This window comes from Triturus cristatus, chromosome 4_2, assembly GCF_964204655.1.
Source record: "Triturus cristatus chromosome 4_2, aTriCri1.1, whole genome shotgun sequence".
Classification (NCBI taxonomy): Eukaryota; Metazoa; Chordata; class Amphibia; order Caudata; family Salamandridae; genus Triturus; species Triturus cristatus.
Window position 1 is genome coordinate 852,102,838 of NC_140586.1, and position 72,089 is coordinate 852,174,926.

At 46.1% G+C, this 72,089-nt stretch overlaps 1 long non-coding RNA gene across 1 annotated transcript; it reads left to right on the forward strand.

The window, feature by feature from the left end:
- The first annotated feature begins 18,093 nt into the window (after positions 1 to 18,093).
- LOC146835251 (uncharacterized) lies at positions 18,094 to 54,079 on the forward strand. The gene is made up of 4 exons (XR_014960399.1): positions 18,094 to 18,230; positions 50,309 to 50,395; positions 51,915 to 52,040; positions 53,848 to 54,079. It is a non-coding gene; the product is annotated as an uncharacterized LOC146835251 (long non-coding RNA).
- The last annotated feature ends 18,010 nt before the right edge of the window (positions 54,080 to 72,089 follow it).

Consider the following 72,089-nt stretch of genomic DNA (forward strand, 5'->3'; position numbering starts at 1 on the left):
CCCGGTGCACAACTCTCAATCCTCGAGCTGGGGGGTGGGCTTGTTGTCGTTGGGGTCCGGCTGGACCGGTGGAGTCTGTGGAAGCCGCGAGTCACTCAGCGGGCTCAGGTACAAGTTCGGAGATCTTACGATCTTCGGGGAGCCGCGAGTCACTCAGCAGGGCTCAGGTACAAGTTCGGAGGTCTTACGATCTTCAGGGAGCCGCGAGTCACTCAGCAGGGCTCAAGGACAAGTTCGGAGGTCTTACGATCTTCGGGGAGCCGCGAGTCACTCAGCAGGGCTCAGGTACAAGTTCGGAGGTCTTACGATCTTCAGGGAGTCGCGAGTCACTCAGCAGGGCTCAGGTACTGGTCGGAGGTCTTACGATCTTCAGGGAGCCGCGAGTCACTCAGCAGGGCTCACGTGGTTCTAAGTTCCAGGAGCCGCGACCGCGTCAGCAGGCTCTCGTTTGTTCCAGTGTCGAATCTGCCGGACAGTCTCAGAGCACCCCTTGTTATAGGTCGACCCCTCTTTGATGTCCGGAGTCTGTGCAGGCAGGGGTCTTGTCACCTGGGGGTCGCTTGTCGCTGTTTCCTGCCATTGTCTTTTGATCCTTTCAGGGCCGGGTCGGGAGGAGTCCCAGACACCCAGCAGGCGTGGAGCCAGCTCTCAGGGAGGCCGGAGGGCCGATCGAAACTCATCGTCCCAGGGGAGTTTAGAGGTGCGATAGAAACTGCTCCTCCCTCTCATCATCCCCTGGCAAGCGTGATGTCCTCCAGCCGGAGTGGCGCCGCTAGGCCCGGGTCACGCTGGGGCCGGGCGGCCATCTTGGTGCATGAAGTGGGCACGCGGGCCCGGGGTGGCCGAAGGGAGAGGGGCCATGGACGAGAATGTCCGGGTCGGGTGCGTGTGTTCTGGTGGAAAGGATCGGCTAGGCCGTGGGCTCGGGGCTGCAGGTACCAGGTTAGGTGGTGCGGGGACAAGTAGAGCCATGCTACGAGGCCGGGTCCAACAACTTCCTTTTGTTTAATGCTGAATAAAGCATTTTATTTTCCCTTTGAACACTATTGCATTTCAGGTATTGATGTTGGTGCTGATGCTCCAGGAGTTGGTGTTGTGGTAATGTGTTATTGTTCAGAGAAATGTTCGAGTCTGATGGTGATGAGGTTGACCATGGTATCTGCGTGCCATCACAAGGTCTCTGCCAAGAATCATTGGTAGTGTGTGTTATTATGGTTTTGAGACATTGTCCCAAGGAGTGTTCCTTCCTCTGTGGCACCTGACATCTTCCCTGCAAAGATTTGCCCAATTGTTGTGCTGACCTGTGTCAACATTTCCTTTGTTGGTGACGGATCCCTTCAACTATGGCCATGCCTGCTCAGCAATGTCTCCGGCTGCATCGTCTGTGCCATCCTTGCTAGTCACTGTACTTGTGTATTGAGTATGTTGAAATGCCTTCATGGAGAAGTCCTCCCTTTTCTGCACTATGCATGTGTGTAATCCCGGCCTAGCACACATATGTTACTTGTTCTGCAGGGTATTTGGGCACCTGACTCACAATTGTGGGCATTGTATCTGTGGAAACTCCACCCTATTCCTTCCATGAGAGACGACATCTTGGTGGCTGGCCCAGCACCTGTACATTCCTATCATTCCTGGGATGTGCGTGACAATGTGTGTTCCCTTTGGCTCTCTTACTTTAGTAGGCAGTGACATGACCATACAGTCTTGTGGCATGATCTCAGTGTGTGTATTGTGCTGCATCCGCCAGGCATGTGTCATTTGTCCTCACACCCACATGTGGTGTGTCATGCAGTGGGGGAAAGACATCCATCCTCCTGGGAGTGGGACACTGCTGTCAGTGATGTGTTGTTATGGCACTATCATCAATGGTTCTCCCAAGAACTGAAAGATCTTAAACTGGGAGTTCGACAGAAGGAACGGAAATGGAGACAAAGCTACTCCCCTCAAGCCAGGACAGTGTTCTGTACCGCAAGAAAGGAGTTCCAAAAAATCTTGCTCCAACATAAATCTGACTATTTTTCTCAAAAAATTTTAAATTCCTCAAATAAAACTAAAGATATTTTTAACATAGTCAACGAGCTCTGTGACGATGATAGGACAGCCCCATCAATAGCCCCTACCCAGAAGTTGTGTGACTCTCTGAATGATTTTTTCAGAGAGAAAATTGTAAATATAAAACGCAACATTGCTAGCTCTCCTAAATCGTCTCCTTTAGATGATATTTTTAATAACCCCACTACATTAGACACCCTTCCTGCTATAGATGCTAAAACCTTTTCAACTCTCCTGGCACGGGTTAAGTCTGGATCACCCGATGACATCTGCCCACCCCACATTTTTACAGAGATTGGGCACTCTATCCCTCACGGGATCCTCTCTCTGCTTAACGACTCACTTAACCAGGGAAAGGTACCGGCAGGATTTAAGCATGCTCTATTGATTCCCCTGATCAAAAAACCCAGTCTTGATTCTCACGATCCATCTAATTACCGCCCGATATCCCTGCTGCCATTCCTATCAAAAATCCTGGAGGCACACGTTGCTAGCTGCCTTTCTAGCTTCGTTGAAACCACTGGATATCTGGAGCATAACCAAGCTGGGTTTCGACCAGGGCACTCAACCGAGATGGTGACACTGGCGGTCCAGAATGTACTAAGAAGCAATGCAGATAGGGACATTCACCAAGCATTGGTACTTCTCGACCTATCGGCCGCATTCGACACGGTCGACCACACCATCTTGGTCGACCGTGTCGAACAGGCTGGCCTGAGAGGCTCGGCACTTAGATGGCTGAAGTCATTTATCTCGGAGCGTACCCAGGCAGTGAGATTGGGAACTTTTACAGCGCCCAAAATCAAAAATGAATGTGGAGTCCCCCAGGGCTCGTCCCTGTCCCCACTTTTGTTTAATTTGTACTTACGACCCTTGTTATTTTCATTAAAAAAGTTTAGCGCCTTAATTTTTAACTATGCAGATGATCTGCAACTGATCTTCTGTCTGGACTCCCCTGGCGCTGCCACCGAATTTCGGGAGGTCATGGTTCACATTCAGAGATGGATGGGCCTAAATCATCTGAAACTCAACCCAGGCAAAACTGAACTGATTTTGCCTGGGAAGAGTGAACTGCATTGGGGACCACACTTCTGGCCTCCAGAAATGGGAGATCCTCCAGCTAAATCCCAAACAGTTAAGAGCTTAGGTATCACTTTTAATGAAGATCTTTCGCTCAAAAGCCAGGTAGGGACTGTGGTATCTGCAAGTTTCTTCCAACTTCGCAAGATTAAGAAGATCGCCCACCTTTTAATCCACCCTGCTCTGATTCAGGTCATCATTGCTCTTGTGCTGTCCCGTTTGGATTATTCCAATAGTTTATATCTGGGCCTACCGGCGGGGCAGCTCAAGAGACTCCAACTGGTTCAGAACCAAGCGGCCAGGTTGATCTGTAAAATTCCTAAGTGGCAGTCTATTAGACCTGGACTGGCCAGTCTCCACTGGCTGCCTGTAGCGCAGAGAGCAGCATTTAAAGCGGGATGCATTATCTTCAGGGCTCTACAAGGTAAGGGCCCTGGATTCATTAGCTGCCTGCTGGTCAGTTACACTCCCTCCCGTGCTCTCCGTTCTGGCCAAAAGAATTTGTTAGTCGTGCCCCGGATCAGGAAACAACGCCAGGGAGGAGGATCTTTCCACTTCCTAGCTTCCTCCCTGTGGAACTCCTTGCCACTGCCACTAAGACTCCACGAAGATCTGTTAGCCTTTAGACAGGCTTTTAAGACTTGGCTCTTTAAGCAAGCTTATCTTTAGTTAAATTTTCTTTCTTTCTGTCACATGTTATGTTTTGCTAGTCTTCCACAGCGCCATGAAGCCTACGGGCGTACGTGCGCTTAATAAATTTAATTTAACATAACATAACATAGTCAAAACTCAGGAATGCGTACATACACCCACGGAGTCGTGGGCATATGCTAATGATGTACACACCCCCATGTCTATGTCCACTGCTGGGAGTCCTCTGCACCCACACCTCACATGTCTGTCCACTGCTGGGAGTCCTCTGCACCAACCCACATATGTCTGTCCACTGCTGGGAGTCCTCTGCACCCACCACTCATATTGCAGTCCACTGCTGGGAGTGAGGTGCACCCATCCACATATGTCTGTCCACTGCTGGGAATCCTCTGCACCCACCCCTCACATGTCTGTCCACTGCTGGGAGTCCTCTGCACCCACCCACATATGTCTGTCCACTGCTGGGAATCCTCTGCACCCACCCCTCACATGTCTGTCCACTGCTGGGAGTCCTCTGCACCCATCCACATATGTCTGTCCACTGCTGGGAGTCCTCTGCACCCACCCCTCATATTGCAGGCCAGTGCTGGGAGTCCTCTGCACCCACCCATATATGTCTGTCCACTGCTGGTAGTGATGTGCACCCACCCCCATGTCATTATCCACTGCTGGGAATCCTATTCAGCCACACACCCACCCACCCAGGCCATACAACACCATTCGTGGCGTGTGTACGCCTTGTATCCCCAGTGTACTGGTGCCGTAGGGGTACGTGTGATACGGACCGTACCCCGCATTCAGAGGGTGTGTACGGACCGTACCACGCGTACCCCTAAGGCCCCAATCCAATAGTGGTATGGGCCGTACACACGCTCTGAGAGCGCGTGTACGATGCTTATCACAATTGTAGTGGTGCCGTAGGAGTACGCGTGGTACGGACCATACACCCGCTCTGAGAGCGTGTGTACAGCCCGTACCACGCGTACTCCTACAGCACCACCACTATAGTGATACGGCCCGTACACCCGCTCTGATAGCGTGTGTACGGTCCGTACCACGCGTACTCCTACGTCACCACTACAATAGTGATACGGACCGTACCCACGCTATGGATGTGTGGGTACGGTGCGTATCCCAATTGTAGTGGTGCCGTAGAAGTACACGTGGTACGGGCCTCACACACGCTCTCAGAGCGAGTGTACGGTCCGTACCACGCGTACTCCTACGGTACCACTACAATAGTGATACGGACCGTACCCACGCTATGGATGTGTGAGTACGGTGCGTATCAATAATCTAGTGTTGCCGTAGGGGTACGCGTCCACGTCCACTTCCGTTGTTGCGGGACGTAGGGATTGTTGGACACGCCCCCTGAACTGACCAGACCCTGGAGGTAATGTATGTACAGAATATAGTAGTGTTTTAATTGGGTAGGGGTTATGTTTTCTGCACCTCGCCCCCCCTTTGCCCCTGGGTGTTGTTCTGACCTTCTGCGGCGTGCACGGCGGTTTCGGTGCACCAGGTCGTAGGCTAGGAGGGCCGGGATGACACGTAGGATGAGGTCCATGGCTGTCCGTCGCGTACCGGGGCTCCGTATTCGCGTCGTTCTCAATTTCCCATAAAAAATAAGCCGTGCGGAGTGACGTAGGCACGAATCGTACTTGCTGGTCCGTAAAACGCTGCCTGACTCCGTACGGACGTCGCATACGCGCCATCCCGGATCAGACTCGTAGGGATTTTTTACCCGTACGGTGTTTTGTACGATTCGTATGGAAATGGTATTTCTGTACGAATCGTACTTGCTGGATTGTAAGGTGGACTTCCCGGGTACGAGTCGTACAGAGAAAACGCTCCGTACGACGATTCGTACCCGGGTTTTACAGGATTGGAATCGGCACCTATATATGTGTAATTTTTTATAAGACCTCAATGACAGTAAACATTTTAGGGAATGCTTCGCTAGGTCATGCAAAGCTCCTAACAAATTATGAAAGATCTTGATAAAGCTGGATTCTTATCTGTTTTACCATCATCAAAGAGTTCTCTCAGATTGCCGGGATCTTTTTATCTGCTAAATAGTGTAGAGGGAAGGAAATCCAATATTTAACAAATAATCAAAGGAAATAGAATTTGGACTCTAAAGGACCAGTGACTCCGAATCTCAAATTTTAGGGATTTATTACAAAGCTAAAAATAATTACACATACAAGCACCTCAGCACGAGGTTAAGAAAATAAATGGGCACTAATACAAAAAAGAGTCTACGTAGGAGTCTCATCCGACTCAGAATAAGGAGAATAGTCAGTTCTAGAATCATTAGACAAGCAATAACGGCTCCAATCTCTATGTTAGAAGTCATTAACCTAAAAAGAAATCAATTAGTCTATCACTACTCTATTTCTAAGGTGACATCCCTACTTAGAATTTTTCTCAGGCAAGAGGATAAAAGGTGTCAGAAGTGAAGACTTCCTTAGAAGTACACTCACTTTGTCAGAGCTCGTTCTAAGATGCTCCTTCTAGCTTCCCATTTAATCCTCAACTGCTCAACCCACGGGGCACTGTCCCTAATTCAAGGCACACCTCTCCAGCCAGGTCTTCTCCCAGTAGTTTTCCACTGAAACTTGTCTCCCTTCCAACGACGGTTTACTCGTCCTTGGGTCCCAGACACCTTCTCCGCCGAAAGTATCATACCTGCGTTCCGGTATACTCCCATGTTGGCTTCTCATGCCATCCTAACTCCTGAAACAAAGAGTTAGTTCACTTACAAGCTAGGTGTCCTTGCACCTGCAACAGAAACATGGGAACGAAAAACTTTACACTTCTCTGAGACCCTCTACACTTCTGAAATCCAAAGTGTTGGAAAACCCCTCCCACACTAGAAGGGGTGGTGGTGGTCTTCCGGACACACTGTGGTAGCTTGGCTCGAGTGGTCAGGAATCAGGCTCCGTGCTAAGCATACAACATACCCAAACAATAACCATGCGTGCATCCGTTCCAAAAACGACTCTACACCGTAAAAATTATGAAAATATCTTTCTTTACCTTCTTTTTCTCTTAGTTGCTGATTGGATAAATAAATAACAATCACAATATACAAATTTTCAGATAGGTCAGGACAAATAAATACTGGCTTAATAATTCAATAAATAGGGGTAATCATAAATACTGAAGGCATAAATAAAAGTGCAATACAGACAGGCAATTAAATATTCTGAGGCAATAAATACTGTAACCAATAAATATTGTGCATCAATAAATACTGTGGACCAATAAATACAGTGGAACAATAAATAGGTTGAATACAATAAATACAATGCCCCTAATAAATACTCAAAAGCTGACAGTGACACTCATGGAATCAGATCACTTTTGATTCCTAAGGGCTGATTTGGCCCAGGCACAGCTTGTGGGGGTGTGGAAGGCTTGGGGGTGTCTACTCCCTGGCTTGGTCAAGGCTGAGGCCTAAACTGAGGTAGATAAAGGGGGGGAAATACCAGAGACCTGGCTCTCTCTCTCCACACAACCTCTCTAGATTAGTCCCAGTTCACCCCTGGCACCTTAGAGCAGTCTCTCAGGTCTCCACAGGGCCTTAGGCGCCCTCTACTCCACTTACTGCCCTTTTTCTGATGCTCCGACGCCGCTGGAGTCGTGTCGACGCCGTGAGGCGGTTCCAGCTCGATGTCGGCGGCCTCGGCACAATGTCAGTTCTTTGACGACGCCGGCAGGCGGCTCCGGTCTCGATGTCGGCGGCCTCGGTTCGATCTCGACCTCCGATTCGATGGCGTCGGGCAGTCTTTACTCGATGTCGACTTCGGGCGGCTCCGGTCCGATGGCGACCTCGGATTCGATGACGTCGGCCGGCCTTGCCTCGATGTCGACTTCCGGCGGCCCCGGAGTGCGATCCTCACTCCCGACCTCCGGTGCTCCTCTCCTTAGGTTTCCGGCGACTCCGGAGTGCGACCTCCACTCCCGACCTCCGGCCCGATCCTCACAGGTTCCGGTGACTCCGGAGTGCGATCCTCACTCCCGACCTCCGTTGCACTTCACCTCGGTCTCCGACGACTCCGGAGGGCGGACTTCACTCCTCCGATGACGCCGCTCACTCGACCTCGGGTGACTTCCTCCTCGACCTCTGGTATTCCTCATGACCTCTGACGGCGCCCTCTCTCGACCTCTGGCGGCTCCGGGTACGACGTCTGCTTTTCCAGTCAGCGCCGCTTCTCCACCTCGGGCTCCAGGTCTTAGGCTACTCGACGTCGGACTTCAGGGAAACCAGCTTCCAGGTCAGGATCTTGCTGTTCTCTTGTTTCTAAGGCCTGTTCCTGCTGTCCAGGTCCTCAGGATGGTTTTTCTGACTTCTTCCCACACAGGGCTCTAGGCTGGGCTCCGTCAGTAGGGACTAGTATCAAGGGTGGGTTTATGGACCCCACTCCAGGCACAAGTTTCCACCCCTGCTGCTTCACTCCTTCCTCCTTCACGTTTTTGCTGCTCACTCCTCACCAGTCAGGTGCCAACTGCCAGCTCCAACTGCCAACTCTCTGTCTTAGCTTCCCAACATTCTAAACCGCCTCCAACTGTCACAGGGTTCTGGAATGTTCTGGAAGGTGCTAGCAGGTTCCAGTGGATGCTGGTGATGTCACAGGTGGCCACCATTTTGTGCTCCAGGCCCTCAGACAGAAGTTTCAGGGGTAGCTAAAATGGCTCCCTGAATCTGCAGCAACACGAAAAAGTCTGGTGGTTCCCAAAAAGGAAAAATTCAAACAGGGTTTGAGGCAAAAGTGGGACAAAATAAATAATGATGAGGAGGGACCACCCAAAGGGCTGACAGGTCTAACACAAAGCCTTACCAAGGGAAACATTTCGGTCTACAATATTTGGCTAACATAAGAAACGAACAGGCCTTTCTCTTAAACGTGTATGCGATCAGGCCTTTACACAATGTAAACACTCTTCTAATTCCACACTATAAGCATTGATTTAATTATACCTCATATATGAATAAGCAACTACACCTGCAGACTTTAATATGGTGCACGTTTAAACCTAATACACCACATTATACAAAAAACAATCATTATGCGTTACATAAAATACATTTTCATTCAAACACTACATTGAACTTCATAAACGGCATGATTACATTCCTATTTGTACTATTATAAGCAGATTTTAGTAATACATTTCTAAGTCACACGTTAATAAAATTCCATTAAATATATGGGTGCGGACTAATGGTGATTATGGTGCACCCCTACAAATTTCAGAATAACATGGCGCTCTATCAGTTCCCCTCTTTGATGACTATTGTCATCACACCATTTCACAATTGCCTTGGAGAAAGAACCAACCTAAACAGTACTTGTTGCTATCCTCCCCCGTCGGAGTCTCTCCATATTCTTAAGATTCTGATAGTGACTGTCCTGCAGTCTGGCCATTCGCACTTCACTCGCTTTAAGAGCTCTCTCAACTCTGTTTCCTTTATACCACTTATAGGCTCTGATGAATCCCCACAAGCAAACCACACAAAGCACAACAATAATGAGTGGTCTTAACACAAAGCCAAGGAACCCATCCCCCAGATTGGCAAACCAACTTCCCACTCGACTAAATCCTTTACCAACTTTTTCCCACACACCCTCTTCATTCAAGTCCTCTATCTCATGATGGATCGTAGTAATGTTGCCTATATATTTCTCCTGATCCTTGCTGTTGTCTGGAATATATTTGCAACATTCCTGGACCTTCAGTAATTTACAAACCCTTGCTAATAATACATCTAAAGCAAAGCGGTTCTGCAAAACCATTGTCCTTATTGATAACATCTCTCCATCCACAAGTAACAGGGACTTTGCTGTATTTATCGACAACTCATCAACTACAGTCGCCAATCGTCTGATCTTCATTTCATTCAAAACCACACCCAAACTCGGCATCATTGCTACAAAGACATCTCCAATCACTGCTCCCGCACTCTCAGCTCTCTTCACTCTCGAATGCTGTCCTTCCTTCCTTCAAAAGCTCCAAATCCTCTGCATGATACATCTTTGGGAAAATCATTCCCAAGTAACACGTACCATACCAATTCGCAGGCAACCTGACATAGGCATTCTTTCCACACTCATAATACACAGTTGGAATCACTTGTACAGAGCCTTGCAAAAAGTTCTTAGCAGAATCTTCCATGGTGAAGACATGATCACACGTACTCTGTCCCACCGTACCCTTTTCATAATAAGTCTGATAACGTGTCACACACAACTTCCCTCTCTGCTCCTTGTCCAACGCTATAGGACCATAACTCCCTTTGGCTCTGTGAGATCTTTCTTCTTCAGCCCAATCTCCTGGACTGTCTCCTGTATCTCGGGTCTGTGTTAGTTTTCTTGATCTATCTTCTAGGACAGAGGTGCTGCTTCAAGGACAGAGGTGCTGCCTTTTCTCTGTCACAAACACATTGACAGGCGCTAGACAGCCTAATAGAGTTAAAAATAAAATGCTGCGCTCTTGCGTGCTCGTGGGCAGGGAGATCCCGCAGAGTTACACCGAACACTTCGACAGACAGCAAAACCAGCTAGTCTGCCTGTCAGTACTAAACGCGATATTGGGGAAGAATGTATAATTGTGAAGTTTCATCTTGCACAACGCTGAGAATATATACTCCCCCACACTATTAATTGCTTCTTACGCAAGTCCCTGGTCTCCGTAGTGCAGCTTGTAGATGCCACAGGAGAATGTAGGCCCTTCATGTGCAACTGCCGAAAAACTGGTAAAATGGGCCAGTGAAGTCCATGTGTGTGTTTGTACGGCAGGTGCATGGGGGTTTGGGGAGATGTGAAGACTTCCTGGGGGATCAAGAGAAGGACGTGGGTACATGGAGTACCCCTTGTTTTTTAACAGAGGGGATTCGTCCCCTTGACCGGGAGCCACCAGACAGCTTGGATGTGTCCCTTTGAAGGAAACTGAAGACTTGTTGCATCACCTTGATTGTTGTACACCAAGTTGCTTTTATCAGCACAGTAAAATCTGGAGTTTTTAAATAAAACTTTGTTTGGTTAAAAATGTGGACAATGGGTCATATGTAAGCTGACCAGCCCCTTTCTATGAAGAAAACACATCTGTGATATACCAAAAAGTAACATTCCAGTAAGCACTGAGGGCTGCCGCACGGCTCGGGCAGAGCTGGAGACACCCCATGGTAACAGGAAGTGACGTTCTGGCCAGTTAAATGCTGCATCGCCACATGCCTCTCTCTGACCATCTCAGTATCCGCTGCCCTCTCCATGGGGTCCCTGTGAGGCCTATCGGATGGCTTCATGGCGATCCCTTTTTATGTCTAGGGGTCGCCACCGGTAGATAAATAGGCCTGTGCACGCAGGTTAATCTCCGGTTCGTGGAATTGGGTAAGTGTGAGCGGTTTGCTGTAGCAACCGTTCTTTTCTGGGTTAATAGGAGTCTGTGATGTAGCAGGACAGTTCAATACTCAAGTATGGGTATGACTCCCCTTCTCCCCTTCCGGTCACCTAAGGTGTTCCTGGGGGGAGGTGGCTAAGAGCCCTGAGCGCGCTTGCTGGTGTGGCGTAGTGTGCGTTTGTTTTAGCAGCACTGTACCAGCGCGCCTGGGGCCTGGCGGGGAGGCCCCTCCTCGAAGTATAGGGGCACTGGGCGTCAACCACTTACAGTGGCAGTAGGAAGCAGGAGTCCAGTCGGATCTTGATCGCTGAGTCCTCGGATTGGAGGTGAAGTCTATCTCGGGTGGCAGTAGTTCACGGCTGCTTAAGAGAGTGGCCGGTTTATCAAGGCCGGGGCTCGGGGAGCAATGGGCTCACTTGTTTGTGATTGTGTAATATCCTGCCTATGTACTAATGTTTCTCCTAGGTTACCTTGCTCCTAGCTTCTCAGCCAATGTGAGTGTTCTGAGGGGAATGTTGATGTGATGGAGATGCATGGAATGTTTGCATGTGTATGTGGTGAAGTGGTGAGGTGTGAGGTGTGACAGTTGAAAATGGGCTGAGCAGCAGGCAAGGTGCTTATACTTAATAAAGAAACTACAAAAAACTACAAGAAACTACAAAGATACTCCTCGGCTATGTCTGGTACAGCATAACAGATTGGTTAGAGGGGGGGAATCGCTGACGTTCTTGGCCCTCCCACTCCGATTGAGTGGTGAGATGCCAGTGGTCTGAGACGTTACATTAGAAAATGGGTATTGTAAGATCTTGTCAGGTTTGGCAGTCTAATTACTTGATGGAGTGTCTGCGCATTACTGTTCTTCCTGAACTTTGCCACGTACATGGAGGGGACAAGGGGTTATGAAAGTCCACTTGCTTTCTGGAATTTTTAGACTCTGATTGGCTGCCGTCTGGGGTGTTTTCTCCTGCCTTATTTTAATTGGTTGGACATCTGGGTGGTTGGTTTTGATTGGTTCTGGTTTTCCTGATAATGAGTGGTCTGACTATAGGTATTGGAGGTGCTGCATCTGGGTTTGACTCATCATGGATGATGTTAAACAGTCAGTGTAAGCACTTATAGGCAGAGGAGGTGGTTGCTGGGTCCTCCACCGCACCTTCCTTGGCTGACGTGCAAAAGATGATTGAGGCCGCTGTGGCTGCGGCCTTTCTGGCTAGGGAGTCCAAAGGGCTTAAAAGGCAGAAGTTGGATGCCCCTGTTGCCCCTAATCCTGACTACGATTTGGATGGGGAAGTGAAGGCTTGGTTTATTCATGGGGCGGACTTTCACAATATCTTTCAACATGTGCGGGACAGTTTGGGGTTCCCTGATCCCTTAGAGGGCGAGGAGTCAGAGTCAACATTCTACTGCTGCCTCCTGGCAGTGTTCTGACCGGGTGGTGAAGCGATGAAGCTGACTTACTATGGTAGTGTACCTGAATAAAGCTTAAAGTTCTCTTACCATGCCTATGTACTTTACAATAAGGCTCTATCCTTTCGGGGGGAGGTGTGCTTGATGTATGCGTTCCCCCCGATTGCTGTGATTTAGAGGATCCGTCTGAAGGTCAAATTGGACCAGGCATTGGGGATCCTGGTGGCACCAGCCTGGAGCAGGAGGCCTTGGTTTCCTCTGTGTTAAAATTGGTGGTGGGGCCTCGCTGGCTGTTGCCGGTGGATCCCTGTCCCGTGTCGTTTCCTCCTTTGTCCCGGGATTGTCTGGTCCGATTACATCTGGCTGTTGACAGGATGAACCTCCTGACTATGGGATGTTCTCCTGAGGTGGCTCAGTTTATCCAACAGTCCTGTCGCCCTTCTACCCTTAAATGTTATGCCCGGCATTGGGTGTCTTTTCAGGGTTGGTGTGCGGATAGGTGCTGGTCTGCCTCGGAGGTGGAATCTGTGCCTGTCTTGGATTTCCTGAATGAAGGATTAGGGTTGGTTCTGGCTGTTTCCTCTTTGCGGGCTCAGTGGGCTGCGGTGAGGGCCTTTTAGGGACTGGTCTGTGAGTCTGTTGTGCCTTTAGTGTCCCGGCTTATGAGGAGTTGTTTTCTAAAGAAACCTATGATTAAATCCTTGGCGCTGGGTTGGGATCTTCCATTGGTGCTGAGGGCTTTTGCAGTCTTCTCCTTTTGAGCCTCTTTGAGGAGGTGTCGCTGCATTTGTTGATGATCAAGGTGCTTTTCCTGGTCGCTATTAACTCGGACAGAAGGGTTGGGGAGTTAGGCTTGTTGCTTTGAGCCCTTTTTGAGGTTCTGTCCAGATTGGAGTGGTTCTCCGGACTGATCCTTCCTTTGTCCCTAAGGTTCCTTCCTCGTTTCACTGCTCGGAGGATCTGGTTCTGCCCGTGTTGTGTCCTGATCCGCAATCTGAGGATGAGGTGCGGCTGCACAGTTTGGGTGTTAAGCAGGCTCTAGGGGTGTACTTGGTTTGTACCCGGCCCTTTCGTAAGGTAGATTTTCTTTTTGTGACTTTTGGCCTGGCGGGCCTGGGTCTGAAGCCTTCTGGTGCTACTCACCGTAGGTGATTGAGATGGGCTATTAGGGCGGCTTATGATGAGCCCAGTGGAGTACAGGTGCTTGGTCAGTTCAGGGGAGATCGACTCGGGGCATGACTGCTTCCTGGGCTTGTTTTCAGGGGGCATCTATAGCTGAGATCTGCAAGGCCGCTACTTGGAGTGAACCACACACCTTTATGGCCCATTATCATTTGGTCATGAGTAGACTGGGTCTGCTGGTTTTGGGGACGCAGGTGGTGTGACTTTTCTGCTTTTTGTGCTAAGAAAGTTTGTTTGCAGCTCTGTGGTGAAGCTGATTCTTACTTTGGTATCTGCTCATATGTTAAGGACTGTGACGGGGAGGTCTGAGGAGGAGGTAATGACCGGTTACTTACCAGTAATATTCATTACTCCGAGTCGTAGACCTCCCCGCCACAGTTCTGGTTCTCATATCTCCATCCCTGTTAGGCTTCTTCTGCTTGGTGGTACAGAATGTGGGTTCGCCCGACGAGATTTGACGTGAAAGTACCACTGGAATTCTGCAACATTAACCATTTTCCAACGTACTCTTGGTGAATGACAAATAACTCTATTATTACATGCTAAAATACATATTATCACCTCACAAAAGTGAAAATGAGAAGACAGCAAGCAGTGAGAGAGGTGATGATTTTAATGTCTTCTCTAACCTAGGGAGAGAACCAAGCAGATGCCTTGAACACAAAGAACACATCATGCTGCAAAGCATTATGGGACGATATTCTAGAGTGCAGTGAATATCATAGTACCCAATATTCAAAACATTCCTCAAGGAGCAGGCTCTGGGCTCGGCTGAGAGCTAATACTATAATATTCACTAAACTCTAGAATCTTGCCCCATAATCCTTTGCTGGGCCTTTGGTTGGCATTGTATTTTTGCCCATAACTTTGCTTGAGGTGGTCCTAGGAGGATGGGACCACCACCGAATCGTTCAGCATGATATGCTCTTTGTGTTCAAGGCATCTGCTTTACCTCCCCCTATGTTAGGGGTGACCCCAAAATCATCACCTCTCTCATTGCAAAATATTTTTCAAAGTTCACTTTAGTGAATTGGTCATATGCTTTAGAGCACGTAAACTTGATTTGTCAAAGGATTGTGGGTACAGTAGTTAATTCCATTGTGTAATGCAGTACAGTGGAGTTGGAGTGGAATTTCTTGCATGGATTTCCTGGATTTTGTTACGATTACATGTCATGGGTTGTGTGTCAGTCAATTTTCTCTTAGTTTCCCACTCACTTATTACATTACAAGCACTTGCAGTGGTACTTTAAAATAAGTGTATTTTGAGCCATTTCTTAACAAAACAGACACCAATGTAAAACAGCGACCTGTCTTTATAAACACTCACACCTCCCACATTGCTTTTCCCAACTTGAAGCAAAGATTGACTCTCCCAGTGCAAACAATTACTTGTGGCATAAACAAGTAATTCTACAGTAACAAATGGGCGTGGGGCTAGGAGTGAGTACTCTACCCCACCGACTGTGGTGGCCAAATGTATGTTATTTCGATAGTCCTACCTCCAACGCATTCCCCAGCATGTCTGGGTATCTAACATTACACGCGTCCATAGTTAGTGTGGTTATTTAGGCATAAGAACACTCGGATAGCTGGATGCCAGGAAATCAGAATCAGGAATTTGCTCTTTAAAGTGGCCATTCGAGGACAGAAAACAAAGCCAGTGCGTTAACCCTGGTGCTCCTACATGAGCATTTAATGACCATGACAAGACTCCCGGCTTGTCACCAAATAAGGAACACCTAAGGTACATCGAGTTCTAATGTAGATTTCCATTGCATATGAATGGTAAATTAGCAAATATGTAGAAACACATCTGGCATGACTATAATCACTGCATGTCAAATGAACTCTTGACGTCAGTTGTTGTTGTCCATGACTTCTGCTGAGTCTTCGTGCAGACTCTGTAATGAAGCAACAGATTCAAAGGGAAATGTGTAGCTATGGTCTATTGTTTTTTTTAATCATTTAAGATATTCCATGGCATAGGCAATGATCACAGACTGAAGGTGCTTTTTGATCCAGGGGAAGGCTGTGCAGGCATCTTCCACATACAGTGTGAGATATGTGCATAGAGATACAGAGAATCCTGGGTACTCTAGGTCTCATGTGTTGTGTGCCATGCGTCATGCCACAGAAGGGCTCCTGGAATTCACTGTCGGCCTTGGAGGTGCTCCCAGCTTGGTCTGAGTGCTAATGATTGTGTACTCAGTCTTCAATAAATGTAGACAAATTAGTTTAGGGGAGTCATTTTGATAAATGCTTCCATTTTGCCTGTCTTTGGTGATCCTGGTTTTCCGGATATATTGTTTGTATTTGGGGCGCTCTGCACACTTTGTAATGGATCGGCCTTCTAGTGTACAACAGTAGAACCTGAACTCACTATCTTATAGACTCAGTAAAGCACCTCCTGTGTCACCAGACACCTCACGTAGGAGTCCTTCACAGTGGCACTGTGATGTCTATCTGGAAGATTGTATAGTGGCGAATACCCCTTTCTTGTTGTAGGTGCACAGCCACACTCTAGGTGCCAGTTCATTTATTTAGAGATTCTTTGTTCGGGACACGTCCCAGAGTTCAGTATGCAATACTTAGAGGTTGACTTGTTCACTCTGCCACGGCTTCATTGCCTGCAGGGTAACAGTATTCTTGCCAACACCAGATCAGACAGTCAGGTACACCATCATTACTCATGTGGGTCTGTTTGGCCTCGTGTGCACAACAGGCACAGGCCGCAGTTTGTGTCTGCCTCGAGATGCTCTGCAGCAGCTACTATGCAGAGCCTGGGCCCGCAGCCTCCACAGCGCCCCTCTGCACCAGCATGCCAGGACTCAAGCTGCTTCCCAGGCCTTTGCATGGAGGTGCCAAGTTTGCCACAGTTCCCACCGTTGGCCATTCATCGATTTTCAAGATGAAGTTTAACATAGGTTATCTGTGCATATAGTAAAAAAAACATTGTCATTTACAATGCCAATAGCTCCAGCTCCAACAAATGCGAGACCTACTGCATTTCCAATGCTTGTTGTTTATGATACAGGCCAACGGGTAGGGACAAAAGCGAGGTTTTTCGCGGTTCACTTTAGCAGGTTCATTAGAGGGACGTTGGTTGTGCTTTGCAGGATAGTGTGCGCCAGGCCTTATTGACCCTGCAGGAGGCGGGCAGGACTCACTCGTTGTCGGAGAGGGTCCTGCACCATGTAGGTCTCCCCAAGTAGAGCGGCCTAAGCGGAGGTTGGCGAGGGGTGGCGGCGGTCATTATGGCTTGCTTGTCCCCCTCTATTAAGCAGCAGCAAAGCAGGTTAAGTGTCAGGAATGGCGCAGCGGGCAGTGTGACGGGCTAGCTGTCTCAGGCTGTGGGGCTGCACCGTGCAGCATTACGCAGGAGGGAGTGGGAAACTGTGTGCGACACCACCAGTGCGTTTTGCGCACGCGGTTGCTGAGAGAACAAAGGTTACTGAATTTAAAAATGCAACGGGAGGTCCGCTGGAGTAGATGCAGGCCTTTTCACGGCTGCTCTGTTACAGCGTGTGCAGATCTCTTGAGTTCACGCAGGAAGGTCCTGTTGAATAATGAGGGGAGGGAGCAGAGTGATGCCAGGTGGCGAGTAAAGGATCAGAAAGCTGTCCTGACGGCAGAGGGAGGGGATTAGGGTCAGGCCATGGAGTGAGAAGACAGAGTTTTCAGCGGGGGGCACAAAGAAGCGGACTGGAGGTCTCAGGGAATGTTTCCTATAGCTGCCAAGGTTTCAGATTGCTATGTGTGACATTTTCATGATTTCAGTGTAATTATGAGTGACATTTCAACGATTATTAGTGACACTTTCTCACGACGAAAATCAAGCAATGAAGATGAGGAAAACATATAAATATCAGAAATTACACCCATTTGAGCAAGGAGAAACTGGACTAAGATCTTAAAACTGCTCCAAAGGTCTAGAAGTGGAAGGGCACTAACTGTAGACAGACTGCGTGACTGCAGTTCTCAGTAACAGAGGGCAAGCCGGTACTCATTCATTGGGTGTATTGTCTGCTTTTTAGGTCTTGCCTAGGCAGCGCATGCGCTGTCTCGTCGAGAGATGCTGTATACACTATACGATGTTTGTAACCGCCTCTTTTTTTCCCGGACTTTCCATTCATTAGTTCGTGTGTCACTTAAACCATCTTGACTTGTGGTTGGTGAAATGTGTTATAAGTCCCTACTTTTGGAGACTTGTTCACGCCTAGAGCTATTGACCCCTTTACTCGTATTACTTCATTGTTTGAAAAGATACGGTGGTGTCCTTGGACTTTTTTTCTGGCTTTGATTCGGTTGGTTTCCGAAGGCAATGCATTTCGTGTTTTTTTTTGAGGCACGTTGTTTGCTTTCCACTTTCCTTATGGATTTCGTTATCGATGGGATTGAAGTTCAGCTGTGATCTCTGTTTACTATAATGTAAATTCTGCGAAGGTATTTACGTTTGGCTGCGATCTCCGTGTACATTTTTGTGTAATTCAATGCAAACCGAGCACGCATTTTTGTAATGGGATTTGGTCTGGGTTTTTTTATCGAAGGGATCTACATTTAGTTGCGAGGTCTGTTTACTTTAAAGCAACACCAGCTAAGAGATTAATGTTTGGCTACGATCTTTGTTTACTTTAATGAAAACCGAGTGCGCATTTTTGTGATTCATTTTGTTTGATTCATTATCGCACGTATTCATGTTCGGCTGCGTTCTCGTGTTAATTTAATGCAAATCGAGCTAATGTATTTTAGTTCGGGTGCGATTTCTGTGTACTTTGAGGCAAATTGAGTGCGCATTTTTTTTAATGATTCTGTTTATTTCATTCCCAAAGGTATTTACGTTCGGCTGTTATTTGTTTGGGTGAACTTTTTTTGCGTTCGCATTTTGCTATGAATTCTGATTGCTTCATTATCTAAAGGATTTACGTTGCTCTGCGATCTTTGTGTGCTTAATGGAAATCGAGCAAATGTATTTAAGTTTAGCTAGGATCTCTGTGTAATATACTGCAAATTTAGTGCGCCTTACAAACACTTTGTAAGCTATTAAGTCATGTTCACGCAATGTGTATGATGGTTTTGTGTGGCCTCTGTTTAGTCTACTGACTACATTTACTTTTCACTTTTCGTTTGGCTGCCATTTATGTTTACTTAAAGGCAAAGCGGGCGTATATTACAAACACTTAGGGAATTATTAAGTTATGTGCACACAATGTGTATAACGAACACTTTGTTAATAATTAAGTTGTGTGCACACAATGTGTATAACTAATAGTTTGGGAACTAATAAATCATGTGAGCGCAATGTGTATAATGATTTTGTGCCGTATTTTGGGATTTTTTGATAGTACATTTGTACGTGGAGAAGTATACCGTCCACAAATAGTCCGCTTTTTTAGGGGGGTGATAGAAAAACGTAATGTTATTATAAAGGAGGATTTACTGTTTTGTTTGTTTTTATGGTGGTAATGCGATTTTTTTTTTTACTTTTTAAGTGAGCCCCGGCATCAGATGTTGTACAAATTAAGGCATTGTTGTGAAAGGCAATGTCTGCATACGTTCATTTAGCTTTTAGTTGACTAATTGTTGCAGAGCAGCTAAACGGGTATAGTACGTGGGGGTGTTTTATGCTTACAAATAGGAAAGTTTTCGTGGGACTCATTGTACGAAGTAATGTTTGGTTTTGATGCAAAGAGATTTAAAATGATATTTTCCAAAGGGTGATTTAAATGATTGCTTCCTTTCGCGCTCGTAATGTGTGTTTTTTTATAGTTATTGTGGGCCTTGGTATTTAGTGTTTTACATATTAAGGCCTCAGTGTGCTCGGCCTTGCTCCATGGTGTAATTACGTAGTATTTAAATGAAGCTTTTACTTGCATAGTTGTTGCAGAGCAGATAATCAGGGACAGTATATGGGTTTGTGGGGAAAATATATGTTAAGAAATAGAAAGAAATGATGTTATAACAAAGAAGGATTGGATGTGTTGAAGTTAAATGCTTACACATAGGCCGCTTTGTTTTTGGTGTGTATGGTAGGAAGTAATGTGTGGTCTTTCTGCTAATACATTTAAATAAGTTAGTGCAAAGGAGGATTTAAAACATACTTTGCTTTTTAGGTCTCGCCTGACCAGCGCTTTAGCGCTGGCTCTGGCGAGACTTATAGTAAGCGCGTTTTGGAAGTGCAAACAGTGGCTTTGCAGGCCTCCAACTACAGTGCATGTGACCCGTCCGGGCGCGCGCACCATTTGGAGTCCTGCAACCACTTGTTTGCTTTCACTATTCATCGCACCATTTGGCAGCCTGCGTGCCCGCCCCCACTCCCCCTCCCACTCCGTCAGCTTCAGTGCGCGCTTGTTTTCTTTGATCCCTATCTCATGCCAGCCTTCCCTGTTTGCTCGATCCTTATTCAATTCATGGTTTCCTCCCTAGAATTCTTTCTTTCCTGCCTCATCGTCGTCATCTCTCCCATTGCAGCCCCCCCACATCTTTTTACCTCAGTCTACCACGCTCATACGCACTTCACTGCATTACCCCAATTATGTTTATTTTCTACTTCTATCTTCCCTCTGTCCTCTCTAAATTTCTTCCCTTCTGGTGTATTCACGTTTCTTCCCAATATGTATTTGTGTAGTGGCAAACGAGCCTTGCACCTCTCCCTGCATATCCATGGCGGAGGGTTTCTTATGCAGAGAGAGATGAACCTGAAGCACAGGAGTACATGAGGGCAGCACAAGGGTAGATGCTACTCTTATTCTTGTGCCGGTCTGCACACTCGACTAGTGTTCCTTCCCTGCTCACTGCTTGAATGCACACATAGGAGGTGCACTGAAAGGGTTCTCTCTCCTATGAACGCAGTCTTCTGTTCTTTAAAGACATTTGATAACATGACTCCAGCTCTGAGGGAACTCCAGTAGCTCTGCATTCAAGCCAGAAATACATTCAGAATCGGATGCCTGACCCACAGAGGGAACCCTCCAAGCCCCCTCCATACCTTGCAACGCGCCTCAGCATCTCTAATGGAGAGAGGACTGCAGAGCATTGACTCTCTCTTATAGCACGTCTTGTTCTCCACAAACATCCTCTATCTAACACACTCTTCACCCCTCCATCTGACGTCAATGGAACTTCCTAACATTTAGGAAACTTTGAAACATCCACCAATGTCACGTTCACCTTAAATAACCCCCTCCCAACAGCTCTGCTATCCCAACTACAGACAAGAAAAGAAGGGCAGAAACTGAACCCGAGGCCACGTGCTGCTCTGCGCAGGCATCTCAGCCCTCACCTGAAGCATTCGGCCACTATTGGACCTCCAAGCACCCCTCCTCCGCACCCACGTTCTTACCTGCAACGCCCATTATTCGAGTCTCCTCGGAGCCATGCCAATGCACCTCAATACCGGCGTGTAACAGCTCCTCCTGGTACCAAACTGGACTACAACGCGCTGTAACCGCAAAGATGCTCTGCTGAAGCCGGCGAGGAGTTCAAATCCCAGCTCGGCCAGTGATGACCTGAGCATGATAGCGCCCATTACTGGCAGTGCATAGAAACCTCCAAAGAGCCTTTTCTAAGCTTTCTACGAAAAGCAAGTTATTAAACACGTCTGCCAACGCACCTCGGCTTTGAGCTAGAGTACACTGCTATTCCATCAGCAACACACATCTCTGTACCAATGCACCCACACCTCTCCATTTAAAGTGCAGCCTGCTTCTGCAGTACAGTAGCACGTACAGAACGCAATACACTTCAGTGTTGCACTTCTAAACCCATACTAATCACCTGCAGAGACTCGGCTTTAATTCTGCCAATGTCTCTTAATACCGATCTACAGCTCTCCCGGATGTGCCATTCTTGAGAGGCACAGAGCACGTGCACTTCAGCCACGTGCACCTCCCAGTATTCCAAAACTGAAACCCAAAGCTGTGCCAATCTACTTTTCTCCAGGTCTTTTGCACTACCTCGTATTCAAGCACTGAAACTGAATTACAACTCTGCCATTCTAGTACTCGGATAAACACCCCCACAGCTCTGCCAGTGCACCTCTCTCCTGACCGGCTGTACCCACAGATATTCCAGTACCCGGATAAACACCCCCACAGCTCTGCCAGTGCACCTCTCTCCTGACCGGCTGTACCTACTGAAATTCTAGTGCTCGGATAAATACCTCCGCAGCTCTGCCAGTGCACCTCTCTCCTGACCGGCTGTACCTACAGATATTCCAGTACTCGGATAAACACCTCCACAGCTCTGCCAGAGCACCTCTCTCCTGACCGGCTGTACCTACAGATATTCCAGTACTCGGATAAACACCTCCTCAGCTCTGCCAGTGCACCTCTCTCCTGATCGGCTGTACACACAGATATTCTAGTACTTGGACGACACCCCCACAGCTCTGCCAGTGCACCTCTCTCCTGACCGGCTGTACCCACAGATATTCCAGTACCCGGATAAACACCCCCACAGCTCTGCCAGTGCACCTCTCTCCTGACCGGCTGTACCTACAGATATTCCAGTACTCGGATAAACACCTCCTCAGCTCTGCCAGTGCACCTCTCTCCTGATCGGCTGTACACACAGATATTCTAGTACTTGGACGACACCCCCACAGCTCTGCCAGTGCACCTCTCTCCTGACCGGCTGTACCCACAGATATTCCAGTACCCGGATAAACACCCCCACAGCTCTGCCAGTGCACCTCTCTCCTGACCGGCTGTACCTACTGAAATTCTAGTGCTCAGATAAACACCTCCTCAGCTCTGCCAGAGCACCTCTCTCCTGATCGGCTGTACACACAGATATTCTAGTACTCGGACAAACACCCCCACAGCCCTGCCAGTGCACCTCTCTCCTGGTCGGATGTACCTACTGATATTATAGTACTCGGATAAACACCCCCACAGCTCTGCCAGTGCACCTCTCTCCTGACCGACTGTACCTACTGAAATTCTAGTGCTCGGATAAACACCTCCGCAGCTCTGCCAGTGCACCCCTCTCCTGGTCGGCTGTACCTACTGATATTCTAGTACTCGGATAAACACCCCCACAGCTCTGCCAGTGCACCTCTCTCCTGACCGGCTGTACCTACTGATATTCTAGTACTCGGATAAACACCTCCACAGCTCTGCCAGTGCACCTCTCTCCTGACCGGCTGTACACACAGATATTCTAGTACCCGGATAAACACCTCCGCAGCTCTGCCAGAGCACCTCTCTCCTGATCGGCTGTACACACAGATATTCTAGTACTCTGACAAACACTTCCACAGCTCTGCCAGTGCACCTCTCTCCTGACGGCTGTACACACAGATATTCGAGTACTCGGACAAACACCCCCACAGCTCTGCCAGTGCACCCCTCTCCTGATCGGCTGCCTGCACAGATATTCTAGTGCTCGGATAATCACCTCCACAGCTCTGCCAGAGCACCTCTCTCCAGATCGTCTGTACACACAGATATTCTAGTACTCAGATAAACACCTCCACAGCTCTGCCAGAGCACCTCTCTCCGGATCGTCTGTACACACAGATATTCTAGTACTCAGATAAACACCTCCACAGCTCTGCCAGAGCACCTCTCTCCTGATCGGCTGCATACACAGATATTCTAGTACTCTGACAAACACTTCCACAGCTCTGCCAGTGCACCTCTCTCCTGGTCGGCTGTACCTACTGATATTCTAGTACTCGTATAAACACTCCCACAGCTCTGCCAGTGCACCCCTCTCCTGATCGGCTGCCTGCACAGATATTCTAGTGCTCGGATAATCACCTCCACAGCTCTGCCAGAGCACCTCTCTCCGGATCGTCTGTACACACAGATATTCTAGTACTCAGATAAACACCTCCACAGCTCTGCCAGAGCACCTCTCTCCTGACCGGCTGTACACACAGATATTCTAGTACTCAGATAAACACCTCCACAGCTCTGCCAGAGCACCTCTCTCCTGATCGGCTGCATACACAGATATTCTAGTACTCTGACAAACACTTCCACAGCTCTGCCAGTGCACCTCTCTCCTGGTCGGCTGTACCTACTGATATTCTAGTACTCGGATAAACACCCCCACAGCTCTGCCAGTGCACCCCTCTCCTGATCGGCTGCCTGCACAGATATTCAGTGCTCGGATAATCACCTCCACAGCTCTGCCAGAGCACCTCTCTCCGGATCGTCTGTACACACAGATATTCTAGTACTCGGACAAACACCTCCACAGCTCTGCCAGAGCACCTCTCTCCTGACTGGCTGTACCTACAGATATTCTATTATTCGGATAAACACCTCCGCAGCTCTGCCAGTGCACCCCTCTCCTGACCGGCTGTACACGCAGATATTCTAGTACTCGTATAAACACTCCCACAGGTCTGCCAGTGCACCACTCTCCTCATCGGCTGCACATAGATATTCTGGTACTTGTATAAACACGTACACAACTCCGCGATCGCATCCTACCCTCGACATGCTGCACCTCTCGGTGCACAAGGGTTGAGGGCACCACTGCATAAATGAACCTCTATTCTGAACAGCAGGTGGGGTGTATTTTACATCATAGTCGTACAGCCAAAGCGGGGTTACAGTCAGGCGCGCAACACCCATTGAACTCAAAGGGCTTCAGCCCCCCCCTCCCCCTGTCGTGTGTGGCAGCCCGGGATGAGACCGCTTCCCGGGCAGACACAAAGCCGCGCCCGAGCACTTCACAGGTCTTTAAAAGACCATTTGTATGTAAATGAGGCCTCGCTGTTGTTTCCCCCCTTCTAAGAGCCCCTGCAGCTCCACTCTGCCTAGATTCAGCCCCCCCACCCCCGAAATCAGCGCCACTCTGCCTACTGTTTAAAGATTCAGCCCCCCCCCCCCCGAAATTTTTGCTTAGCCCCCCTCCCCCCCGAAATTTGGCTCTAGTTGCGCCTCTGGTTACAGTTAACGGGTGTTAGGTAAGAAATTACTTTTAAAAGCCACCAAGCGGCTACTTTTGCAGCAAGTACTTGGTTCAAACACAAGTAACTGCTATAGAAGAGTGGAGCAAAGGAGAATTAGTGTAGCACAAATCACAGTTAAAGATACTGAAAACTAAACATGTATATATCAACGCCTGCTCAGGAACATTAACTTTAAACAAAATATTTCAGAATAGACAGTAATTAGGTAAGTGGACTATGAACATAAGAAATCCCATTAAGGGCAATGCAGAGCTGCCACCTTACCGAAAACCATAAACTACGCGCCCATCCCACACTTCATCCATCACACTCCTAAGCATTGCGTCCCATTAACCTAATATCTGCACCTCGGTAGTCACCGCGCACCACATGGAAAAACTTCACACATAGGATTAAAACAAAGACCACATCCTTCCAAGCACACCCTACGCCAGTGATCTTTAAACTGGGCCTCAAGTGAATCCGGGTCAGGCTCTTGCCAAAAGAAGCATTATGCTGAGAACAGTGCTTTGTTTTCAGCTGAAAAAGATGAGCGACAGTTAGTTGCCCTGTAATGGGACATTGCTAACATCTTTTGACATTTATTTCCAGGCTGGGAGAAGGTGTCAAAAAGGAAGAGACTCCAAATATTCTTCAAACCCTCCACCCCCATTTCTAATAATCGCACTGTGGATACTTTTACACGTTAGTAAGGCCTGCTTGACAAGAATAGTATGTTTGGCAATCATGTATTTGATTGGAATTTTAAAACTGCATCAGAACTTAACTGCAATGTTTAAATAAGTCTAGTTATATTTAAACATTGCCAGTTTATTAGAATAATTGTGAACATTTTTGAGGGGGACTTTGATGATTTTTTCCCCCCACAGGAGTGGCATGGCATTGAAAAGTTTGAAGATCATTGCCTTACGTGGTGTAACATGCTACCCATGAAGACAAGCTCTTCAGCGGGTTGTGAGCGCTATATCTTACAATACAACATATTATATAATACATACAACTATGTCTAGTCTGTTCTAACTGTTTTCTGTTCCATGGCACTGTTTCTTACTGTTTAGCATTTTTATCTTCCTATTTATCTGTAAAGTGCGCTTACATCTTCCTAGTAAAGTGGCTAAAGAAAGCTGCAAATAACTAAGTTAGTTTGTATCTAAACTTTGCAACCCTTACATCATTTAGATGTTGTAGTTTGTTGGAATACTCCTCTCAAAGCGTGAGGATATACATTCATCTAACCCACACAACCAGAGACAGCACTAGAACACCACTTGTGTGTGCAGAAGAGGCAGAGTTGACAAGAGCATATTTTCAGAGGTACTAAGATATTCCCTGTGCAACTGATTTAACAGGATGCTGTGTATAATAGGAACAAAACGTACACCGTAAACTAGGAGTTTGCAAAATGAAGTAAAAAAATAACTAACTGTATTTAAGTGGCTAGGGCCAACAATACAAGGCACTTTTAAATATACAATTACTGTGCAACCAGGACCGAGGAACGGGCTAGCTGTGGATGTTGAGGAAGAAACGAGAACCAAACAAAAGAAACAAGCATTTGCAATGCAATAGGTCTCGCAGTTGTTAAGAGTTTGAGCTATTGGCACTGTAAATGGCAATGCCTTTTATTTATGTGTGGGTTTTTAAAACATAAATAAAAGGCATTGTCATTTACAATGCCAATAGCTCAAACTCGTATAAATGCGAGACCTATTGCATTGCAAATGCTTGTTTTTTTTTTTTAGCAACTAAGAGTGAAAACAACAGATGTTGCCTTGCTCAAGCGATAAACATCTTGCGGGTTTTAGGAATACTGTTTGGGTTTCTTTCTAAGTCTTTTTTAGGTCTCACCTACGCAGCGCGCATGCGCTGCGTAGGCAAAAGACCTTTAGCAATCGCTTCGGCTTTTCAGCCAAAAACGTGCACGCGTTCCATTGCCTTCAATGGCAACGAGTGCACAACATTTTTTGGAAGCGAGTAAGGCTTCCTAGGAGGGTTCTCCCCTTGAAATCTATGGGGAAACATTCTGCTTATTTGGAGGTGGAAGATAAGCGGTGACACTTCCCAGTATGCACTTTGAATGCACAGAACATATACAATAATAGTTTGTAGAATTAACTTAATTGTGCAACTGTACATTTCTTTTTATTTTATTTACCTCAAAAATATGTTTTTAGTTGAAGGATCCCCTTGCCTTTCCTCGTGAAAAAATGTGTGTATACATCACTTTCTCCACAACTATTGCCAGGGCTTCAAGTGGGATGAAAAAACTCGGGGGTCTCTCAAAGAGGCGTGGCAGATGTACTGAGGTTCCGTGCGAGACGGAACGACACTCTTTGGGTGTTGTCGAATATGGATGAGTTTGGTGTCTACGAACCGCAAATGACGAGTTTAGTGGGTGTACGCGTTTTCGCTACGCAACCACGTATGGTTCGTCTCATTTTTGGGTTTGTCCATCCGAACCCTCGGGTTCCATTTTAGATGTGGCATCCATTTTGTTTCTTGCCCTCAAGTAGCCAGCGAACGGACCTTGTCCGCTCTGTGACCCTGGGATACCCAAGCTTACACGAAGGACACGTGTTTCTTTGAGGGTGACTTTTATGATAGGGGAAATGACACGGCGAAGGCAGATGGCCCCGCTCGAGGCTCATCTTACCGTGCTGGTCTATTGTTTCAGTCGTGCATGCATTGGGCACGAGGTCTTTGATCCTGTAATCAAGTTTCCGTTATTACTCCCAACACTCTTTTCCAATCTGTCGTGCATCCTTGTTCTTTCTTTGCATCTGTTTCTGTCCCTTCTCTTAATGTGTTTACAGTCAGAATGGAATGTGTTTAACTGTGGGGATGATATGTTTTTACAGTTGGGAACCGGCAATGCTGCTGTAATTATGTTCCGGCCTCCTGAAACATGAACGCGACTCTTTTGAAGTTTATTGTGGGAACTGAGTTGTAACCTTTGTTTGCCATGTTGTGCAATGGCAAAAACGTGTATAAAAGGAGCGATCCACTTTTGCAATTCGAAGCAGTCTCCGAGAACCTACACGTTGTGTACTTCTTGTGATTTCTGTATCCCTGCAGTAAATAAACGCTGATCTTTGACGTCGCTGGAAGTGTCCTGTGTCTCTGTGCTTTGTACGCCAGAACAGGTAACCCACGAAGGTTTCAGGTGTTGTCCCCTGGCACCGCTGGGTCTTAACCCCTTCCATGCTGCGCAGATTCCGCCGCTGTGCTGACGGAATCTTGCGCGGGCGTGGTCATGACGGAACGGTTCCGTCATGAGCACAGCTCAACCGTGGCTCATGACGGAACCGTTCCGTCATGAGCACCGAAGGGGTTAGAATAACCCAGTCCTTCAGTTGGCGCCCAACGTAGGGCGACATCAGCGGTACCAGTCCAAAGCCCGACGATCGTGAGGAACTTCGTGTGAAATCTCCGAGGGAAGGTGCACCCCGCTTCATCGATCCAGTTGTCGAAATAAGTGGCCCGAAGTCTTTTCCCGCGAAGATCCCCGCCTCCTGACGGCTGCGACGGACTGATGCCCTGACTGTCGACCTGTTTTGGCGCCTGGCGTAGTCCTTTGTACGGCGAGACGATAGACGGGCCTTCCTGGTGACGCCATTGCTCTTTCAGTTAAGTATTTGTGGGTCGCTCCCAGAGTTACTTTGTTGTTTGCATGGTTCCATTGCATTTTTGGTTCTTAGTTGTTGGTTCTTAGTTGTTGGGTTTTATTTGACGATTGAAATTGCCAAAAACCGAGGGTCTTGCATTTTTGTGCGAGGACATCTTAATTCGATAGCCCTTGAAGTTTGTAAACTCGGTTAGTGTGCACGATGCCTGGCCGTAGTACTTTGTTTGGTTTCCTTAAATGTTGCAGAACGGATTCCCGGCTGGAGGATTCATGCCCGATACCTCCGGTTGGAACTCCAATTTATGAGCTCTATAGTCGCCATGGCGTAGGTCCTATCGTATATAATGAATATTGGGTTCGTTACACTAAAAATGATGGCGTTCTTAGTTGGCCATCACATGGTAGTTTCGAAACTGCCGTCTTAGATAATCTTGAAGCTAAACTGTTTAAAAAGAAGGCTAGGCCAGCCATGTTTGATTCCTTCCGGTTATGGCGCAAAGAGGCCAAGCAGAAAGAAATCAAACAGATTAAGAAAAATAAGAGAGAAGGTGTTATTACGGTGATGCGAAATGCAGAACAGTATCAGCGAGACAAAGATGAGAAGGAGCAGGAAGTCAGTGCTCGACTTCATCATATGGCGGTGGACAAATGTTATCCGGTGTTACCGTCTAATTCGGATAAGACGGGAGAGGAAGTGATAGAAGATTCGCATCTATTGAAATCACGACCTCCCTATGCTCCAGATACTGTGGGTCCTATGATTCTTCCTATTCCTCAACCTGCTGTTCTGGCGGCTGCCGGTCAGCCCGTCGTTCCTCCTGCTCTCCCGAATCCTCTTGTGCCGCAAATTGTTCATCCTCCTTTACCGGCTTTTCTTCCTACTGCTCCTTTGCCAGTCCCTCCTCAGCCTGTCGTTCCCGCTACTCCTGCTACCCCGTCCACTTCTACTGTCTCTACTCCTACTGTTGTTGCTCCTGTACCTCCTTCTTCTTCTCCTTCTGTTCGTAGCCGTCTCTTTAATGCTGTTGCTACTCTTTTTTCTCCGCTTTTTGGGCCAATACTCGGATCGACTCTTTATGATGTTGCTCAGAGGCGCAGTCAGATTCCTGATGGTAGGGAACGTGAGTCGTTGGTAAAAATGGCGCGTAAATGGATTCGCCATCCTGTGAAGTACACTTCGCGTATAGTGTTTGAGACCTTTTCCCAGTTTAATGCGCCCACACAACGATTCGTGTTTGAGGAAATGTGTAAATCTTTGAGGGAAGAGTGGGATAATGATGCGGTCGATGATGTACCATCCGAGGTTTCTGAGCTCCAGAATCAATTCACGACTGGTGTGATTGTAGGTGATAATGTTCGATGTGCTCTAGAACGCCTGTTATCTTTTCGATGTACAGTGCAACCTCGAGCATTATTTAAGGACGAGACTGCAGAGTGGATGGCAAAACCTGGTCAGTATCCTATCCGGGAAGTTCCCCCAGTATGGATGCCAGGTGATCCTAATGCTAATCCTGCTGTCCCAGGACGTTTTCAGAGAGTTTGGACACACCTCCCTTGGAAGCGATCGGAAGTTTTGCAGGTGAAGCATACTTTGCCCGATCCCCGTAAAAATCCTGCAGGTTATTATAAGGAGTTGTCCCAACTAGTGGATGCTACCGTTATGAATCTTGCCGATATTGACATGTTGTTTGGTAATGTAGTGCCTCAGCCGATTTGGGCGAAAATCCGTCATGAGAATCACGCGGCTGAGTTAGGCGGTGACTGGGCTGCTCTTGCGGCGGCAGACGCCCAGCAAGTTGGTGGGGCTAAACCCGAACAGCTTATTGTGGATTTGCCCCAGAGGATAATTACCCTTATGAAAACACTTATGCCAGCAATACGCGTTAATTGGGACAAGTTGTCCGCGTGCAAACAAAAGAGGGATGAGAGTGTCTCCGATTTCTTTACGAGATTTGAGGAGGCGTTTGTTGATCATAGTGGTCAGGACATGAGCTCGGAGGGTGGTCAGTGGTTGTTCGTTGATAAATTCGTATCGAACTTGTTGCCTGAACTCAGCAACAAGCTGAAGAATTCTGAGAGTTCGTGGGCTGTTTCTACCACTGCTCAGATATTAGCCACGGCCCAATACTACGAAAACAGAGAGAAGGAAGAAAGCGAACGCGCGGATAAGAAAACGAAGGATCTTAAAACTAAGGTCTTATTGCAGCAAGCGTATCCTCCGCGCTCGAATTACAATGACTCGCAACAGCCAAATCGATCACAATCGCAGTTTTCTAGATTACGGGTGCGTAATGACTCTTCCGCACCTCGCTTTGTGTTGGGGTATAATCAATGTGCATATTGTCGAGGAGAGGGCCATTTGAAGTTTAATTGTCCAGTTCTATGTGATAGGAACAATGGTGTTTCGGCTCGAGGAGGTCGTAGTGGTCCTCAACAGGCTTCACGGGGTAGAGGTCGCGGCGTTACTCAGAACCAGGCCGAGCGTCTTGCCACTTCGTCAGACTCGCAGAATTGTTTCGATCGACGCGATCTCTCGTCTGGTAGATCTGCACAGTATCATGTGGATGACTATTATGTCGAGCATGATGTTGATGCGGACGGTATCTACTAGGACAGCCGTAGACAGAGGAAGGGAGAAGTATCAGTTCCGGTCGATCAGAGAGGGCCTTATGTCGCAGTTGCCACATTGGGCGTAGTTGAGCCTTTTCTGTTGGACACTGGTGCAGCGAAAAGTTCCATCATGCATTCGAAACTCCCTGGCCCGCCTTTGTCTGGCTTGACGAATGTTTCCGTTGGATTCTCTGGCGCCCCCGTTAGCAATCCAGTTTCTAGCCCCTTGACCCTTACGATTGGGGCTCATGAGTTAGAAGCTCCTTTGATTTTGACTACTGGTTGTGGTGAGAATCTTTTGGGCTTGGATTTGTTGAAACGGTTACATGCGACTTTGTACTGCTCTCCTACGGGAGTGGAGCTTACATTGGGTCGGAGAGTGATCTCCCCTATGTATTTGTCGATCGATAAGCTCCCACCGGAATTGAGTTCTCTTCCGGCTTCTTTGTGGGCGACAGGTCCCAATGATGTGGGCCTGCTGGATATACCATCTTATGTTGTTCAATTGAAATTCAACGCGCGATTGCCGCGCATACCCCAGTATCGTATCTCCCTTGATGGTGAACGAGCACTATTAGCGATCATTTACGATTTGATCGATAAAGATGTCATTGAGGAAACACGAGGTAACGTGTGCAATAGTCCTGTGTAGCCTATTTTGAAGCGAACTGATCCCTCCAAGGCTCCTGTGTACCGTCTAGTTATTGACTTAAGGGAGGTAAATAAAATTGTTGTCCCACAGTTTCCCGTGGTACCCGACATTACAGCTTTGCTGACTCTGATTCCAGCCTCTGCATCATGGTTCTCGGTAATCGATCTGAAGAATGCGTTCTTTAGCATTCCGATTGCTGAGGAAAGCAGGGATTTGTTCGGTTTCTCATTAGGTGGTCGTAGCTTCCGGTTCAAATGCGCACCTCAGGGCTACTGTGAGAGTCCATCAATCTACAGCCAAGCTCTTAAGAGTCAACTTGATGCGTTCGTGCTGCCAACTGGTGCGGCCTTGATTCAGTACGTTGACGATCTGTTGGTAGCTGCAGACACTGAACAGATTTGCAAGACTGCTACAGTGTCACTGTTACAGCATCTTTGTGACTTACATCACAAAGTGTCACCTTCTAAACTGCAATATTGTTGTCAAGAAGTAACCTATCTCGGTCACTTATTGTCAAAGGTGGGAAGAAGGTTGACTCCTGAAAGAATTGCAGCAACTGCTCGAATGACTGTGCCAACAACTCAGAGAGATGTGCGTGCCTTTCTAGGTATCACGTCATACTGCAGACAGTGGATTCCAAATTTTTCACTGTTAGCGAAGCCATTGATAGCTCTCACGTGCAAGGACGTTTCGACTCCTTTGCCATGGACGGAAGAATGTCAGAAAAGTTTTTCTGAACTTCGTGATGCGTTGTGTTCGGCTCCTGTGTTAGGTACTCCTGATTACAGCAAGCCATTTACACTATACGTCCACGAGAGGGAAGGTTGTGCGTTGAGTGTTTTAACGCAACAATTTGGTGGCAAGCAGCGTCCGTGTGCATATTTTTCCTCGACCTTAGACCCGGTAGCTAGAGCGTTGCCGAGTTGCTTGAGGGCGACGGCGGCAGCTGCGGCGTCTATTCGACAATCCGCAGGTTTGGTCATGGATAATATGCTCATGGTGATGGTTCCGCATGCAGTTGACACTCTCCTGAATCGGACAAAAACTCAACATCTGACGAGTGCAAGGTTGTCTGGGTATGAGCTGACCCTTTTGGCAAGTCATATACAGATCAAGCGTTGTAATGTACTGAATCCGGCGACATTGTTGCCGACTAATATGGAATCAGATGATGTACCACCACATGATTGTTATTTACGAACTGAGGAAGAAACAAAGGGTCGTGTGGACCTGAAAAACACCCCATTGACAGATCCCGATGGCACTTTGTATGTTGATGGTTCCTGTTTCAAATTGCCGAATGGCGATGTGACGACTGCGTACGCTGTAGTGACGTTGAGCACGGTTGTGGAAACTGCGAGATTGAATCAGAATTCAGCGCAAGCGGCAGAGTTGATTCCATTGACAAGAGCATGTGTTTTGTCTAAGGGAAAGCGAGTGAATGTGTTTACCGACAGTCAGTATGCATTCGGCGTTGCGCACAGTTTTGGACGACTGTGGAGAGAAAGAGGATTTATGACATCGCATGGTACGAAGATCCAACACGGGCAGCTCGTGAATGATCTTTTGGATGCACTTACATTGCCTAAACAGGTGGCGATCGTTAAATGTAGTGCACATCGGAAAGTGACGGATGATGTTGGTCGTGGTAATGCATTTGCGGATGAGATTGCTAAGGAAACGGCTAAGAATCTTGCAACTCGAATGTATGTGACAAGTTCAACGAGATGGTCGACGGAAACTGGTATGTGTGAAGACACTGTTGAGAGTGTGAAAGCAATTCAGAACGAGGACACTGAAGCTGAGAAGACCAAGTGGAAAGAAAGCACGGGAAAGTTGGATATGCATGGATGTTGGGTTGACTTGACGGAACGTCAGAGGTGGATGTTACCGGATGCGTACGTATTAGCTGTTGTGACGATGGCTCATGGGTTGTCACATATTAGTGCAAAAGGGATATGCAAGTTCTTGTCCCCTGTATGGAAGAATGATGGTATTACTAAATGTGCTGAGAGAGTGGTTAAGAATTGCATGGTGTGTTTGATGCATAATCCTGGCAAGGGCACCCCCACTCCACCTGGTCATTTTGCTCCCCCTGTTTGTCCCTTTGAGGTTATCCAACTGGACTTTATCCATATGGAGAGATGCAATAATCTGAAGTATGTTTTAGTTGTGGTTTGTGCGTTCTCCAGATGGATCGAGGCCTATCCTCTTAAGGATAACACTGCCCTGTCCACAGCAAAAATCCTACTGAAGGAATACTTTCCTCGGTATGGAATGCCACGGATTGTGTGGTCAGATAATGGAAGTGAGTTTGTGGGAAGTGTGATGCAGAGTGTATGTAAGGGCCTTGGAATTCGGCAGAAATTCCATAGCGCTAATCATCCTCAGGCAGCGGGTTTAGTTGAAGGGTACAATGGTACCCTGAAGCTGAAACTTGCAAAGATACAAGCTACGACTGGTCTATCATGGCCTGATGCCTTGCCTCTGGCTCTCCTATCAACCAGAGCGACTGTACACTCTCGAGTAGGGCTCAGCCCATATGAGATTGTGTTTGGCCGCCCTGCGAACATTTGGGGAGTCCAGAGACCTAAGGCCTTTGATAGTCTTGAGTATCCAATGCTAATTGATTATCTTCATGATTTGACCACTAAACTAAGGTTAATCCACCAACAGGTCTTTGAAGCTCTACCGGCGCAGACAGAGGGTCCTGGACATCAGCTCCGGCCAGGCGATTGGGTCGTTACCCGAAATTTTGGTCGAAAACGTAACTTGGAGCCAAGATTCGCGGGACCCTTTCAAGTTTTATTAACAACGAGGACTGCAGTTCGATTGGAAGGCAGGAAGAACTGGGTTCACGCCGGCCACACGAAAAAAGTACCGATCCCCTCACCAACAGATGGTTGGGTGAGAACTGGGATTGCGGCAACGGAAACTGAGACCCCTTTAAGCTTTGTGCCGTTTAGTGATGCTCAACCTGTAGGAGACAATTTGTCGCTGCCAGACACACTTGTGGAGTCATCAGTCGCAGAGAGCTCAAGGTCTGAATCATCATCCACTCCACCGAACACTGTTTTACCAGCTGAACAATTGTTTGTAGAGCAGACTCGACCTGGAAGAAATCGATACTTTCTTCGTCCACGTAGCAAAGACTAATAAAATTTAGTTTTATATTTTTTCTTTACTGGTGCTACGGACATTATGAACGATTACATCCTTTCTTTTTGAGTTTTTTATGTGCTTTTCACTGCTAAGAGATTTGTATTAAAACTGAACGTTTTGAGAAAACCTATCATCCGGGTTACCGTAGGGCCGTGCGGGTACTCCTTTCTGTTTAGCAGGTTTCTGACACTAGGTCGGTTACTTTTGTCGATCCCTGGGAACTCCTGGGAATTGATAATCGCTACTCAGAACGAAGTGCGTCAAGTACGTCACGGACGGTTTGTAGAGGATGGCATTCTCTAAGCTGTTGGAAGTAGAAAGGATGTCGGCGCAAAGATCAAAATTGCATAAGATTGTACGAACAAAATGTTTTCTGTTTCAGGTATTCCTACTGTTTCTGACTGTGTCTATGTTATTGGTGGGCGGAGTGTATTTTGGAATACAGTTGTTATTACCTTCTGTTTCACCTACTCTTTCTCCTAAACTAAGCTCCATCACCACTGTTTCCCCACATTCTTTTCATCCCCTGCCTCAACACGAACAGGTTAGACGTGCGGAATTTATGAATAACTCCTTCGTTCAACTCCTACATCAGCATCAGTTGGTGATGAATACTACCAACTGTTGGGTGTGTGGGTTAATGCCACATACCATGGATAGGGGTATTCCGTATCTGGTTCTTCCTCATAGCTCCCAAGGGTCAGCTCGAGCATTCCAAACTATGTTTCGTAGTGCACTAGATTCCTACCCCAGTCGAGAGCCACGCTCTGCAAACTTTGGTCCTGGTCCGTACCACAAGCCTTTGGCGATAGCGATAGCGATTGCGGATTTAGATAGAGATGTTTTTGATGCATCGCTTATCCCAGATGAAGAGGTGCAAGCCTATAAGGATCTGAGTGAGGCTGAGTATAGTACGTCAGTGGGTGATAGACAGCTCAAGAGTTCGTCCCCAATATGGATTGTACCACACCTTGGTAATTTCTGCTTGAAAGGTTTGGGTCGAAATCCGAGAGCACAACTTGGGAACAGTGCTTGTACTGACACGTATGTCCTACCGATGCTCTCTTCCCCTGTTTTTCTGACTGCTAAGGGCACTTATTTCGTATGTTATGAACGTGCATATACATGGTTACCCCGTGATTTCTCGGGTACCTGTTATATTGCGAATCTTTTACCACCGACTTTTACAGTTGCCTCAGACTATCACAAGACTAGAATTGTGAGAGGCGTTATTAGCAAAGAGGATACTGCCGGTCAAGAAGCAGGAGACCTCTTTAAGGGTTTCTTGCCGTTTTGGGGACCTATGGTTAATAGTAGGAACCTAAGACAGTTGACCCGTGTAGTCGAGTCGACTGCTAACATTACTGCGAGTGCCCTTGGTAATTTAACAGCTGAACTTCAGGCGGATAGACTCATGACGTTGCAGAACCGTATGGTTCTAGACGTTGTTCTCGCAGATAGAGGTGGTGTGTGTAAAGTTATCCATTCGAGTTGTTGCATTTTCATTCCTGACAACGCTCCAACTGTCTACCAAGCCATCTCGAAGTTGCACAAGATTTCCGAGTCCATACACGTGGACGAAGGTAATTGGACACTTCTAGGATGGTTTTGGGGCTTGATATCCACTTGGGGTTGGAAAATTCTGATGATCGTAGGGGTTGTTGTAACGTTTCTGTTCACGTGTTGTCTTTGTGTACAGTGTGGTCCTGCCTTATGTGGCCTATGTGCTACAACGTGTATAAGACGGCCATCTGTTACCAAGGAGACATTGATGGATAGAATGATGTTCCAGCAGCAGCTGAACGATCTGATGAATATTGAAATTGATTCCGATCTTGACTAGTGCTTGCCTACATGAGGGCAAAAGGAGCGTCTGAGGTTCCGTGCGAGACGGAACGACACTCTTTGGGTGTTGTCGAATATGGATGAGTTTGGTGTCTACGAACCGCAAATGACGAGTTTAGTGGGTGTACGCGTTTTCGCTACGCAACCACGTATGGTTCGTCTCATTTTTGGGTTTGTCCATCCGAACCCTCGGGTTCCATTTTAGATGCGGCATTCATTTTGTTTCTTGCCCTCAAGTAGCCAGCGAACGGACCTTGTCCGCTCTGTGACCCTGGGATACCCAAGCTTACACGAAGGACACGTGTTTCTTTGAGGGTGACTTTTATGATAGGGGAAATGACACGGCGAAGGCAGATGGCCCCGCTCGAGGCTCATCTTACCGTGCTGGTCTATTGTTTCAGTCGTGCATGCATTGGGCACGAGGTCTTTGATCCTGTAATCAAGTTTCCGTTATTACTCCCAACACTCTTTTCCAATCTGTCGTGCATCCTTGTTCTTTCTTTGCATCTGTTTCTGTCCCTTCTCTTAATGTGTTTACAGTCAGAATGGAATGTGTTTAACTGTGGGGATGATATGTTTTTACAGTTGGGAACCGGCAATGCTGCTGTAATTATGTTCCGGCCTCCATGAACGCGACTCTTTTGAAGTTTATTGTGGGAACTGAGTTGTAACCTTTGTTTGCCATGTTGTGCAATGGCAAAAACGTGTATAAAAGGAGCGATCCACTTTTGCAATTCGAAGCAGTCTCCGAGAACCTACACGTTGTGGACTTCTTGTGATTTCTGTATCCCTGCAGTAAATAAACGCTGATCTTTGACGTCGCTGGAAGTGTCCCGTGTCTCTGTGCTTTGTACGCCAGAACAGGTAACCCACGAAGGTTTCAGGTGTTGTCCCCTGGCACCGCTGGGTCTTAGAATAACCCAGTCCTTCAGTACTTAAGGGCGTGGCTTAAATGCACATAAGTTAAAAATGTGTGCATAGCATAGTGTGTCACCCGACTGGTATTTTGCTTTTTCTGTCATTGCATTCAGATGTATAATACAACAAGCAACATTATACCTACAACAAGCCAGGACTATTGGCTTTGCCAATGGTTGTCAGTTGCATGAAATAAATAAGCAACAACTTTGTTTTTTTGTATATAATATTGAAAATGCTTCAATTCTGAAACGATTTGTGAAACTGTGAAAGAACTAAAACGAGTCTCTTTGAAGTTACATCAAAGGCAGTGAAGGGTGGTATTGCTGCAGAGTTAAGTTTTTATTTTTTCCATGAGGGTGAGGGCAAAAATGGAGAGCCCAATAGGGTCCCGTCTCAGCACCTGCTTTTAAGAACTTCCGGTGCTGATGTTAAAAGCAAAACGACAATCGTGAACATTGCCTGCGCCATCTTGTCTGGTGGAAATTTTTATGTGCACATAAGCTGCAGTCATTTTAATCTATCACAGCCATTTTGTACTCTCTTGGTCACCTTTATTTCACCCTGCCCTTACTAGCATCCCTCTGACCCTCTGACCGACCTGGTATGTGTGCTGGGGGCTATAAACTCTATTGCCACAACAAACCTCAGCGCCACTTGCTACCACAAACTCGTTTTTCCTCTCATCTCTGTTTACAGGCAAACCTTTGGACACTCTACCCCTCACAGCACCTAGTTACACAAACAGGTTCCAAACACCAAAAAGACTCTTGCAACATGATTTATTGCACTGCAAACAGCAAGACGTGTTTTTACCAACAATGGGACCTGTTTTTATCAACAGAACGGACTCTTAGATCTGGCCGGTCTCACATGTTTTAGACCCTGAAGCAAGGTCCAGCTGCAAGATAAGATTGTTTGTTTGACCTGGGTGGGAAGAGAATTACTGTTGGGCTTGTGTGACAACCTGCCTGGGGCGGGGACTCCAAGCTTGTGTAACCATGTTGATGAACCAAATGCATTGTGTCAAACCTGTATAAAAGGAAGAGCTAAGGAGTTATCAGCAGAACACCTCCCTCAGACATCCCGGTGTCTGCAGTTGACGTGATCTCCTCATGAGAAGTAAACCTTTTTCTTGTCTTCCAGTTTACAGCGCTTCTCTCATTATTTTGATAGCGAACCCAAAGTGAATTAGAGGTGAAACCCTGTACCAGGCAGCATTGAGGGTCTTAGAAGACTCTCTGCCTTTCACACTGAGCACCGGCAGGACCCGGCCCACTTAAAGCCCTGCTCATTGCACACCCTCTACCTATTGAAGGTAGGTGTAAGCTTAGAAGCACGAAACGTGAAGAAACTCAATGGCACCTTTTGTGAATGTGCATATAGCTACACCGTTGTGAGTGCACCCACCTTGGCATTGCCACTTCCATTGACACACCCATGAGAACACTGGTTTTCCTCACCACACTCCTATTTATCACTGATGAAACTCTGTAACGCTTAGAAGTCATTCCACAGAAGTAGGTGCTATCTGCCGTGGAAAAAATTCCCAGACCCTGATTTTGTGAATTAGAATCTTTCATAGATGCTATTTTCATGTCTAGGATCATTTACTTAGGTGCACTAAAAGTTTGAAGAATTCGCACCTATTTGATTTAGCACGATAATTATTTTCCTGATCAATGGGTTATGCTTTCCTTGTCACCTCCTCAGAGTTGACAGTTAATGGTTCATTACAAATGAGCATTAAAGGGAAGAAATATTCAAACAGGGCCTGATTTAAAAAAAACTAAAAAAAACAGATAAATCCGCACCAACAGAATGCCATGATGCATGGGTGCAGATTTCTGAAATTTCAGAATTCGCAAAAGTTCCCAAGAGTGTTCATGGAAATCTGCAAAAGTCCCCATGAGTTCTCTTTGAAAATGTTTTTGAGTTCTCACTTGCATTTATGTGAAAGGCCATCTGAGGGCCGTTTTTCATGGAGTACATCCATGCGGGTGAAAACGCCTAAAGGTCTGTGCTATTGCACATATTTTCCCTTTTTAGGTCTCGGCTAGCGAAGGCTGCGCTTGCGCAGTCTCGCTCGCGAGAGATAATGACTTGGAGTAGAGGGGCTTGAACCCGCCCCTCTTCTCCCCTGTTCTCCATTGGCTGGCCTCTTGAATGCTGGCCAGCCATTGGAGAAGAGGTCCGTCACTCCGAACAGGCCCCGTCTTTTTCGGATTCGGGGCGTGTTTTTTTCAACTTTTCTCATTATCTCCTCCAGCCAATGGCAAGAGGAGAGAAAAGGAAAACACGCCCCCGAATCCGAAAACGCCGCTGTGTTTCTCAGAGGCATTTCTGCTTCGCCTCGGAGAAAGGCCGCGGCGTTTTCTCCCCACAGAATGCCGACCCCAGCACTCCCGGTCTTCCAAGCTCTGATAACTTCCTTGCTGATTGAAGGATGTCTTGGATGTATGTAATGCCCTTACACGCTGACTGGAGAGAAAGAGCTGGGCATTAGTGACAGGACGCGCATTTCCTTGTTTTCCACGCATTTTAAAGTTTAGAGTGTTTGAATCCGCCAGACAGCAGATGCGTGTTATTTTAATCTCGCTTCCTCCTCCCCACCCCCAGCGTTGAAACGGCACTGGTCCCTCCTCCTCGTGGTTCGTGTCAGGAAGCCCCAAAGGTGAACTGCTGCTGCCTCAGACACCGAGGGCTACGAGCCTGCGACCCACCGAAGGTGGGAACAGAAACGCAGGCCTCGAAGCTACGGCTGACTGACTGGCAGGAGCTGGAAAAGCCGGACTCTTTGCGTGTGAGAATCGAGGGGCCACAGTACCTTCCATTCGTGCCATTTGCGCCCCGGAATCTCCCAGTAGGTGTTGGGCAGTATAGGTTTGTTAAATTTCACTGCGCTCCATCCCTTTTCCTATAAGGACCCTAAAGTAATGATGCGCACCGAGCAAATGCCAGAAATAGTCCCCTCATGGGCTTTCCAACAAGACATGAACCTCTTCAAAGCCCCTACACCAATCTGTTAATCCAGAGGTATTTCTTTTCCATCTTCCCCCCTGAGAGCCTCCAGAAGGCTCTCAGCCCTGCAGTCTCTCCCAACAAAGAAAGTCACAGGCGGGCTCCAAATTCTGCAAAGGCATTCGAGTTTGAGTAAGACTTTGGCCGCCTTCCAGCCACCGCCCTCCCCTCAGGTGTGTCAGCCCTTCTGGCCAGCTTTGTTCTTTCTAAACTCCCAAACTGTGGAAGGGGTGTGGCGCGGCGCTGCTGAGATCACAAGACCCCATAATAGTGACGTAGCCAGGAGCAGGGGCCCACGCGCCCTTGTCACGGGAGTCAAGAATGGCTCGTGGCCTTGCAGTTTTTCTGCGTATTAGCATTAGTTAATTGCCTATGCATGCTGCTTTTGGAGAACAAGAAAAGTGAATAAACAGATTTTCAACGCAGATAAGCAGGGAAGGCGCATCGCTGTCTTCTGTGTCTATTAAAGGTGAGTTATTTTACTGGTTCGTACGTTAGTATTTTGCCTGCATTCTCGTTACGCTTTATGATTTTCTCTCCCCCCCCCCCCCCCCCTCCGAATCACAGAATGTGAAACCTAGCCTGGATGAGGTACCCTTAAGAGTTCGGGCCTTGTCTTTCCCCAACTCAATTACTGAATGGCTCTACTGTCCCTCCCGAATGGAGGGGCTTCTCCTCTTCTGACCTTCTAGGACATAACGGTCTTTATGTTGTTTATCGAGCCCGAGTTGTCTTTTATTTTTGGCATTTTCCGCCCTGTTTATCCCATTGTATGTGTAAGACTACATGTACCACAATGCAAAGTAAAACCTGGACTATACAATTTAATCCCATATGCAAATGTATAAACACGGAGGCCCAATGACCGAGAGTGATAAATAAATAAAAATATTTTTTATCACTGCTTTCCAGTTTTCTGCTTTTCTTGTCTACAGTTTGAGTATTAGAAAACAATGTTGGCTTTTAAGCGCGACGCCCGCCTTGTTGTGACTGGTATCTTCATGGTTTCGAGATCGCAGTAATTTCGGGCCATGTTGTGGGTTGCCTTTTCTGTGCACGTGAAGTCAGTTTCGTTTGCTTGCATCTTGAGGAACTGGATTTTGTAAATGTAAACTGTGCTTTCGCTATTCTAAGCAAACAAATGCCAATTGTTTACTTTGCTTCACATGTGATGTGCATGCAAGTTGGCATACACGTCTTGTTTTGTGTGCAGTTTTGTTTTTTATAAGTGATTCAATTTGGTCGTAATATAGCCTTACGCATATTCTGGAAATAAGCTAAAATGAAACGCTGTGAGTTAACTTATGAGTAGATTGAATCAATTGGAAGAGTGTGTGTATAGAAGGAGAGCATGGAATCCGAGAGAACTGACTTTTATCACAATAGATGAGGTCTGCGTGATCGTCTATTTATTTATACACCCACCTCATTAGTTCAATACTTGACTTGAAGCTTGAGAGTTCCACTGAATTTATTAGTGGCATCTGCGTGTCTCGTCTTACCATCACGTGAAATGGAGGGCTCGGTTAAGGATTATCTATGTTGATTGATAGAAACTGCACACTTGTGCATACCAAGCTGTCGAGATTGCTTTTAGGCCCAGAAGCCCAACCAGAGTTTTTAAATGGAAGGGTGAAGCCTTCAGGGGTTTCATGAAGGTGGCATTTGTTGATACTTATAAGAGCAGTGGTAGGCACTTTCAAGTCATTGGACCTTCCTGGCTCCTTCATTCCACACGTCCCACCTCTTGCGCAGCAGTGAATCTGAGTTCTTGTTACTGAGTAATGTTAGAGGGGTACAGATATGAGGGCCGGTATTAATGAATCTTGTAGCTTAGCTACTCTGTAAACACAAACTTTGCGTTAGGCACATCAGTTCAGATATATTTTGTTCCACAACCTGTTGACAGTGGATGCTTTAATCGCCATTGGAGATGGGACTGTATGTTATGATTCCCTTAGAGCAATGGGACTGACAGTTCTTGTTTTGATTGCAATTTTCGGAAAATTGGAAAAGGTCAAAGCAAATCGTGCTGGTTGCAAGATGAGATGCAACAGCTGTCCACACGCTCTGGCATCTGTCCACAAGATAATACATGCCATAATGCATTAACTTTGGTTAAATGGATGCCAGGATTCCTAATCAACAAGTCCATTTGAGGAGTAGGATAATCTCTGCATCCACCATAACTCCAGGATACCTGCAAGGTGGTGGCAATGGTGCTTTGGAGTGTAGAGAATGAATAGTTTGTGTCGTCCAACTTAATAGCTCCAGAGCACTTATTTGCACATTGAAGTATGTTCCTGGAGGAGTAAATGGAGCTGCTGCTCAGAGGTGTGTTGCTTTGAGCCACGGTCCTGCACCACCGTTCTTTACTCCACTCCGTCCAATAGTTCCATTAACGCGGGGGTCGTTCAGCTGAAATGATCAGTGCTGATGAGCAATGCCAATAGCTCTAACTTTAACAATGCCGAGACCATTGCATTGTAAATGCTTGTTTCTCCATGTAGTAAATATTTGTCCTCTTTCTCTGCATCTCCACTGATTTTCCCGCTGTACGAGGCCATCACTATTCCTTGAAACCTATTTGGTCCTACCCTTCATAAGAGTCATGCTCTGGCTGTGTCCTGGGTGGGAATGGCTCATGAAGATATTTGTGACTACTCAGTACTCAGATATCCATTACTTTGTCAGCGATCTCTAATTTTTCAGGTTATCTCCACTCAGGAGCGCTCATGCCTCTTTGGGAGCTAATGTCGGCACTGTATAACATTAGTGTAGGGTGCGTAAATTGATTTCCAAGTGATCTTTTATTTTTAACCTTTACACCCTTTAATAAAGACTTTTGCGTATATGTCATGAACCTCATATATACTTCAAAAGCATATTTTTAAGATCCATATATTTGCAGAATGTGCCTCTTTCAGGCTTATACTTGACCCTAAACTTTTTTATGGTGTTTCACTCACAGATAAATTAACTGCAACCCTCGGTTAAACAACCTCACAATAAGCTGTTTACAAAATCAGCACGGGAGGAAGAGGACAGGGCAGAAGTCACTTAAAAGATGAACACCACATTGGACCCATCGTCACAGTGTGCTTTACAGTATCTGTGAGAGCAAAGAGCTTCATTGCAGCCTCGCTCAAAATGGGAAAAACTTCGGGGCATATTATCAAGAAACGGCGTTAACATTATCGCCGCTTTAGCGGCAGAAAACTGCCGCTAAAGCGGCGATAATGGGCTTCATAATATGCCCTTGAGAATTCCCATAGGAGTCCATGTTCTGGTGTCAACATGGGCTTCTATGGGAATTCTCAAGGGCATATTATCAAGCCCATTATCGCCGCTTTAGCGGCAGGTTTCTGCCGCTAAAGCGGCGATAATGTTAATACCGTGCTTGATAATATGCCCCTAAGTGGTTATTCTCGGTCTGAAGAGGACCAACCACATCACTCCAGCTTGCCAAGGGGTATAAGCCAAGCGTCCATTTAAGTTTGAAAACCTATACCTGTTTGTAATGCTTTGAATGTCCTCTGGACTACCACTCAAAGTTGCCTCTGTACATTCTGACCTGATGTCTTTGGTGGCTGCAATCGGGGCTGTCTCAGTACTGTGGTTGGCTGGGAAGGGAAACATCCATTACAACGCAGTTATTACATCGCACTACTTTTACACTGCAACAGTTACAACGCAACTGCCTTTACATTGCATGCCATTACAACACATGCCATTACAACGCATGTCACTACAACGCATGCCTTTACAGCGCATGCCATTACAACGCATGCCATTACAACGAATGCTATTACAACGCATTATAAGTTAAGTAATGGAGATTTTTTTGTTTTAGGGTGGGTATGGGTTTTGGGGTAAATGGGAATAGTAATTTTTACCCCTACATTATCCAGCACTTTCCCTACTGTTCCACTCACTGGAGTGGGAATAGTAATTTTAACCCCTACACTATCCAACACTTACCCTACTGTTGCACTCACTGAGTTGGGAATAGTAATTTTTACCCCTACACTATCCAACACCTACCCTACTGTTGCCCTAATAGTATTATGCGTTGTAATGGTATGCGTTGTAATTGTATGCAATGTATTGGAATGCGTTGTAATGGTAGTTTTAAAAAAATGCGTGGTAATGGCATGCGTTGTAAAATCATGCGAAGTAATGGTAATTGTGATGTAAAAACCACGTTGTAAAGGCATGCGTTGCGGTTGTTTGCGTTGTAACGTCATATAGTCGCTGGGAATCCGGATTGAGAGGGGTCCTGAAGGTTGTTGTGTTCCAGATGTCGGTGAGTTACTGATTGATTTCCTTTTCGAGAACCTTCTCTAGAAAGGGGAGCACTCAGATGGGCCCTTAGTTCTTCAGTTCTGCTGGGTCAGCGGATGGTTTCTTCAGGAAGGGCCTCGCTTCAGCAAGTCTCCCCTCCTCACTGAAGGAGGCCCAGGTGATGGAGGCTCTCAGTACTTTCTTTAGTTTGTTGTCAAACGTCTTGCTCCGGAGGTTGAAGATGTGGTGGGGACAGTGATCGGTGGGTGCTCCCGAGTGTACGGAGTTCTTGATGGAGATTGTGGCTTGAGTTGTGAGAGGGTCCCACCTAGTGAGCAGGAGTTCAGGGTTTGTGTTCGTGGGTGTGAGCAGGCTGATGCAGTCACAGGCGGGGGTTGGGGTTTGAAGTTTTCGTAGATGGCTGAGATCTTGTCATGGAAGAAGTCCTCCAGGCCGTCACACGGTTCTTGGGAAGGGGTAATGTTGTTCTCTGTGGCTGTGGCCTTAGACAACTCCTTCAGGATGGTGAAGAACTCCTTGCTGTGGTTTGTACTGGCTTCTATGTGGTCTGCTAGGGCGTCCTTCTTTGGGTTGGATGTTGTTTCTGAGAGGTGGAAGTTGAGTGGGCTATTCCACTGGTCTTCTGATATTTTTGTCCAGTTTCTGTGCATGGAGCTAGGAGGCATAGTGCCAGTGTTGGTAGGTCCTGAAATGGTGAAGTGGACACTGTAGTGGTCGGTCCAGGTGAGCTGTGAGGCGTGGTTGTACTTGGCTCTGTCGCTGTATGTGAAGATGGGGTCGAGGGCTTTTCCTGCGATGTGGGTGGTGTCGGTGACATGTTGCTTGAGGCCAATATTGCTCATGATTTCCAGGAGGTCGGTTTTGCTGGTGTCACTGGGGTCATTGAGGTGGAAGTTAAGATCCCCTAGGAAGATGTAGTGCTTGGAGTGAATGGAGATCGGGGTGATGTGGTCAGCAGAAGCTGGGACATGGTCCTGGTGGTCTGTAGATGAGGGAGCTTCTGATGGTGCTTTTTCTGCCGGTGTGAAGTTGGAACTTGAGATGCTCCATCTTCGGGGTCGAGTCATCTGTGGGTGTTGTGCAACGGATGGTGTCCTAGTAGATGATGGTAACTCCACCTGTTTGTTTGTTGGTTCGTCCTGGTGTGTTATCTTGTAACCTTCGGATGTGGCGATGGTGATGTCTGGTGCAGATGCAGGGTTCAACCAGGTTTTTGTGAGGAAGATGACGTCCGGGGTGAGGGATGAGATCAGGCCCAGATCGCTATGTTGAGTAAAACAATTTTGTCATACAAAATTATCACCAAATAAAATCAACAACCAAACTTTTGCAGCTCTATGCTTGTATGAGAAAAACTCAATATCAACAACAAATATATATGAAAACAAGCATTGACATAGCCAATAGGTCTCGCTTTTCGGACCTTATAACTATTTAGTTATGCAGCACAGTATCCTTGGTGCAACAACATCAACTGTTACATGGCTAAACACTTATAAGGTCCCAAAGGCGAGGCCTATTGGCGATGCCAATGCTTGTTATTACTGGGTTATATGGCTAGTAACTGACAACCCACTGTGCATTAGTAAGTCATGTGGAGGCAAAATTGATAAGGATATTGTGTGGCCTCTGTTTAGACTGTTGTTAACATTCACTTCACACTATTTGTCTTGCTGCTATCTCCGTCTACTTAGGTGCAAAGCGAGCGCGCATTACAAACACTTTGTATGGCCTCCCTTTAGTCTGCTGTCTGCCTTAGCTTCACCCTTTTATTTTGGGTTATCTCCGTTTACTTGGATGCACATTGAGCGTGTATTATAAACAGTTTTATATTATATGTAGCTTTTGCGATCACAAGTGTCGTTGTTTACTGATACCTTAATGTAGATTAGAGCTGCATATTTATTAAATACATAAAAACTGTGATAGTATGGGGCATTTGTTTTTTATGTTTTCTTGTGAACCACATGATTTTATGTATGATAAAGAATAACGGCTGTGTGTAAAAACAAGTGCTCTATGTTACATTAGCGGACTATATTAATGCACCTTCAGTTGCATCATTTTTGCTGAGGCAGTTGAATAGGGATAGTGTGTGGCAAAGTGACATTTTTGATATTGTCCGCTTTTATTGTATCGGCATGCCACGTGTTAGCTTGTATTTATGTTAATGTATTGTAAAGTTTTTTTTCCAAAGGGGCATATAAATTTGGACTTGTTTTTGCGGGTGTCTGGTTTTTGGGGAGGGAGTTGATTAGAAGCCCCGGCATTTAATGTTTACAAATTAAGGGCTAGTGGTAAAAGGCTTTGCATCATTTTGCAATAACCGATTATGTAAATTTATGTTTCAGGTGCATGATTGTAGCAATTCAGCTACACAGGGATTGAAAGTGGCGAAGTCAGATGTTTTTACATATTTTTTGCAGCAGAGGATTTGCCGCTCTGCTATCTTTTGTGCTCGTAATATCATTTGTAAAAGTTTTCATCTGCGCGCCGGCATTTAATGTTTTACAAAATAAGGCCTGTACCGTGTTCATTGCTATGCTCCATGTCGGAATTGTGGCATATTTCAAGGTCGCTTTTGGGTACATATTTCTTGCAGAACAGATAAACAGGGATAGTACATGGTTACATGAGGAAGTGTAATGCTCAGAAATAGTCAGCTTTTATTTTGAAGCTTACATTGCTTTTGTTCGGCAACAAACTAAAAGAATAAACAACAAATGTTGCCTTGCCCAAGCGAAAATAACTTGCTTCCTTTAGGGATACTGTTTTATTTCGGTTGTGTGTTTTATGGCTAACATCTGACAGCCCACTGTCAATTAGTAAGTCATGTGGCCGCTGTGTTGATAACGATCTTGTCTGCCTTCTTTTTGTTGTGTTCTATACATTCACTTCACACTATTTGTCTTGCTGCCATCTCCGTCTACCTAGGTGCAAAGCGAGCGCGCATTACAAACACTTTGTCTGGCCTCTCTCTAGTCTGCTGTCTGCCTTCACTTCACACTGTTGCGTTTGCTGCCATCGCCGTTTACTTAGGTGCCTATCGAGCGTGTATTACAGAAAGTTTAGTAGTACATGTCGCTTTTGCCAACACAAGTGACGTCTTTTACTGATATCTTAATGTGCTTTTATTTTTTTATGTTTTTTATGTGAGCCCCGGCATTTAATGGATTACAAATAAAGGGCAGGGTGTAAAAAGCTGTTCTCCATGGTACAATAGGGGCCTATCTCAATGTAGCTTTCAGTTGTATAATTGTTGCAGAGCAGCTACATAAGTATACAAAGTGGCGAAATGAAATATTTTATATAGTCCCGTTTGATTGTTTTGGGTATGGCACAATGTAATTTTGTATTTAAGTGCTAATAGTTAGCAAAGGATTTATTACAAGGGAGGATTGAAAGTTGGGCAAGCTTTTACAGGCATAACTTTTTGGGGTGGGGGGTCAATTAAGCTCCAGCATTAATGTTTACAAATTAAGTGCTAATGATGGAAGGCTTTGCTCTATGTTGGTAAAACCGATGTATATATTTAGGTTTCGTCTGCATGATTGTTACAGAGCAGCTACATTAACCCTGGGCGTAGTTCGCGTAGTCGCGCTTCGCGAAGCTTCGCGAAGATGTCATTGCACTACGCGACCTTCGCGAAGCTTCGCGAGCTTGCGTAGTTGCTTGTGGCAACCTGTTCGCGATGGCTTTTTCTTGATCACGAGCGCGGTAAGCATGTTCGCGGAGCTGTTTGCATGCTCAGGGGATATATCTCGCGATCTTACCCATGCGGTCGCCAATGGGCGTGGCCATCTTGTTTTTCTATAGTCCCGCCCGCTCGCGATGCCTTATTTCCTGTTCCGGGTCGCGGATAGCGTGTTCGCGATGTGCATTGACGTGTTCGGGAGCGCATTTTACTTGTTCGCGATAAATAGTACATGTTCGCGAGAAATATCGCGCGAACTTACCCACGCGGTCGCGAATGGGCGCGGCCATCTTGTTTTTCACTCTGTGCCATGTTTCTGGGCCTACTTTTGTATCCTCCCTTTATCTTAGCAATCCTTTGTCTTTAAAGCCTTTCTGCTGACTTTTTTTTAGTTATTATCTATCTCTCTGTTTGCCTCAGTTTATATTTTGCATTTTATTTCTACTTTTACTGTGTTTTTGTTACTTTTATAAAGTTCTTTCTATCTTCTTCCCCCTAACTTTTTTTCCCCTTCGGACTTTTCTTTTCCGCCTCCCACCCACCCCAGAACCATGGCAAAGGGCACACCAAGTCCCAAGGGCAAGGGACCTGCAGACGCAGAGAAGCGCCACCTGCCTTGCGGCAGAATGCAGAACTGTTTGGGGAGGAGGAGGTGGCGGCTCTTGTTTTCTTCATCCAGCGCCTCCTCCCCTTGACCTTGGCAGCAGGCGGCAGGCCCGGCTCCGGGTACGCTACCCAGGAGCCGCACCGTCGGTGGGCGAAGGTGCGCCGGGCCGTGTTCCGGTGCACTAGGATCCGGCGCACCCACAACCAGCTATCCCACCGGTGGTCCGACATCCTGGACCGGGAGCAGGACCTGTTGGACCTGCTAGGTGTCGAGGTCGTCGGGCTTGGTGAGTAACTGATTGTGTATATTAAATTAGATGAACAACAAGATTACTGCTGCGTGCCAAGCGTTGCTGGTAAATTACGTTCCAAAAAGCAAAATGTTCTTTGATTTAAGGACCCAGGTGCACGGTGGTACTCTTACTTGTTTGCAACTTAGTTTGCGCTAGCTTGTGCTGATGCTGATTATGTAAGAGTTTACTTTACAGAACTGAAGTTAGGTAATGCGATTTGCTAGAGAGACTCTAGTCCTTCCATTGTCCTACTGTGAAATAGTGGTGGATGGATATTGGATACTAGGTTTAGTTTGTTAGTAGTAGTTACTAATTGTTTTATGCGGTCTGCGTGACGCATCCTCTGTCACTGAGTGCTGCTTACCCCAGTCCTCCGTCGAACCTTTTGTACTTTGTTTAGTGAGTGGTAGGCTTAGCATGGTCAGTCAGTAGCAGAACTAGATCAGAATTATGCAACCAACCCACAATTTGTTGTATGTATGCACTAATGTATGCAACTATGCATGTGTCCTCCATCTCATCTATGCATTTGATGGCTGAAAAAAATTGAAGTGCAGACTTAGTGAACAATTGGCCCGTCTGGAATAGGTGGTGTAGGTCAGGTGGTACTTACTAGGCCTTGTTAGTATTTGGAATCAGAATGATCATGGAACACTGGAGTGTTCATAAATAAGTAGACGATCCGTAAATGCACTAGGAAGCAGCCAGTAGTCGATCCATCTGATTAGATAGGTCAATTTTATTGCACTTGTTGTTTCCTAAAATGTTCTTTGACTTATTATTTTTCCAAATGATTTATTATTTTTCTCACAGCACTCCTTAATGTTGGTCTCTTTCTTTATTATATTTTACATGATCATCAGCACCACCCAGGGGCAAGAAGACGGGGTCGGAGTCGGCGGGGGAACCCCAGGACCTCTCCTCTACTGAGGCTCCTGCAGCTGGCCCCAGTAAGTCCTCCATTGGTTAGATTGACATTTATATTTCCCTAAATGTTATGTTACTGCATCTTTTTTTCCCAAACTCTAAATTATGGTTCCACTTTCTGAATCTCTTTTTTACAAAAGCTTACTTCTTTGACCTTGACTATCTGTTTATTAATTCTGTTTATCCCTGCCTCTAAGTTGCTTCTAACTCCCACAGCTATGACTCTCTGTACTACTAATACTACTACTACTATTACTATTATTACTCTGTGTGTAGCGAAGCTTGCACAGTTGCCCACTCTTTAATAGAAGGTTTTCTTTGCAACAATAAAACTCTGATTGACCAATAGCTCTAGCCACTGGGTCCTGTCCTTTGGGTTGTCCTCTTCAAGTCTTCTCAATGTTGAGGCTTTGACAATTACCACAAACAAAATGCCCAACCAGATATTTGACTAGTATTTTTTATCGGATAGTACATGATACTACTATTGTCTAGGATTCTGCAGAGCCACATACAGAACTATGCACAACAAAATAGGATGTTGCTGATGGGAGGTTGGATCTTACTGATCACACCTCAGTCTGAAGAACCCAGGATCCCCTGACCGACTAGCTATAGTGTCTCACATTAGGGTCCCACTCCCGACCCCCCCCACGAAGACGATACACAATGTTGATGATGACTGAGATAACGACAACCCAGAACATAATAACAAACACCATTTTGCTCACACACTTGTGTAAGTCCACTCCACCACACCAAATACCACAGAGTCTATGTGTAAGTTCAAAAGGTTTATTTGAAACAAGTATCAAACTCTGTACATCGTTAATATGAAATTTAATTTACTACAGCCATAGTCAATAAGCCAGCAAAAAGCCTAACATTAAAACAGTAAACATTTACAAGTGCATGATTGACAACAAGAACAAGAGCCAAGATCTTTTGAATTCTGGAAGACCCCTCACCGTAGAACGTAGAAATACTGGTTACATCATCTTGCATCCAATATGCTCTGTAAATCTCTGGTTTGTAGAAGAGAATCTTCCGCCTATGATATATGAGAAAAACGCTGCGAGGTAGCCGTTAGATAGTATACTGGTGAATGCTAGCATTTTGCAGTCATGCCAAAAAGTGTAACATGTATGTGTGATGGCTAAGCAATATAAACTAAACAAAGTCAATAAGTTTTTTTTTTTTTCGACCTCTTCACTTGTACGTAACAGTCAAGCGGCCTTAAAGGCATCTACTGCACATGTCAATAAGCTGGCAGGTATAATATGCACCAAAAGAGTAGTAGTCGACATGATGAATCTAAAAGGGTTACTCATGGCTCAGGCTAACTTTCAAAAGAGTAGAGTAGGACTAGATGACCCTAGGAAGTGGAACCATATCCTACTAGTGTCTGTCTACTGACTGTACTTACTGTCTAGTGCTGATGTATGTTGCATCGCATGAACTTTTTTTTCAATGTTCCAAGTGAACACTTAAAATAGGGGGAGGTTTACAGGCATCTAAAAAATTTGTGATGCTTTTTTCTAGGCACACTACCATCCACCAGTGCCATCGGGGCCAGCGATGCGGCCATTCCGGAGGGGGCAGGCGAACAGGCGGCACCTGCAGGAGACACAGGGCCCAGGGGGGATCCAGCAGCAGTGGCCGGCGGCGGTAAGTTATATTCATTACTTCTTGACATTACAGCTAGATGGAACTGTGTTCACTATTTCACTGTACTGTGCGACTTATTATACAACGGTTGAAGAAGACACCCTTTACGTAGCATTACCAGCGTGAGTAGAGTAACCAATGGCCTCTTCTATTTGACTCCAAAATCAGCTCTGAATGTTTTATGGAGAAGACAAACTCAGATCAGATGACCTTCATGGATGTGTTGAACAAAGAGGGAAAGCACTAAGGGTGGAAGGACGGGCGAGATAAACAATATGACTGACCGGCAGAGAAGGATATGTTGTTGGAAGCATGCATAGGAGTCTGATAGTAATAAGATCAGATGCATGGGTTGTTGAAGGATGGGTGGAAGGTGAAAGAATGCCTGCCTGGGTGGGCGACACAGTATGGGTGGATAGTACTAGATAGCAAGAATCAGCGGTGTTTTTGGTTCAAACTCAAAGCCAAGGCAAGGAAGGAAGGAGCAGAAGCATGGGTGTTTGTTGGTGAAACCAACTAAGGTTTGTTAAGAGATATATACAAAAGGATAGACGTTTACTTTAATGGATGTATGCCTGGATGTACTATCACCAAGAGACAGTATAGGTGGAAAGTGCCACTGGAGACTCTTACTTTGAAGAAAATGTAAAAGAAACTGCGCGACAGTAGCAAAGCCTAGGGGAATCAAGGTAGTATTATGAGCATACAGTACACTTGCAGTAGTTTGCAAGCACGTCATATATTATCAAGCGGAAACCCCTTCCTCCCACTCTGGGGACCACTCCCTACCTATTATTATTAATGTATTTTCGATTGGGGCAGCCAGCCTGCAAAGGGTGGCCTATCTGTTGTTTAATGTTTATGGATATTGGTTACACAATCAATGAAAGCAAAGTACCCTCTGCAGTAGCGGTTGGTGGTGGGATTGTTGGCGGGCGGTGACATGGGGAGGGGACGGGTGGGTGGCACTGGCGAGTAAACTGTGTATTACGGCCAAATACAGGTAATCAACATAAAAATAAATACAATTATTTTCAAGGTGCACACTGCACCGCCGAATGCGATGCAGTGTGTGCTACTGTGTGCAACAATGTTTTTTTTTTAAAATGTATTCTTTAATTACCTGTGAATGTCCTTAATCCATCGTTTACTATCCCCACCCTGCACCTTCCCACGTCACAGACCGGCAGCACTCCCACCACCGACCGCTACCGACCTGATGTCGTATATCGTATTAGCACTAGCAGCATCTATAATATGAATATAAGCAATGATCGTTGGATCCGATAAATAATCAGCCTTTTTGTACTACCCATGGCAGGGTGTAAGTGAAATTGTGCATGCCATTTGCCCTCATGTAACAGAGTATGACCAGTGCCAACGGCCGTAAGGCGTCAGACAAAAAGATGAGCTTCCCCACCTGCAGACAGTAGTAGTAAATAAAACTAACGTGAGTCTGCATCATGTGGCTCATATCTGTTTCTCTTGGGTGCAAGCTTAGCTGATGGAGCTGGCATGCCGCCTACAACAAGGTTATGTAATTGGGCTAAACTACAGATAAGAACAGCACGACTGGTGTACCGGAGTACATACATAGTACGATTACATTTATAAATAATGTCGGAAACTGTCACAAATGTTAGAGTCCAAGGAAGTAGGATTAGAGATACTTACCCCACCACCAAATCCCAAATGTTATGAACTGTGCTTGCTAGTGATACTGTGACACTATGTGTTGAATGATTTTAGTGTTCCTGTTTTGCTAAGAGTATTGGCTCCAACATTTTCTTTTTCTCTCTTGATATAGATGATACTCCTTCCACTAAACCATCAAGGAAGGAGTTGGCCGCTAGGGCCCGGCGCCGGAAACTGGAGGCCATCTGCGAGCATTATCGCCGGCTGGTGGCTCAGGAGGAGGAGGAGGAAGAGGCGGCTGCAGCTGCAGCTGCAGCCTCCTCCAATGCCCCGGGCCCCAGTCAGGCCCGGACTCCTCTTTCACGGCGCCGTGGTCCGGCATCCGCCCGCCTCCGCGCCTCTATTTCCAGCACTGCTGCCCCCCACCCTGGATGTAACTGTAGGGCATTTCGCCGCCAGCTGCTCCGCCGGATGGCCCGCTTGGAGGAGAACATGGAGGAGCGGGTAAAGATCCTGGTGGACAAACACCTTAAGGCCCGCCGACAATAGAGGACCTCGTCGTTTGCCCCTTTTTTAATTCCTTTTGTTGGTGGGTGGGTTTGTGGGCGTTGGGGATTTCTACGGACATTGGGACTTTGGACTTTCGTTTCGTTCCGTTGGGGTTAGGGAGGGGGGTGGGTTAGGTCAGAGCGGGATAGTTTATTTTTGTTAGGGGACATTAAAAATATACTTGCTATTTATTTATACGATGTTAATGTTTTGTGGTGGGTTACAGTTTTCCGAATTCAATGTAAGTTACATGGTTGTTTACTTTGTTTCCGTGCTGCTGCATGCCCACAGCCAGTGTTTGATTTAAAAGATCTGCCGATTTTGTAACACACAAACCGATAAATGCAGTACCCCTCACTGAGTTATTTTTAATTGTCATAATAGTACTGTCAGTCTCTCCTCCTAGTCCATACCTCCCACCAAACTTATCTTACCTGTGATTGATGATGAAGTTCGGCACACTGATGGCTGCATGGTTGGTTTCCCAAATTGACGGAGTAGATGCCATTATTGTGGTGGTAGTAGTAGACACTGGCAATAGCGTTTGAAAAAAGAAAGAGAAAGTCACTTGACTGAGACTCTGGGAGGAGTAGTTGAACAGAACACAAAGTAAACTACAGCATGGGTGGTCAATCAGAAGAAGATTCTTGCCCTGCCTTAGTTGAAATTCAATTAGTGTTGCTTTCACCACATCTGCCCCAGCAAGCGTGTGATCAGTTGGTGTACATAGTCATCACATCACACCTCAATATAAATCACACAGCCCGGGGGAAGAGGGTTAGGGATTGATGATTGGATGGGAAGTGGGGTTTTGGGAAAGGTTTGAGAAAGAAAAACAGACAATATGCATGGACACAACAAAAGTAAAACACAATCTTGTAAGACGACCATGATCCATTATCAAAGAAATCAAAGTATGAAGTGAGAGAAAGCAAATGCATGCATGCTGAGGAGGATAACTTGATGGTTAATGATAATGAGTTGTACTATAACTACTATGACCCAATGAGACAGTACAGTCAGGGACGAAATTGAAATTTGCCTTGCCTGTCTGACGCCCTCAGAGCTCAGACCGAACCCAATTACATGCTGTACCGGGCTTACTTTTATTTTTCAAGCTAGCTAAGGAAATTTAAAAAAAGTTGGATCAATTAACAAACAAACCACAACACACAGTCGTAATGATTGAAGAGAAAAAAGCAAGCAAATAAATGTAAAGACGAATGATGATACTAAAGTTACTGTATTATCCTGGTCCAAATGTGGAGTTGCATCATTCTCGCCATTCCTCTTGGTCCTCCCTTCCATGGACACTCCGCACATCAATCTTGGGTGCCACTGCCTGCCTGATGCGGATTGGTAAGGTACGTGTGAGTCGTTTCTCCTACTGTAGCACAGGGTAAAGGCCGGCCTGTAAGTGTAGATGGAAAAACAAACGGGGTATTGAAAAATTACAGCATTTACAACAATAAACTCAATTACAGTGGAGTGCAAGAGAACACTCTGGAGAGAACACTTTCAGACTGAGGCAGCTTGGATAGGCTACATAGTGTCTACTCTACAGCATTAAGGTACAACAACAACGGGACAGGATTCAGGAGCCAGCACAGCCACAGAACAGGAGAACCGCGGCACAGGCCAGGCACCCTACCCCTTACTTACATTTTGACCGAGCCAGAGAAATGTCATATGCACTGCAGCAACCTAGAATTTTCCCAATGAAGTGACTAAATCAATGCGCCACTGTCCGTCATACCACTACACTCTACTCCAGTCCACACCACTACACGGACATCTAGCCTAGGTCTGCTGTGGTTCTTGTTCAAACTTTTTACCTTTTAAGTCAGCCCATGAAACGCAGTTATTCCATCAATTTTCTCCAATCTAACTGACTGTGTGCAAAGATAGTATGCTCAGCATCCTCAATGATGGTGACCGTGTGGTACGTATTGTCCAACACCAACTCAGTCTGTAGTGACTGATCTAAGTTTATAATATATTCCATATTACCAAATTGCAACGGATATTGGCCGTCACCTGCAGTGGTAGGAGTACAATGTGGTCATTATTAAACAACAAGGAAACATTAACTGTCACCACACCTGAGTCACTTTTACTTTGTCGATAAACTAGTATAGTTCTACTTCATGGCATGCACAATTCTTCGTAGTCAGCCAGCATCCAATGCAATGCATGCCACCATCATTCACAATAATCACTCATTACCTGTCTTGGTGTTCTCTTTGGCTGTCTGATCTGATGCCTGCCTAGCCTTCTGCCAGTCAGTGATGAGTTTCTTTCGGCTTGGAAACAAAATGGAATATAGGTGGAGTCACGTTTCACTTCTTATGGAGGGACTGTCAGAGGCAACCTGTATTGTACTATTCTCCATCTCCATCCAATGTCTGACTTGCTTGAAATGTACTTAGGGAGAGTAAGGAACATGGAGCAGGACCCTGAGGATTGGAGTGGACAGTTATGCATTGCACAGACGTGCAACTCCAATAGGGAAATAAAAAGAGAAGACTGTTGATGGATTTGTTGTGAATGTAGATTTTGAACCAGAAAAACAGATACACACAGTCACACACAAATAAAGGAAGGGAGACCAATTTGAAAGCCTAGTTGTCAGGGAAGAGGAGCTCATCCTCAAACTCTGGTGGTTCGGACAGAAGTACGTCTAACAACAACCCACTACTTATGTCATCAAGGTCGCTCTCCTCTTCGTCCTGTGATTCACGTATTTTGTACTCTGGTGGTATAAAGTGTTGATTCATTTTGATCATGGTTAACCTCTCAACACTTTTGGGCGAGAGACTGGTCCTTTTGACAGTAACAATGGCACCAGCAGCACTGAAAACACGCTCTGAAGAGACACTTGCAACAGGGCAAGCCACATACTTAATTGCCAGCCTGCTGAGCACTGGCCATTGGCTTCTGTTCCCATACCAATACACCAATGGGCTTTGCTCCATGTAGACCTCTGTTGTGTCATCTAGATAGTCCTGAACCATCTGCTCAATGTTCAGGGGTGCTACGATTTCCTGGGTCTCTTTTGCCTTTGCATCAGTCATGGATGTGCAATACCCTTTCCGTAGAAACCAATCACCTGCCGTTTTTGTAAATGTGCCTGATGATCCTGTTGGTGCTGTTGATGTTATTGCTGGCAGTGTTGTTGACTGCTGGGAGGCAAACGCACTGCTCTTGGCCTCTGAAGTAGAACTTTGTTCTGGGTGCCCTGCAGTACTTTTTTGGCCCTGGGGGGGCGGGCCTTTAATGGAGATCCTTTCGTTTTCAAACTCAGTGGCTTCCTCAGCTATCAAAGTTTTGTACTGGGCAACATTCACTTCTGAAAAAGGAATGACTTCATTACTGCGCAGCAATAAATTGTAACGTGGATCCAAAATTGAGGCAGTAATGTAATGTGGATGTGACAGAATAGTATTTTGAATCCTTGTATTGTGAGATAAGCGAACGGATAAGGAGTCTGCCAAATAATGTGCGTCTACTTTGTCATCCACACCTGCGTACATTTCTGACACCTCCTTCAGCTGTTGCTCTAGCATGTACAACAATGGGATAGCTTGGCCCATAGTACAGTCCTCCCTGCTCACTTCACGTGTGAAGACCTCAAAAGGAAGTAGCATCTCTGTCAGGCTTTTGACAAGGTCCCATTGGGTCATCTCAACTCTCATGCCTTTCACTGTAGGATCCCCTGACCTTTTCATGACATAAGCATTAAGTGGTATGTACTGCTCAAACAGACGCTCAAGCATGTAATACGTTGAGTTCCAACGTGTTGGCACCTCTTGGATGAGTGCTTTGACTGGCATTTTATGGTCACGTTGAATGACCCTCAGCTCCTTCCGGGCTTTAAACGAATGGTTGAAATGTGTGCATATTCTTCTGCAGGTGGTCAGTAAGCTGCTGACTTTGCTTTCATTTTTCAGAAAGTCTTGAACAACAATGTTAATTAGGGGCGGGCGGAATTTGCGTAATCGCGTTACGCAAATCTCCGCGAAACGGTAAAAAATCTCCGCGAACACGCAGAAATTTCGCGAACACGCGGAATTGCTTGTTCGCGATACTTTTTTCCTGTTCGCGATCGCTGTTTGCGTGCTCGGGGTGAAATATCTCGCGAACACGCATATTGAGAACGCGAACAAGCAAAAAATTTCGCGAAGTCGCGGAACGCAGATTTTGGGGCAATTTCGCGTTCTCCGCGGAACGCGAAATTACCCAAATTCCGCAAATTCCGCGAGCGGAACGGAATTTACCGCCCAGGCCTAATGTTAATGCAGTGTGCCAAACATGGCACCCTGAAATAGCCACCATCTTTCATGGCCCTAACTACATTACTGCCATTGTCCGTGGCAACAAAACCAATGGTAAGACCTCTTGGTCGCAGCCACTCAAACACCTTGCTGTTAAACTCATCCAAAATGTTAACAGCAGTATGAGATTTCTCCATAGCAAACATGGCTACAGTTGCATGTTTGCGAGCGTCTTTAAAAATCTCAGCGGTGTCAACAACACCGTCAGATATCTTATCTTTAACACCCGAAAAAGAGACCCAGTGTGCAGTGATGCACATGTAATCAGTGGCTTGGCAACTGGTCCACATGTCTGTTGTCAGATGTATACTCTGAACAGCACTCTGTTTTAAGGCTTTTCCAAGCATTTCCAGCACGTCGTGATGTAGTGTTGGAACAGCAACTCTTGCGAAATAGTAGCGGCTGGGAACTTTCCATTTTGGGCAGATGGTGGTCACAAACTCAAGAAAACCCACCCCTTCAACAAAAGAAAAAGGGAGATGGTCCAGTGCTAACATTTTTGCCAGCTTTGCATTGTACAAACGTGCTATTGGGTGGTTGCGTTCGTACTGCCCCTCCGGCCTACCAAACATGCTAAGAATGGTAGGCTGCATGGTATTCCTTCCTGTGGTCAACGTCGCACTTTTTGGGCCAGCAGTGCTCCTTGGTGTCTCAGGCTGACTCTTACTCTTGTGCCAATGAGATGTGGCTGAGGATGTGGGCGTTACCACTGCAGTGCTGGGGACAGGGCTACTTTGTGTACCACTAGCACAGAGAATGTCTCCCTCTTCTTCCTGTTCCACCGTGAGTGGACTTTCTACTCGTTTAAGCCCAACACCAATGGTTCCAGTTTTGATGAGCCTAAGGTGCTCCTCCCACTGGATTGCGTGGTGCTTTTTTCAGATGGGTCATTTGGCTTCCGGTACCATAGTTTGTACCAAGCTTTCCACGACTAACAGAGGTACGACAAACGGAGCATACAGCAATGTTCTCCTCCTTTCCGCTAACCGTAAAGAAGTCCCACACTGGGGAGCTTAACTTTTGTCTCCTGCTGGAGGTGCCACTCCCACTCCCAATGCCGGATGAACTGGAGGTTGTGTGTTGAATTTGACTCTGTGCAGGACCACTACCTACTTCTGCTGAGGTGGTGCTTGTTGTGCTGGATGTAGGACGCTGCCGGCCCTTTGCTAATGTAAATATGGAAGCTGGAGGTCGTGTTGGTGGTACCTGTGTTGGAGGTATGCGTGCTACATCCCTCGCATCCATTTTGTATAGTGTAAAAATGTTGGTCTCCATCTCCTCAGGCCCGGGAGTGATGTTTGTGATGACTGGCTCATCATCATCATCATCCTCATCATCCTGCTCTTCTACATCAACATCCATAAGTGTAAGGCTTTCTGGAACCTTCCTTTTCCCATGCCTGCTCTTGTGATGTGTTTCCCTCTCAGACTCAGTTTGTGGCTTCCAAGTGACATCTAGATCATCAGAAGGGGGGCTTGGTGAAGAACTTGATGTACTAACCCTCCTTTTCCTTGCTGGCGATTTAAAAGGCAATGCAACTTCTAAAGGAGTGGCTTCCTCTTCTTCCTCTGCATGAGGCTCAATTTCCTGAACTGCCCCTACTTCGGGAGGAACAACAGCTACTATTGCGGGCGGTGGCTGCGGCTGTTGACCACTTATCTGCTGTGTTGATGATGTTCCCTCCTGCGTTGATTGTGTACTACTTTGAGATAGCGATAAGTTTAGTTCAGGCTCAGCATCACTGCTTTCCACCATAAGGCTGGCTACCTCTTCCACACTCATCTGCTTGGGCAGGGGTTGGCGGGTTGGGCCCACTGATGTGGAGGTGCTGCCCCCAGCTTGGCCCCCCGACACCGCTGCTGCAGACGTCCTTTTTGGTGTACCAAAAAAGGTTTTGGGAGGCACACCAGACTTAAGTGACACTTCCTTCTTCTTCTGTTCCTTCTTCTCCATGGCAACTTTCTTGGTACCGGAGGACCTGCTACCTGCTTTCTTTGGGGGCATCTTCAACAGATGTCAAAACAGCACTCAGTTGCACAAGTTGCAGAGATGCCTGATCAGGTCACTGACACGTCACGTTGTGTACAGCAGCAGGACGTCGGTCTGGCACCACAACAGTGGATGATGATGACACACCTCCTCTGTCTTTTGTGCACCTAAAAGCAAAAAAGCCAGAAGAACATCAGTCAAAAGACCCATAATTTAATATATAACTTATTAGTGTCTGGTGGGTGGTCAACACAATTATTACATTTTATGAAGTCAGTGAACAACATCACCAGTATAGCCAGCCATTAAGACTCTTAAGAGACTGACAAGGCAAGGGATCTTGTCTAGCCTAGCCTGTTTGACCTAAATAAAAGTGTGAATCTTATGGGATGGATGCAGCATCAGGGAGCAACAACACAACGAACATATACACATAAAAACTAAAGGCATTTATTTACAACACCCAAAAAGTGAAATCTAACCCCGTAAAAAAGTATAGGCCACATTTTACAATTCAATCCAAAGCCATACATGATGTTGAAATTCAATGCACAACACAAAAACAGTTGTTTACATTCCATGCACCCGCCGTGATGATTGCTGAGTTGTACCCCTGGGCCTACTGTACAACTAGGCCACAAGTTTGGACGCCTATGGCAAAGGCACAATGCATGCCTTCCTAAAATGGCCGCCACACACATGCTCACTCAGCCCACCCACCACAATAATAAACAAAACAAAAAGTGATTGCAAAGGACAGGAACAGGAAGTTGTAGTGTCTGTGGAACTTAATCCCTCTCATAAAAATGTTTTCCAGACAAATAAAAGCTTCTCCCTGCAGCTCAATGACAGCCTGAGGAGTTTTTTGTGCAGAAATGCACAAAAAAGCGTTTTCGAGAAGGGTCTATGTTGCTCGCGAGATATTGTTTGCCAGATTGCAAAAGCTGCGTGTTCGGGATCGCGAACTGTACAAAAAGGCTTTCTCGCGTGCGCAAACACGCATATTGCGAGCGCAAAAATGACGAAAACTGTAAGTCCGCGTTGTCGCGCTGTGCAGAGTTACCGAAAGTTCGCGAGCTGAATCCCTTGCCTTACATACTGGCTAAAAAAGCCCAATTTATTTAGCACACACCCAAAAAATGCTATTCCACCCCAAACACACCTTTTGCAATAAAATCCAAAGCCATCCATGGAGTAAAGGAAAATCGGCAGACAACACCAACTGTACATTTAAATCACGCACCACAGATTGGAGGCTGACTACCTCTGGGCCTACTGGAAGACTACTAGGCCACAAGCTTGGAACCGGATGGCAAAAGCAAGCACACTGCTTGGATGGCTCCACAAAATGGCCGCCACACACCCACAACCACAAGAAATGGGAGACAGTCAATGTACGCCTATGGCAAAGCCACAATGCGTGCCTTCCTAAAATGGCCGCCACACACATGCTCACTCAGCCCACCCACCACAATAATAAACATAAAGTGATTGCAAAGGACAGGAACAGGAAGTTGTAGTGTCTGTGGAACTTAATCCCTCTCATAAAAATGTTTTCCAGACAAATAAAAGCTTCTCCCTGCTCCAAACCTACAGCTCAATGACTTCAAGCACACACATCCAACAAAGGTAAATCACACACACACACCAACAGTGAAATACACCACAGCCACGTTTAGCATTTCAATCCTATGCCATCCATGCCCTACATGATGTAGTAATTCTACAGACACCACAAAACATGGACCCATGGGTACCATACTGGCTGAAATTGCAGAGAAAAACAACTAGGCCCCTATTGAAAGTAGTACAGGCCACCCACCACAACAATAATTTTTAAAAACAATAAAAATCCCACAAAAATGTAGGTACAAACAAGCCCCAATTAAACAAACACACCAATTCTCCAACTTACTTGTAGTAAATTAAATCTCAAATCAAAAATTCCTCAAATAAATCCAATCCAATGATGATGCAGCAGAGAGACACAAAAAGTGATCCTTCCAGCTCCAAATCCAAATGAAAGTGAACAACACATGCACAAAGCACGTGGGAGGAGCCTGCTGGACAGGAACAGGAAGTTGTAGACTCAGGGGCACTTCCTTCCTCTTGAAAAAAAAGAGTTAAAAAAATTAAAGGACTCTTTCTTACACAAAAGACTACAGCAAGATCACAATCTGAGGAGTTTTCTGAGCAAAATGATCATTTTAGAGAAGGTTTTATGAAGCTCGCGAGATATTCTTTGCCAGATTGCAGTTTTTCCATGTTCGGGATCACGATCTTACCAAAACAGCCGCCGGAAGTCAGCTCGCGCGCACCAATGACGTGTTCGGGGTCGCACACTCTCGCGGGCTTGGGCAGCCATAGTACAAATCTCGTGGCGATCGCGATCGCGAACGGACAGAAAAGCAAGTTGGCGATCGCAGAATCAAGGTAAGACGTTACCGCGCGCGCGAGAATGAATATTGAGCGCGCGAGGAAGCAAAACTACTACGCTACGCGCTAGATTGCGTAGCAATCTGCAACTTCGCGCTCTACGCGAATCGCGAATTTACCTAAACTTCGCAAGCTCCGCGAACGGAGCGTAGTTCAACGCCCAGGCTTAAGCTACATAGGGATAGTATGTGGCAAAGTAAAATTATTCTACGTTGTTTTTATTTTTGGGGTATGGAAACATGTAATGCTTAATCTATGTACTCATATATTTTAAATATTTTATTGTAAGGGACCATTTAGACCTGCCACTTAAACTGAGTGACTTGTAGTTTGCAAAATGTGTTCTACAGTGCTAGCTTTCACAGTTGTAACGTGCTGTTATTTGACGTTTTTAGGTCTCGCCTAGCGAACGCAGCACATGTGCTGCTTCGCCTTGGCGAGGTAATTGTTGTGGCTTTTGCTAGCGAAGGGAGACAAACCATGTGCGCGCACGGACATCCGATGTGCACACGCATGGCGTCTCCTCTCCGCGCTCACAAGCTCCAACTGCGCGCTTGTTCTGCTGAGGCAGCACTTTCAGCACAATGCATGCCTGCCGGGACAGGAGATGTGCAAGCGCGTCCGCTTTGGCCGTGCTTGTTATAATATGATGACCTCGGGATTACTGATTGTACAAGCCCTGCCATTTGCCTTCTCGGCGCGCGCCAAAAGCATGTGTGCACTAGTGCGCGCTGACCCTATTGTTGCATTCTCTGTAACCAGAACGATCAGAAAGTACTTTGTTTCGGCGTCTAGACATTCGAGTCATGCAGGGGCGAGGCTATGGGAAAGCTCTGCCGCTCAAAACGTTGTATGAAGGGAATTAGCTGCCCAGGCTCGAGAACTTGCTTTATGGAACAGGAAAAAATAAATACATATTATGGACTTCCTCTGTAATAGGCACGCTAGGCTTGATTCACTCCTCTAGACGACCCAGGGAAGTGCAGGACCGCAGTGTGACCTCCACTTTGAAACATGCATTGTTATTGCCGTTTTGATGGTTGACATGCTGTATCCAGTGCTTATTTTGTTAAATAAATTCTGTTACCCAAACTTTTTGATTAGGAACTAGCATCCGAATGCCGGGGATGCTGAACATACTTTTTGCCTCTCATGCAGCACCCTGCACTTAATCTCATTCTTGCAGGATTTTTCATTCCCATTTTCTTCCTTTCTTAATGTCTTCCCTGTCTTTTTCTTCCTCCCTTTTCTGCCTCCATCCTGTTCTGGACCAGTCTGATGTTCAAAAAGTTGCCTTGGTCCCCAAAATTATTTCCAGTGCACACCATCAGCAAACATTGGCACAAATGACTGCATTTCCCAAAGGGCTATATGCAGGATCACTAGAATTATTCGGCAGTGGATAAACAAATTATGTGGAAGAGTTTATAAATAATGTTGCAGGAAAAGTCAAATTATACAGCACATTTTGTGATTTAGTATTACCTCTTTATTTTGTGATTGTTTTACACTTTAACGCTACCTGGCAAAGCTTTCGCCTGACTAGGAATGGAAGAATGCAGTCCACCTTTATGAAAAGGTTTTCTACTGCTCAGCAGTACACGCTAAACCGTTTTTGCTATCATTTGTGATCCGTTTGGGCTAGAAACCTTTTTCTTCTCTTAAAATCTGTAGAATATACCGCAAATGGTGCAGTAGATGATGGATTACATGGCAACTGCGGTAAATCCATATGTCAAAAATGCTGCAGCCTCAATCTCATAATTTTTCAGTTTCTAGACTTGTGCCATTTTCAGTGCCATCTAGCCCCCATGACTGTAAGCACAGCCTCCCTTATCCATCTTGCCGTTTCACCTTTTCTGTTTCTCTACGTCCTTCCATTTTCCTCCACTCTACATTAGAATACATTTTCTTTTCGGCTATAGATTGTATTCTCGTCTTTCTTTGACAATATTCTTTTGGGCTCTTATTGTAAGTAACATTTTTTGCTAATGCCTTTAGAAAGATAAAGTCACATGCCTGATACTACTTTTGGTTTCAAATTCTAATCTGTCTCTCATTTGTTAATTCTTGTTTAGGATTGCTGTTGATTTACTATGACTTCATCCTAAAAACCGGGATTATTAAAGCAAATGTTGTCACTCCCTAAACCTATGCAAATGGTCACATTTTAGGCACTGCAGCTGCAACTTCATAAGCCCATAAAGGGCAGTGTTATAATAATTCTAGACATGCTGCCACCAGGTTATTAGCTCAGTCTCCAGGCGCCTCCCTCAGAAGCAGAGAGTCGTAAAACACATGTAGGAATTTAGGAACTGCAAATGAGATTGCATACGAGTGGATTGGAGTGCGTGCATTGATTGTGACCTTTGTACATATTATGATGCTTGATTCTGTACTGCCGTTTCTAAGCGAGGTAACTGGTGCTAATATTAGCAACTTTAATAGTCCTCAGTATTGCAGCCTCGGAACGATAACAGGCAGAGCGGCCTTGCTGAGATTTCATCTTGTGATCTGCAAATTTCATTGAGGAGCGTTCATCTCACTGAGCCATGAATCGGACCTCTCTGTGTTTGAATTGCCTATGTGTGTACCGAGGACAAGTCCTAAACAAGCATTTGCAATGGAATAGGTCTCCCATTTACAAGTGCCCAGCACCAATACCTGGGATACCAGACGCCTTGCAGTAACCAAGGCTTGCTTAGTGTCTAGCCAAGACCAACCTACCTACATGGGACTCCTGCAGGAGATAGGCCATCACCGAGAGTGGCCCTGCTATCTTGTTTTGTCCCTCTCTGCAGGTGTGACCAAGAGCTGTGAGCACCTTAAAAGCACGGGAACAGCCGTCCAAAACCTTCTGACCCGAGCTCTCTGGCCCATGTCCTCGAGCACCGATTGTACCCCCTCTTCAAGACCCGCCCAAACTGAGACCCCTGTTGGGAGCTCCTAGACTTCTCCCCAAGTCCCCTTCCAAAATAGCCTTTTTCTAGGCCCTCCCCTACTTTGCCAACAGTGTAGTGCATAAGTCTACCAAGCCGTCTAGCACCACTGCACCGAGACACTCCAGGGCAGGTAACCCCGAACTGCTGGTGAATCTTGTTACCTTGACCCCACAGTGCATTAAGTTCTAAAGAGGCCCCCCGAAATATGATGGTAAATACTTTTATGCAGGATATATTTCTTTCTCTATAGGAAAGCATTACCACGTAAAAAAGCATTTGTGTGACATTTTTGCTTGACAGTAAAAATTGATAACTCAAAAAGTACTTACGCGATTACGGAGGGGCCGATTCACAGAACTAATCTGAGACAAAATCCTAAACCTACTACTTCTGGTATTCACAGAAGGCACTTACGATCTTTGGTATTCACAGAAATCACTTACGACTCCTATCTTTACGTCTGCAGTCAGGCCGGAATCTCCGCACCCAGACCGTACTCTCCGGCTAGGGCAGTACTCTCCGGCTCGAGCCGTAATCTCCGGCTCAGGCCGGATAAAGTGGAAACAATGGGCTGGAATGCAATTTTTACAAAAAGGAACATTAGGAATGTGTGATAAATGGTAGAGGAAGTCATGAAAAGCAGTTTGGGCAGGGAAAAGGGTATGGCCAGACACTACATCATAATCAATGGCCATGGTCGCTCCTGCTGCTCTAGACAGGAAGTTTTTTTTTAGTATTCGCAGTGCTACCCATGACCCTTGTTCATCAAACAAAACACCCAAATAGGGAAATGTTGCAACATTTGTCAGTTTTCCCTCTTTGCATATGAACGTACGATTGCCACGCTTTGTGTTACCGGACGACATTAAGTGAGACTTGGAAAAGTTTGTGGAAAGGTCAAGAGAAACCATAAAATCAATAAATGTATTTAAAAGACTTTGCAGCGACACAGGTGTCCTAGCAAGTAGAACTGCATCGTTTGCATATAGGAGAGCTGGGATGAGTTTAGAACCTGCTGTAGGCTTGTCTTTGCTCGCAGATGACAGGGCAGCCCCTAAATTGTTAATATATAGGGTAAATAAAACCGGGGCTCAAATTTATCCGTGACTCACCCCCGCTTAACAACCCAGGATTCTGTAAGCAAGCCATTTTCATTGTATCTGGCCGAGGCAGACAGATTTGATTGGGACCAGTGCAAAATATCCACTAGATCGGCATCCATGCCAATGTCTGATGTTAAGTCCATGAATGCCATGTACATACGTCCGCCTTTGGCGTATGTATATTTGCCAATCATCATAAGTAAACTTTTGCATTGGTCCACTGTCCCCATCCTCATCCTTTTTCCAAAACTGTATTGTAGGTCTGAAACTATGTTATTTGCATCTAACCATATTATTAAGCTATCCAAAATCACCTTCCCCATGATTTTAGCTGCCGAGTCAAGTAGAGTATTCAGGCAGAGAAATCGGCGAGTCAAATAGAGAAATCAGGCAGAGAAATCGGCGGGCGATAACAGGCAGGGTCATCCCTAGCCCATTTTAAAAAATAGGTAAGATAACTTCTGTAGATCATGAGAACAGTGAGCCACCTGCTCATTGGTAGATTAAGAATTCTGTAGAGTTGATAAAAAACATTGCCTCGTGCCAATTAATAGAACAGAAACCTCACACACCTTTGAGTAAATAGTCATCTCACAAAAGTGAAAATAAAATTACAGCAAGCAGTGAGGGAGGTGATGATTTTGGGGTCATCCCTAACCTAGGGGGAGGTAAAGCAGATGCCTTGAACACAAAGAGCACGTCATGCTGAATGATTCGGTGGTGGTCCCATTCTCCTAGGACATTCTCCTAGGAGCCGGAGAGTACGGCCCTAGCCGGAGAGTACGGTCTGGGTGCGGAGATTCCGGCCTGACTGCAGACGTAAAGATAGGAGTCGTAAGTGATTTCTGTGAATACCAAAGATCGTAAGTGCCTTCTGTGAATATGTGGAAATGTGGATTTTCCTGATCAGTTATGTCCCCTATCTTGGACCCCAACGATTCTATGTGCATGTCACAAGTACATGTATGTTCCCTCCAGTTCCAGTTTCCAAGACGCAAACATATGTGTGTCTACCGTCGACATGTTCTCTGTCAGATCCGCCATCAATGGGCTGGATATTCAATTCCTAAGTATGAAAAGCCACCGACTTTATATGGCTAAGGTACTCCATTTTTACAGTTCAGGCAAGTAGGCCCGATTCTTTCCTCAAAGCCTTTCCCTGCTCTCTGTCTCTGACAGTTTCAGCTTGAGCTCGCATCTGTATCCATGAACTTTGTCCTACTCCCTGTGCAGCTAACGGTGCCTGCCTCGGCCAGTTTTCGCCTGCCTGCCAAGAAGCTGTATTTCACCTTCGAATTATCTATTTTGCTCTTCAGCCGATGCATTCCTGTCTAGTGATTTAGGTAAACATTTCCTTTAGCTCACAAGCAAAGGACTCAGCCTTTCCGTCCTCCTGCAAGTGATTCATAGCCCTGTTGCCATGGAAAGTTTTCTGCCCCTCGCTTCTCATATAGACACTTAGACGCTTGTACACGCACATACAGTTAGTATAGAATAGATTCTGTCCGAGAGTCCTTCCTTGTGGATAACATAGTTCTCTAAACATAGGATGTTAGATATGATTTGGGATTAGGTTGACATGACCCCCTAGACTTCTCGTCTCCACATGTAGAGCTAAATGTCAAGTCCCCTTCACCCCCTAGTTGCACGTCAATCACACGTCATGCTGCTGCGCACGCATCCATGTTAAGTATTATCGTATAGATCCACCTATGTAAGATAATGAGAGCCAATCATGTTTCTTTTTGCTCCTTATTACGCCTAGTTTCAATTACGTATCACTATGTTAATTTATCTTATCAATTGTTACGCCTTTTTGCACTTGTTTCATTGTAAATGTATGACCTATAAAAGTTACTTCTTGTCAATAAAGTATTGTACTTCACTTCCTGAACCCTCGTGGTGACGGAACCTGAAGGCCGCGACTCGAGTCGGCCATTTTGGATGGAATAAAGCCCATTTAGAAAACCTCTTATACCACGGATTCTGCCTCTTGTTATTCTGAGCTATTTTACTTTATTTTAAAGATTCCGTATGAAATTCAGTTTCGGTAAAAAGAATATTTACCACATAATGGCGCCCGAACAGGGACACTTTCTCATCTCACGCGCCGGCGGTGCGTTGCAGGCCCGGTCTCCTGCCACAGCTGGACGGACCATAAACGCGTACCAGCAGGATTTCCTGTAAGCTCCCTCCGGTCAAGCGGGGGCGACTGAGGCTGCGATCAACCCAGACGAGGCGGTGAGAAGTGCGAAGTATCCCGACCAGAGCCTAGCTGAGAGAGCAAGATCCGAGGTATACAGAAGCCCACCAGGTTTTCCGAAATCCCGATGTCCAGAGGGTCCGCTGTCCGCAGTCATCGAGTCCTGTCCATTCTCTGAGGCCTTCCGTTTCAAGGAGCTACTCGGTGAGTACCATCGCCGAGGAGGCGTGTTGACGCGCACATAGGTTGTGCCGGTCAAGACGGATTTGGGTACACAAATCCGGTCTGCACTGTTTAGCAGTGTATATGTACTGTTTAGCAGTATATCAAGTATTCCGAAGTATTCAGTTATTGTCAAGAATTCAGCGTGGTGATTAGTTAGGCAGACTGTCATCATTGTCGGTTATTGTTAAAATGTTTAATGTTCAATGTTTAAAGTGTTCAAATGTCTTGCATATTGTGGTATGAATGATTGTTCTTTGTTCGCTGTTCATTATTGTGTTTTTCGTATTAAGTGAATTCAAGAGTAAGTATCAGATCAGTTGTCAATATGCCGCTCTTCTCGAAGTTAAGACAGATTACTACCAGAAAAGGGGTGCTTGAAGAAGCAGTTCCTATTCCTCCTAGGGACACTCCAGGGCATTTTATGTACCACAAGCATGGCTTAGATGCCATATTGTTTCTTGATCTATGGGTAGATTATACCAAGGGATTGCCGGAAAGTCAAAGGTGGCCCGCAGCGGGAACCTGGGATGCAGAGTGCATCATGAAAGTGGAGGAAGAGTTATGGAAAAGAAAGGTCAGACAGTCACAGAAAGACGCTGTTGAGTTATGGCGTAAAGAATCTCATAGACGTACAGAAAAAGCACGTAGACAAGAAGAGAGGAGTAAAGAAAGTTCAAATAAAGTTCAAGAAAATCTATTAATTGAGGAAGGTATCCGAGTGAAGTCAGAACAAGTAAATAGACAAAGAAATGCTCTTATGAATGGTATGTATCCCCTTCTAGCCGAAGGACTACCAAAGGCTGTTCCAGGGATGCCAAAAGACTTGCCACCCCCGTTATTTCCAATTAAGGTACATCAAAAAGGGCATCCCAGAACCGCAGAAGATGTTTTTCTTTCCTCATATCTAGACGACACAGCTCCCGAGTATACTAACGCCACACTACATAGACCGTCTGGCGGAGGGGTTCAACGTCAGGATCAGGTATCCGACCCCGTGCAACAGCAAGTCCCGATACAAGCTTCGGCAAGCACATCTGTCCCCGCAGTCGATTCTACAGTGGTATCGACACCCATAGTTGCTGTGTCACGTTCAACGAACCCATTCACACCCGACGCCCCAGATGGGGCCACGGGAGGTGCTAGCAATACCTTTACACCACCCAGAATAAATAAACTTGTCTTTCAAGAATCAGCGCATTCACGTACACCTAAATTCGTAAGTGAACGTACGCTTAAGGAACTCCTTGTAAATTGTAGATATGACCCGGTGGTTGGTAAAGAGGACGAAATGGTCCTGGCATCATTACGCATCAGGCGAGCCGCAGAGTATTTAGCAAGGTTACCAGGAATGACTACGCATCTAGATAACATATACCATTTTGTTCAAACAGGACGAGATCCAGGATGTATTAACAGAGCTATGGAATTCCAGAAAGTAGAGATACAGGGGGAACTGTTACGTTTCCTCATAAACAGTGTGATCAGAAATCAAGACCGTCCGGGGGTAGACCCGAATGCAATGCTTATTCTTACAAGATGGAGCCAGAATATATCAGAAGGGAGACACGATAAGCAAAATTGTATAATAGCCATGTGCCGAAAAATCCGTAGAGAAATAGAGCGTATTCATGAAGAAAGATTGGGAACAGACGAGTTCGAGCAAGATGAAGTGTCCGAATCAGGGAATTCCGCAAGACAGTCAGAGACCATAGCCTATGTAGGCAGAGGAAGATCCTGTGATAATGCTAGATGTTTTTCTGATCCCATACACTCTGTATGCCCAAATAATAGCAGAACGTATCCGACGCCTGTAATAAATCTGAAGTCTCCTGAACATTTGTTTCAAGCCGCAGATAAAATACTACGAGAACGAAGGGGTTACCACCTCCTCGATTCCATGGATGAGCAAGAATTAGCCAGATCAGCTGTTCACTGGATTGACAGTCCTGAAAAATACGGTGATGAGACCGTAGCACACACGTTTTTTAATCTCAGTGCAGACGAACAACGTTTAGCTGGAATCTATATGATTCAGCAACTCCTTATATTATATAAGAGCCAACATGCTGACCCTGGTCCTTTACCTGATATATTAACGGAACTACTCACGAACAGATGGAGAGGTTCTAGTAACAAGCTAATTAAAGAGATATTAGTGTCACGTAAACAGTATGTCCTTTTTGTAAATCCGGATTCTCTCTCGCTGCCCCACAGAGAAAGAACGCCGTACTATATGGATAGACAAAATCCTTTACGAGAAGTGCACCCAATAAAAGGCGAAGACAATGAGTTTCACCGTGTATTTGTTTACACACCCATATCAAAAATGGAATTATTAGAAATGAAGAAAGTAGTACCTAGTCATGACAAAGACCCAGCGGGTTTCCACCGAGAAATTAAAGACATGTTACTAATGGGAGAGTACACCTTTCCTGATATTATGACGATATTAAAGGTGCTTTTGCCTGCTGGCATCTATGAAAAACTGAAAGAAAAAGAGTGGGAAGTGGGAGACCAAAAGATAGACTGGACAGCATTAGCAGAGGAAGAAAGGGCCCGAACTGCAGGTTCAGGGCTCGGGGATAAAGTTAAACTGTTACCAGGTTTACTAGTACAGGTACTGCCACGTCTAT